The 72,089-nt window shown below is 37.6% G+C and overlaps 1 protein-coding gene across 3 annotated transcripts; it reads left to right on the top strand.

The window, feature by feature from the left end:
* Window positions 1-15,072: 15,072 nt before the first annotated feature.
* LOC122102352 (solute carrier family 22 member 22-like) lies at window positions 15,073-43,616 on the top strand. 3 transcript variants are annotated; one of them, XM_042672999.1, is made up of 12 exons: window positions 15,073-15,149; window positions 16,935-17,354; window positions 24,322-24,425; window positions 26,065-26,219; window positions 26,652-26,820; window positions 27,530-27,653; window positions 29,757-29,872; window positions 32,325-32,539; window positions 36,103-36,211; window positions 38,166-38,369; window positions 41,141-41,229; window positions 41,277-43,616. In XM_042672999.1, exons 2-11 carry the CDS (start codon window positions 16,956-16,958, stop codon window positions 41,208-41,210), a joined length of 1,665 nt encoding a protein of 554 aa, XP_042528933.1. In that variant the 5' UTR covers window positions 15,073-15,149; window positions 16,935-16,955; the 3' UTR covers window positions 41,211-41,229; window positions 41,277-43,616. The 3 variants fall into 3 exon arrangements, with proteins under 3 accessions (XP_042528933.1, XP_042528930.1, XP_042528934.1); XM_042672996.1 differs by having other exon boundaries at window positions 41,141-43,616; XM_042673000.1 differs by having other exon boundaries at window positions 15,085-15,149; window positions 16,938-17,354; window positions 41,141-43,616.
* The last annotated feature ends 28,473 nt before the right edge of the window (window positions 43,617-72,089 follow it).

Genomic DNA, 72,089 nt, shown 5'->3' with positions numbered 1-72,089 from the left:
CTTCCAGGTTCTCTATGTTTTTTAGATTTTTAGAGTTCATTTCTTTTTCTTTTTTCTTTAGCGTTCACTTCTTTAACGCTTTTCAGAGTTTGCCCTTGCTTTCCCTCCCATGCACAGAAAATAACTTGACAAGAGCAAAAACTCATACTAGCCCAGGCATTAGATTGGAGACACTTACTCCCTGGTGTGTGCACATTCGGTCCGCAGGTTCCCAGGTCTTCTCCTTGGATGGTCTGAACAATATCTGGGCCAAAGCAAGCCCTTCTCAACTGCCCCAACGTCAACCCGTTGGGGGCCATGCTTGGTTTCCGTCTGGTTTCCCAGGGCATAGAAGGCGTCTAAGACAAGGCATATGCCCACCCTACCTCAAAGTGATGTGCGACTCAGTTAAACCCTTGAGTTCTGTACTGGTGGTATCATGTAGTAACGGAACAACTTACCACCTTTGATTTCAGCCATGAGTCTCATTCCTCCTTGCCGAGAGTGAGATCACTGCTTACTGTGCCCTCCAGTCTCCAACACAGCCCAAACGCCTCCTCCCAGACTTTAGTGGGTTCATATCAGTCGGTGTCTACATCCATGACTGGGTTTTGTGGACAGGACCAACCCAGCCAGTACAGAAGGCTGTCTACAGGGACCCTGCATTCTTGAAACGAGATTGCCCCCTAGTTGCTGCTCTGGCGGAGTAGTTTAGTACCTAACAACCGATGTCTTCTCCAGATGGCTCCTGGTGAGAGCGCTCTGAGAGCTTGCTGAATGGTGTATTGGATTACTTCATTAAGGCTTGGCTGCTATGCAGGAGGAGCCGAAGTCTCAACACTGTGTATACAGTAGGTTTCTCCTGTAGTTAGGATTGCTGAGATGTATGTATCAAGACTGAGTGCACTTTCTGGCTTACCTTAGGCCTGAGATATCTAATTCCCTTCCCATCTGCTGCCTCCATCCCCCGCCCCATTTATAGCTTGTTTTTCCTGCAGTGGCTTCCAGATTCTCTATGCTTTTTAGATTTTTTTTTAATTTAATTTAATTTTATTTGTGAACATACTGTACAGAGGGGTTACAATTACATGGGCAGGATAATGCGTACATTTCTTACCAAGCATTGCAGCCTCCTCCTTTGGTTTACCCTTCACATCCCTTCCCAGCCTCCCCCCTCCCCCCCAATCCCAATACTTCTCCTTCCCCCCCTTCCCCCCCCCCCCACCTACGTTGTAAAGCTCGTTTTGGACACGACAACTTGTACTTCTCATTGTTGCAACAGGTCCACCTGTATCCTTAAACAACTGGTTTTTCCCCATCTCCTCCACAAGTTATACTGACATCAAATATAGTGAAAGCAGGGGTTATACTGTGGGGGAGGGACATACAAAGCAACAAAGAGATAATCTTGTAAATGCGTTAGAAACACATGCATGAAAGAAAAAAACATTAAAATACATATCTAAGGGTTCATTTTCCTGACATCACATTAACTGACCTTTTCCGCTTGACTCATACATATACTAGATATTGCAAATAAGGGAAACCATGGGACCTATGTTTCTTTGGGCCTGGCTTACTTCACAATATAATTTTTTCCAAGTTTTTCCATTTCCTAACAAATGGGGCAATGTCATTCTTTCTGATGGAGGCATAGAATTCCATTGTGTATATATACCACATTTTCTTGATCCATTCATCTACTGAGGGGCATCTGGGTTGGTTCCATATCTTAGCTATGGTAAATAATGCTGCAATAAACATTGTTGTGCTGGTAGCTTTAGTGTGGTCTTGTTTGTAAACATTTGGGTAAATGCCCAAAAGTGGGATTGCTGGGTCATAGGGGAGCTCTATGTGAAGTCTTTTGAGGAACCTCCATACTGCTTTCCAAAGTGGTTGAACAAGTTTACATTCCCACCAACAATGAAGTAAGGTTCCTTTTTGTCCACATCCCCTCCAGCATCTGTTGTTGTTAGAGTTCTTGATTTTTGCCGTTCTAACTGGGGTGAGGTGATATCTCAATGTTGTTTTGATTTGCATTTCTTTTATGGTTAGGGATGTTGAACATTTCTTCATGTGTCTATTGGCCATCCTTCTTTCTTCTTCAGAGAAGTTTCTCTTTAAGTCTTTCGCCCACTTATTTATTGGGCAGTTGTTTCTTTGAGGATTTGTTGTTGGGGGGTTTAATTTTTTGAGTTCCAAGTATGTTTTAGATATGAGACCCTTGTCCGTTGTATGGCTAGTAAAGATCTTCTCCCAATCCGTGGGCTTTCTATTGATCTTGCTAGCTATGTCATCTGCCCTGCAGAAGCTCTGCAACTTTATGCAATCCCATTTGTCCAACCTTTCTTTGATTTGTTGTGTTTCCGGGTCTCTATTCAGAAAATTTCAGCCTGAGCCAAGGAGGCCCAGGGTTTGTCCTATTCCATCCTGTAATGTTTTCAGAGTGTCTGCTTTGAGTTCAAGGTCTTTGATCCATTTGGAGTTGATTCTGGTGCAGGGTGATATATAAGGATCTAGCTTTAGTTTTCTACATGTAGTTAACCAATTTTGCCAGCACCATTTACTGAATAGGCTGTCTTTCTTCCATTCTATTGTTTTAGCTCCCTTATCGAAGATTAGATCCCTATAGGTCTGTAGGTTTGTTTCTGGGTTTTCAATTCTATTCCATTGGTCCTGAGGTCTGTTCTTATGCCAATACCAAGCTGTTTTGATTACTATGGCTTTATAGTAGAGTTTGAAATTTGGTATTGATATTCCTCCAGCAGTGTTCTTTCCGTTGAGGAGCGTTTTTGCTATTCGGGGTCTTTTATTGTTCCATATGAATTTTTGGATTGCCTCTTCTATTTCCTTGAAGAATGAGGTTGGAATTTTGATAGGTATTTCGTTGAATTTGTACATAGCCTTGGGAAGTATTGCCATTTTCACGATGTTAATCTTTCCAATCCAGGAGCATGGGAGGCTTTGCCATTTTTTTTGCTTTTTAGATTTTAGATTTCATTTCTCTATTGCTTCTCAGAGTTTGCCCTTGCTTTCCCTCCTCAGAATATAATTTTCCCTCTGTTGCCCTTTCTGTAGTCACTCAAAGACTCATGCAAAGGAAACTACTGTTTAACTTAATAGTACCGGTCAACTCAGGAAGGAGAAGTGAGCAGAGGATGGCAGAATTTTAGTGTAAGGAAAAATCATGCATGGCTGAATAAGTATTAGGAGATTTTTTTGGAAGACCTACACAGAGAAATCCTTGGGTTAAAGAAATGCACCAAACTGAAATAAGCACTGACTCATGGGCTCATCCTAAATCTGGGACTTAAGTCATCACTGAAGAGAATATAAATACTTTCTATCAGAAAAGGAAGGATGGGTATTGGGACTTTTTCCCAGGCGGGGGATTTTTCTACAGTTGATACTGGAATAGTGTGCAATGAGCCTGATGATTATGAAAATGAGAGCAGGAAATAACATATAAAATATCCCTCCCCATCATGCTAAATTATACAGGATTCTGAGCATTCACACAGAGTGAGACCAAAGAAGAATACTCTTAGGGAAGGAACACAAAAGCACAATGCCTTTGTGCCTCTGATCATATAAAATAATATTTATCAAAATGAATTCCAGGAAATGGAACAAGAGAATGTTTTTCATTTTTGTGTTATCTATTTAGCTGGGATTTTTTGGGGGGTAACAAAGGGAAGCACAGAAATGGAGGGACAAAGGGTGAACAAATGTAGCTGTAGTACTCCTTAGACACTGTGCTGAAAATGAGCTATACAACTTGTGGGCAGGGATGGGAGGGAAAACTGGGAGAGAGTTAAGGAAGGGATGACACTGTCCAAAAACAAATGTACTCATTGCTGAGCATATGAAACAGTACCCCTCTGTACATCACTTTTATAATAACAATCAAAAATAGGCCAATAGGGTACCAGAAGGTTACATTTGGTAGTGGGAAACTGTATTTGGGGTATTAATTTTTTTCTCTATAAATCTGCCTGTAGTGGTTGCTTTTGAGCTTGCTAGGAAACTAACAAGGGCACAGATGGATTCAACAGAAAGCCACTGCTAACCAGTAAGCTGTGAAGTCTGCAAATGCATAAAACTCTCTGGGAAGCTGGCCACAGGAGCTTGCAGTACTAGGACATTAGTTACGTAGACCCGGTTCAACATGCACAAGCCAGATGTTTGTACATGGAATTCAGCAGGAAACCTTCAGTTGCAGCTCAGCTTTCCAGGAAACTGAATGGGGGAAGCACGGAATTTACTGTGGCTTTTTATGGCTTTTAGAGGAAAGACAGACATACTTCAAAGAAGTCGAGTGGGACATCTGTGGAACTTACATTGTGGAAATGAGACAGCCTAAACGTGTACAAAAATGCCAGTGAGGGCTGCAAATCCTGCCGGGAAACTGAGGATGGGGCTGCTGAATCAACCAGAAAACCATCTTGACGGCAACTTCCCACTGAGGGAGTGCCATTCCCATTCCCTGACAGCCACAACTCCTTGGTGACATGCATGCTAGTCCAGCACCAGGAAGCAGAACAGAACAAAAGCCCCATACTCTGATTTCCTCCACAGATGAAACCTCACACAAAAATCTAGGGGCTGGGAATGTGGATTAGTGTTTGCCTAGCATTCATGAAGCCCTGGGTTCAATTCCTCAGTACTATGTAGACAGAAAAAGATGCAAGGGGCACTGTGGCTCAAGGGGTAGAATGATAGTCTTGAGCAAAAGAAGCTCAGGGACAGTGCCCAGACACTGAGATCAAGCCATAGGACTAGCAAAAACAAGCAAACAAACAAAAAACAACTAATGCCATAGTAACAGCAACTTGGTGAATTAGGCGTGGAGAAGTTAGAAATCAATAGATTATACATTTAATTCCTTGAGTTCCATCCCAAATAAGCAGCACCTCAATTGCAACTCATACTTTTGTAAATCCATCTATTGGGACCACTTTTGGTACCAAATTCTGTTTTAAGGTTAGTCAAGGTGTGGAAACCGCATAATATGAAAGAATTATAAACTCTAATATGAAAGAACTGTAAAGCTGAGGAATTTGCTACTGAGGGAATAAAAGGAAAACATCAAATAGCCTACTGCTGACAGAATATTTCAGGGAGATACGGAAGAAATAATCTTTCCCAAGAATGGATATGAGACTTAAAGACAGAGAAGGGAATTTCTGGAAGTGTGATGTTATAACTCTTTAGATTACCATTATAATAGATAACAATAAAATATTGAAGTGCATATATGACAATAAACTCTGAACACTACGAAAGAAACTGACACAGCAGAATCTTGAAACATTATAGGAAAACTTTAATCTCATTTTTAATCTATGCACAGTTATCTGTTTTTAAAACATTTTAACCCAAGAGATTGTTAGAACTCAATGCTGACAGTTTTTCAGGCTTGGACTGGGTATTGTCTGGCTCATGCAACATTAAATGAAAAATAGTTTAACTTTTCTTATGGAGTAATGAATTTTAAAAGGATAAGTCTACCTTGCATTAATTATTTTAGGGGAACTATTGTGACAAAACACTTGGAAACAACTTGAGGGGGAGGAAGGCTTTGCTTCGGCTCCTAGTCTCAGAAGAGTCAATCCATCACAGAAGGGAGAACACGGTGGAACAAAGAGCATCATAGTTGTCAGGAAGCAAAGAGAGAGCATAGGAAGTGATCAAGACAAAATACTGCCCCAAAGAACACATCCCCAGCAACCTACTTGCTCTAACTAAGTCTCAACTCCAACTTTTTACCATCTTCCAACAACGACATCAAATGAGATTATTCATTCTTTAGGTCAGAGCCCTCATAATCTTATAAACAAAGCCCACAAATGTCCTTATAAACATACCTAGAAATGTGGTTTTCCAATACCTTAGGTGTTTCCCAATCCTATTATATTGACATGTAAGATTAACCAAATCTAATAAGCATTATCATCAAAGAAAGAGTCAGAAGATGTAAGGTCATAAATAAGACATCTAGAGAAGACTGGGGAAAAAAAACTCTTACTAACGCAATTCATTATTTCCTAAATTGGGCAGAAACTAGTGTTTGTATTCTTTTTCCTTGGTTATTAAATTTCTGGCATCATGTTCATTATCTGTCTCAACTTTCAAAGTTTCTGACTGGAAATGTTCCTTGGCCTGGGAGCTAGCAGTAGCACTGTGGCCCCTAAGTAAACTTTAGTTCTCTTTTCCATCATGTCAAGTTGAGTAAATGTTTTATGTACTCTTCGCTTGGCTATATATTTCTCTTTCTGGTTGTAGGATAGGTTTCAATTAAATCCAAATCCACAATCACAGCAATTCTGTCAATGTTCATGAATACAGGCCAGATTGAAGCAGCTGGATTACTTTGTCTTCTGAGAACAGTTCATCCTCCAATTCAGTTTCACTTATGCCCTCTCGGTTGGCAGTATCAACCACAATGTGAGTCAGAAGCCTCTGATCTTTGTGAGGTTTTTTTTCTTTTTCTGACATGACTCATGCACCTGATGTGTCAATGGATCCATTCAACTATAGAGAAAATTGCAAGTTCCATTTGGGGGAAAAGGCATGACAGATCTAAGCTAGGTCTTTTGCTCAATGTGAAACAGGTTATCAAGCAGAATCTGAGGATACCACAGTAGCTCCACACAAAGAACAATGGACTACATGTCTACATTAGAGGACCCCAGACGAGTGGTATGAGAGAAGAACTAGTGCCCGACTCTGCAGTGCGTGAGTGCTACACAGAGCAGCAGGCGTGCATGACCATGCTTCCACTAGAGCAGGAAAAAGCAAGTGTTACCAATCATTTCTATAATGTGCATCAACCCAAGGACATCTGCCCAGGCTAACCCAGCAGATTCTAGATGAGGAGCACTGCCAGACTTTTCTATAATCCATCTCAACAGCAGAAATCCCATCCACACTGGTGCAGTAGCTCGGAGTGGATGAGATCAGAAGGGAATATCATCAGTAGTAGCCAAGAGGGTCACGTGCATGTCCTTGAGATAGAAGAGCCAATGGACAGGCCTTCCACATCCTGGGACATTCTGGAAATAGAACAGCAGAAGCAAGTCCTTCTCCCCTCACACAGAAGCAGTAGGGACTTTTCTGTACTATACACCTTATCCTAGCGTGTTACAGGATATACACAGTACAACCCGAACAAGACTCAACACTGCCAGATGTTTTACCCGCTTGGAGGAAAGTTATCTTGCCCATGTAATTGTAACCCCTCTGTACAGTATTTTCACAATAAAAATATAAAATTTTTTTTAAAAAAAGAGCACAGATGACCCCTCACTGAGAATGAAAATTTGACTGCTTTTTAATTATTTTATGTTTATTATTTTTTTCCTTTCCTCTTTTAGTTTTTCTCTTTTCTCTCAACTTATTATGACTATTTCACCTCCTCATTTTCTTAATCTGTGACACTTACCCTTTCAACTCATTTGCAAGTCCTGACCTTACCCTCTTTCTCCACACAATGATCCTTACACCTGCATGTGAGTGAGTATATTAGGGGCTGGAACACATCACCAGTGTGTCAGGGTGTCAGACATAGAATATGCAACTAAACTTGCTGTCATGGTGTGATATGACTCCCACAAGAATCTTCATTTTTCACATGAACTTTTATCAGCCTGGCCTTTGTTGTGTGCTCTTCTTCTAGCATTTTGGTCTTCTGAGCACCCTCCAGAAGCACCCATAAAGCTCCACTGCTGGATGTTAATACAAACTATTGCCTGACTTTATTGGATTGCTATGGACTCCGTGCTTGTTCAATTCCAGCTATACTTTGTCATGCTTATTTTGACCTGTGGGAAATTCCCTCATCTTTAGACAGCTAAAATCTCCTGTTAGACTCTTCATTTTTGAATCCTGCCTCCATCCTGACATCACCCTTCGATTCCATTTTCTCCGTGAATAAAGTCTCAGAGATAGCTATTAACAATGGAAAGAGATTATACTTCTTATAGCATCTTTCTGCCTATCACTTCAGGAAAAGAAATTGAGCATGATGATTTACTGAGGATGAAGAGAAAATTGTCTCTTAATAACAATAGTCTATACTCAGGATGTTCAATCTAAAGACTACAGACTGCAATTTTTTCTGAATATTTCTAAGTTTGCTTTTGAGGAACACCATTAGAGTGACAAAATCATATGCCCAGCTTATTTTTTCAGGCAGGGTTTAGTCATGGTGGATGAGTACTACAGTTAGGATGGCAGATGTGTCCCACAGTTCATGTCTTCGAGGGGCTTATTCCTCAATGTGGTGAAAAGAGACATAATGGGACATGTAGGAAAAGGGGCAGTAGAAAGGTCCTGAGGTCATTGGGGTCAAGCTTCAAGAGAATGGGAGCTTCTCAGGGAACTGACTATGTACTTATGAGAGCAAATTGTTCTAAGAGCAAGACCATCTCCTGAAAGACAACTAGTCTTCCTGTCTGTTGATACCATCTGTTGTTCCCACCATTGTGACACTACCTACCAATCCGGAGGCTCTTATCAGAGGTAAAACCAGTGAGCTCTACGATATTTTGGACGTACAACCTCTAGATCTGTCAGCTTCCTTATTTGCAATAATTAGTACTTATCTCGGACACTCCAAGGCATGGACACAGAGGTTTTGGTTGTTGCTTGTTAATACACTATGCGAGTTTTTGGGTTTTTTTGTATGTGCTTCCCCCTATGGTATATCTCCTGTTGTCACTGTGTTTGATTTTGGTACTCTGGTATTGTAGATATGTTTATTTGAATTAGGAAAGGGAAGGGGAGCAGCAGAATGGCGAGACAAATGCAAGGGGGTAATGAATGCTACAGGGATATACACAAGTCAATATGTTGGAAATGATCTGTACAACTTGTGGGGAGGGGTGGGGGTGGGGAGCAAGGAGGGATTATGGGAAAAAATGAGGGAAAGGAGTAACAAGTGTGACAAGAAATGTACTTATTACCTTACTTATGTGACTGTAACCTTCTTTTTTTCCTTTATTTTTTTATTGTGAAAGTACCGTATAGAGGAGTTACAATTACATGGGCAAGATAATGAGTACATTTCTTATCAAGCATTGTTGCCTCCTCCCTCTTTTCCCCCTCCCATCCCTGCCCATCTCCCCCCCATACCCACCCACCCCCCAGACAAGCAGAAAAGGTCAGATAAGTTGATGTTAGGTGAAATGAACCCCAAGATAAGTATTCAAATGTTATTTCTTTCTTGCGATTGTTTCTAACATATTTATAAGATTATTTCTTTGTTGCTTTGTATGTCCCTCCCCCATGGTATAACTCCTGCTTTCACTGTATTTGATGTTGGCATAATTTGTGGAGGGGAAGGGAAAAAACAAATCGTTTAAATAGGGATATAGGTGGACCCATTGCAACAATGAGATGTACAAGTCGTTATGTCGAAAGACTGTAGCCTTCTGTATGTCACCTTGACAATAATTTTTTTTAAGACCTTCTGAAATAAAATGAAGATGTTTTGCTTTCTATTCAAACTGATCCACCCTCAAGTACTTAATAGAAAACTAATAGAGAAAACGGATATCTTGGATTGTGGTCATTGCTACGGTTATCCTTGAAAGTATGAAAGCAGCTTTGGTATTAGATAATGAGCAATGGAAATTGGCAATTCCAATGATAATTGGAAGAGTCTGGATGAGAATCTTAGAAAAAAGACCAGAATGCTCATTTTAGTACCTTACATGGCTATGTGATAGGATTTATGACTACAGTGATCATTTTCTTCATGTTTTTCTTCTGTATTTCTGGATTAAAATTTAAAAAAAAATTACAGCTCCACAAATGGTAGCTGTATATACTTATCAGGTACAAATTCATGTTATAATTTATAAATATAGTGTATAATAATTAAATCAGTCTATTACATGGTCATCTCAAATCTTAGAGTTTCAGCTTACCTAGTAGATATAGTAGATAAAAATGATATGGAAGATAAAATGGATGTTTTAGTTTTTGAATTGTTCTACCCTTTGTCACCTTTAACAAACCCCTCTTCTATTTTGCAGTTCTTAAAAATCACTTTCCTTTAAAAGAAATTGGATTTATAGCTCATCAGAAGAATTTTTTGAATTGCATGACAGTTACATTTGTAATGTTTGAAGGATCTTTTTCATCTTTTTACAATGTATGTACATTCTCCTACCTCCAGACATTCACCAACACATCTTTAAAAGTTGTGACATGAATTATTCCTGTTTTTTTTAATTTTTAGTTCTTTGTTATTGGTGATGCTGGGTGTTTTAAATTTTTTCAGTAGTTAATTAAATGGATAAACATATAGCATATATATACACATTCCCTTATATAAATGTTCCATTACTATGTGTATTTACATATTTTTCTATTCCATATTCTTAGATAATGGCATGTTCACTATCTTATAAAGAAGAAGATCCAGCTTTTTAGGATATTTTAAATGAATCTAAAGGACATTATTCTACAGAAAATAAGCCAGGCAGATAAAAACAAGTACTGTATGATTTAACATATTTGTGAAAACCTAAAAATACTGAACTTATATAGTAGAATCAGGTGCCCAGGCAAGGGGAAAAGGAAGAGTGAACATTGTTAAAGTACAAATGGAAAGTGTCCAGATGTGTTCATTGATTTGATCATGATCTTGATTGCTCATTAATCTTGCAATTACTACAGTGTATACATTGAATATGTATATATACATATATGTACATAATCTTTATATATGCATATATACAATATAATATTAGTATAATATATTATATAATATATTATATATGTATATAATCCTTATATATATGTATATATATATATATATATACTCTTTGTCAATTTAATATTTAAAATCCCATGAACAGAGAGCTAAGCAGAATATGTAACATATTAACTTTCATTCCTAAGAGTTTACTCTTTGGAAGCAGCTCCTTGAAATGTCTGTACTTACACAACAAAAGTTGTTGCCCTTTTGGCACTGAAAATAATTCAAGTGACCTCCAGGATTTAACTGAGAAATTGAGGAAAGTAAAAACACTGTTGGAAAACAGCAAGTGAAAGCTTCCATTTTTCTAACCTGCTAATTCAGGAAAAAATTTTAAAGTGGAAATTTTGCAACTGATACTGTCAAACGTAACCACGGCCTTTGAGGAACTTCTACAGCAGGTTGGTGACCCTGAAAGGTTTCAGATTTTTATTACTATTCTTTTTAAATGGTTAACCATGCTGTCGGGCCCTCCTAGCTCTTCAGGAACTGAAATATGAGGATTGAGGTTTGAAGCCACCTGGAAAGAAAAGTCCATGAGACTTTACTGCAATGAACCAGAAAAAAAGCAGGATTGGATGAATGGCTCAAGTTGTAAAGCACTGAGCATGAAACAGAAAACACTATGTGAGAGCACAGGTTCTGAGTTTAAGCTCCAATATCACAAAAACAAAAAATGAAAAGGGAAACAGATACAGAGAGTGGTGTGTGAGACAAATAGAAGACACTAAAGTTTTAGTAGTGAGCAGACAGAACAGTAGAGAAATAACCCACACAATCTGGAGAGTAGAACAGAGAAATAGAAAGTGTCTCAATGTGGGAGACACCCAGAAGTATACCCATAGAGGACGGGGGAGGCACTAAGGTGATAGAATTAGACAACAAAATTAACACTAGCTCTAGTATCTAGCAGAATTGGCAGTCTAACAGGAAGGAAGGAAGTCTGGAGTCTGCAGTCGCATATTGGCACTAGGAATGTTCTTGCTTCATCCTGGTATTTGGTCCAGTGCCATGGCATGAAACAGTTTTAAAGGGTTGATACTTAAACCTTCTGCTTTAGGACTCAAAGTTCCCTGCATTGTTTTGTCTAGGAGAGCTCCCAAAAAGGGTCACAGTGACCCAGTGAGTGATGTCCTGAAGTGCTGTTCTCACCACAGGGGACAAATGAAGTCAGAGAATCAAAGAGCTCAACGTGGTGGAACATAGGGAAGACTACTTCCCCTTTGGAGCTGTCCACTATTGAAGTTAGCTGCAAGAGCTCCAAAAAGCATTGCAAGCACTATGGAGGCAATCCATATAGAAGCTGTTTCAGGCAAGGAAGCCCACCAGTGTTCCCCAGCTGCCACACTTTCACACTGCTTCCCTACTGCACAACCAGACCCTGGAAGGTGGGAGACCTGACCAGCTGGTGGAAAGTGTGTAATGCACTCTACCTGACACTTAGATACAGCCAAGCTAAGAGTCGCACAGGGGGCATGGCTGACAAAGGATATCCACTGGCTACTAAACAAGAAACACAAAGAAAAGAAGAGCAAATGCATACACATTATATTCTTACCAGGGGGTACATAGCTGCATAGCTTTGAAAGAAGACAAACAAGTCACACTTGTCCTAGGTTGGGATTCTGCATTTCTTCTACACTGATAGCATAAAAGAACAGGAAACTCAGCCTTGTCTTATTCAATGTTTTTCATTTTACTTTGAATCTTATCCCTCTTACTTTTTGATGTTGTATTCTCTCTCTCTCTCTCTCTCTCTCTCTCTCTCTCTCGCTCTCTCGCTCACTCGCTCACTCTCTCTCTCCCTCTCTTTCTATAGGGATATGTGTTTCATCAGACTTGATCTGTTTAGGGATTTACATATTCTATTTTTTATTCATTTACATGAATTAGTTATCAAGGAGGTTTTGTTTTCACAAGTCCATTTAAAAATACAAAGCTTCTTGATTATCATTCTCAAAAAGGTAGGACAAATGCTGGAAAAGAAAGGGAGATCATTGTATACATTTGGTGGAAGAATAAGTTTGATTTCTTTTCTCATATCCAAAGCGATCTTGGAAATTAGTGCACACACCAAGTGGCCATTGTCGATCACCGATAAGTTGTTTATTGACTATTTTGAGATGTATGTGTTCTTATTCTATCAATAGCTCCCCAAGCATTAATATTTGAACCTTAATCAAAAGTCCAAGTCCAGAGTCTTGTCTAGACTCAAGGTAAACTATTGTCAGTCTCTCTTAATGAGTAACACATTCCCAAGAAACAAGCGTAAGAGCGGTACAGAGTGTACCCTCCCATGCCAAAAGGGAAGGATAGGTGAATAGAAAGGAGGGACCACATAAATGAAAGGTCAACTTAAGACCTACAAGCTCTGTCTACTCTCTGACACACACTGGGAAAGACAGTGGTCTCCAAAGACGTGGAAGATCCCCACGCTCCAGCCCCCCTGGCTGCCATCCACACGGCCCTTCCCAGACACTGCCTTAGCTACTGCCCACAGCTTCCTTCGACAAAGCTTGTGGCTTCACTCTCAAAGTCCCACAAATCACACCATTGGGAGCAATTCATAGGGAACCCCTCATCCCCCATCCCCCTTTGTGGGACACATTGTCTAGTCTCCAGACATTATGGTGAAATCTTGTAAAACAAATCCTCGTGACCCCGTACATCGTGCAGTCTTCATGCTTGTAAAATGGTCATCCCAAGGATACACAGCAAGGTCTGTTCCAGGGCAAGCTGGAACTGGGCCCATTAGAGCCATGGCTACAGCTTTCTTTGAGTGTCCTACTCATAGGATAATGGGTTACAAATCCTGAAATGATTCCCAACATGAAATAAGTTTGTACTCCCCAATCTGTGAGCTTGCGGTAGCTTGGAGGTAATCTTAATGCTTTCTGGGAAGCATTTGAGCTTCTGGTGCAATGAACGTGGCTTCATTTTACTCATGCTACTGTTGTATCCTCCATGGCCTCACCTATACATGTGCTTTTGTATTTGGGGATGTTTGTTTGGGGAGGGAGAGTTGAATGTGTGTATATGTGTGTTTGTATGTCCTCAGGGCCTGGATGCTGTCCCTGAGCCTTTTTTTTTTGGGGGGGGGGGGTCCGGTCGTGGGGCCTGAACTCTGGGCCTGGGCGCTGTCCCTCAGCTCTTCAGCTCAAGGCTAGCACTCTACCACTTGAGCCACAGCGCCACTTCCGGCTTTTTTCTTTTTGCTTATGTGGTGCTGAGGAATCGAACTCAGGGCCTCATGCATGCAAGGCAAGCGCTCTACCACTGAGCCACCTTCCCAGCCCATCCCTGAGCCTTTTTACTCAAGGTTAGCATTCGACTACTTGAGCTATATGGCTCCACTTCTAACTTTCTAGTGGTTAATGGAGATTAAAGTCTCATGAAATTTTCCTGCCCAGGCTGATTGGAACCTCCAACCAAAGAATGCAGCCTCTGAGTAGATAGGACTACAGTGTGATCCACCAGGGCCTGGCTCTGCACATGCTTTACTACTGCCTGAACAATTTGGGCGATTTTTTTTTATTATTTTATTTTATTTGTGAACATACTGTACAGAGGGGTTACAATTACATGGGCAGGATAATGCATACATTTCTTACCAAGCATTGCAGCCTCCTCCTTTGTTTACCCTTCACCTCCCTTCCCAACCTCCCCGCTCCCCCCCAACCAATCCTTCCCCCCCTCCCTCCCCCCACCGACATTGTAAACCTCGTTTTTGACATGACAATTTGTGCCCTTCAGTAGATGAATGGATCAAGAAAATGTGGTATATATACACAATGGAATTCTATGCCTCCATCAGAAAGAATGACATTGGGCGATTTTTGAAAGAGGAATAGACAAGTATTGAAATTCATTTTATAATATGAGTTAAACATGAACCTTGGGAACCAAGGTTAGACTTCCATGGCTTGTGTGTAATTTGTCCTCTGGAGGATAAGCCTCCATTGTAGTGATGCAAGTGTGGTGGAACACATTTATAGTACGAGTTTTAGCTCTGTATAAAAGCAGAAAGCAGAGAAGGAAAAGGGTAGCATTGTTCTGACTCCAACTCTGGTTCTTTCCCAGAAACCCTGGTGGGATTCTACTTTGATTCATTTCAAGGTTGATTAATTTCAAAATTGACCAATTTCCACTTTGATTTCCACAGATTACCTGGACATCTGAGTGTTTTTCTTTTGTAGCAAATATGAGCTTTGAGGAGAAAATATGAATGCAGTTAAACCAATTTATGTTACTTGAGTTTTCAGGGAGTGGACTCGAGAAGAGGTAACACATTAACTTTATTGGGCTTATTCTTGGTGTTCTCTTTGGCACACACACACACACACACACACACACACAATTTCTCTCCATGTGCTTCTAGGAGCTCATCAGCAGTCTTAAGAAGGTAGGTTCTTACCTTGTTTTGTTTCATTTTGTTTTTATTGTACTAGCATAGGAAATTAAAGGTAACAATATGAATATTAAAATTAATTGTCAAAAAAGAAGAGCTTATTTGCAGAAGAAAATGAAAGGCCAATGGTTGTCCTAAACTGTGCTTGCTTGGAAATTAAAAAGAGCATTTAATAACCATAAGAGAACTTTGCTTTTAGAACCTTGAATTGCTACCTTATTGCTTATGTTACCATAGGTATCATTTTATTGTTGAACCTCATTAACCCTTTCTGTAATTTTGTAGCTGTTAATTTTTAAAATTGTAGCTGAACAAATTATAGTTGTGCCCATGTATGGGTATCAATTGCTGTTATAGTTTATGAACACAATATGGTGGGTAGAAAAACCATCAACTTAATTAACACCTTAATTAATACTTAAAAGTTTCAGCTAATTCAGTATACTCGATAAGTTCGAAGGATACAGTTGAGAAAAATAAATAATTCTAAACTTACCTCTTTGATCTCTACCCCTTTCCACCTTTCTGAGACTCTCATGATATATATGTATATGTGTGTGTGTGTGTGTGTGTGTGTGTGTGTGTGTGTGTGACTGTTCTGCCCTTGTTACCCAGCCATATTCCTGTAAGAGGCACTCTCAGCAGGTGATTGTCCTACTTTCAGCCTAGTAGCTTGTAACCCCATGGCTTAATTTGCAGTATTCTCCTACTCCTATCTAATCTCATGACAACTTCTTGTGGTTCTTCCATGTAAATTTGATTAGCCCTTCATCGTGTTCAGGGAACACATAACTTCTTTGCCAACATTCTGTGTGTATTTTTTGTTTCCATTTACATAATTTGTATAATATATGTACTATGTATTTGCTTATGGTGTCTAAGCATGTATTGCTTCAAGAAACAAGAGTAAACATATTTGATCAAAATGATTTCCTGGGGTTGGATGCTTAATATCTCCCATACCTTGACTAATGTACGTAATTTTGCAGTGGCCATGGGAGTGCATATATCCCTTCAATATGCACACTGTTTCCTTTGTCTTTACATTTGGATGTGGGATTGCTGCTTTGCATGGAAGTTCTACTTGTAGCTTTGGGGAGTGTCTCAGTACTATTCACAATAGCTTTAGTACTTTGCAATTTCGTCATCAGGATGCAAGAACTCTCCCTGTTTCACACACTTCTCAACACAGATGTCTTGTATTTGTATAGCCATGTGGAATCTTTATTTGCATATTTGCTGTAAATAATGTATATGGAATACCAATGGATAAGGACTGTGATTATATATGTACTATACATACGAATGTACATTATATGTACATGTATATTACATACCTATATGCATATATGTATATATATGGATGTGTGTACATGTGTGTATATATGTATATACATATACATATATACATATATATGTATATATATATATCCACAAACAAAATTATCCAGCCAAAATAATCAAAAAAGGATTTCAACCATTGCTACAATATAAATGACCATGGAACTCTCTTTTCATCATTCCATAAGTCAGACACAGAATGACCAACACTGTATGATGTAAGTTACGTGTTGCCTGTATCTCCTAACCTCTTTCTCCAAGAAATAAAACATGGGGTCCTCATTGTAGTTAAAATAATCCAAGTGGTTTCATAACCCTTTATGAAGAAGTTAGAGCAATTTTTCTATTTAACATTTTTCACCTTCACATCCGGGAAAACCTTTTAAAGTGGTAAGCTCACTGTTTGATCTCTTGCCGTCTCTACCTCTTGTTCTGCAGCAGATACTCCCAGACCTAGCTATGGCCTTTGAGGAACTTCTACAACAGGTTGGTGACTCTGGAAGGTTTCAGATTTTCACTGCTGTTCTTTTACTATTGTTAAACATGCTGTCAGCCCAGCATGACTTCATGGAAAACTTTACAGCAGCCATCCCTGCTCACCATTGCTCTGTCCGCCTCCTCGATCTCAAATCAAAGTCCAACATCACCACAAATCTGACTACGGAAGTTCTGCTGAGGCTCTCCATACCCCTGGACCCAAACCAGAAGCCTGAGCAGTGTCGTCGCTTCCACCAGACCCAGTGGCAACTCCTAAGTCCCAATGTGTCAGCCGTGAATAACACCGACCTGGAGACAGAGCCATGCCTGGATGGATGGACCTATGACCAAAGTGTCTTCACTTCAACCATAGTTACTGAGGTTAGTCTCAATAACTAAGGAAAAGGAATGAATGAATACATGCGTGCACACACGCACACACACATGCACACGCGCGCACACAGGTACATTTTAGATAGATATTATACTATCAATGGGAGGAGCTGTAGTTTTTGTCTTTCACTAATACCTTATGGGTTTCCTATTTTATCCTTAGAAAAGAATTACTTCCATGTATTTAGAAAAGTGACATACCCAACTGTCTGCAAAATATTTGAGTGTGATATAGTTATGTATTTTGATGATGGGTGATTCTCAGGATTCAGATGGTGGTGGTGAACATCTTAGATCTGTCACTCAGTTTCACAGTTGAGCAGCTATTTGCTATAGTTTGCTATTTGGAACCAGATAATTTTACATCTTGCTTCGTTTACGGCACTCTAAGGTTATTTATTTTTATCTTTGCTAAGTTATCAGATTAGTAATCATCTACATGATATGAAAATAACTTAGAATAGGGTGGTATGCATAATATAGGTAAGATATTTAACAACTGAATATCATATAGAATTGTCTGATAAAAATTAGTTATTAGTATTCAAAAATGTTCTTCTATTCATTCAAATAGTATGTTTGGGGCATGATAAATATTGTATGTTACTCAATGTATGTTTAAGTTTTCTTCCATAACGCAGAAATGAGAGAAAACTGGACAACAGAGTTTTCATTCCTCCTTAATAACTTCATGTCCAGTGGATTGCATTTATTTCTAATCCTTGTCCAGATTTGGTCCATTTAAAATAAATGTTAAGGTTCTTCCACTGTGTAATTTCATTTTTATAAAATATTATTTAAAACTAATTAAACAGAAAGTTTAAAGAAGAAAATAATAGCTCCTCGGGAGGCTGATTCCTCAGGATCCTGTTTCCAGCCAACTCAGGAATATAAATCCAGGAGATTTTTCTTCAATTAGCCATCAAAAAGCCAGAAGTAGAGATGTGATTCCAGTGATAGAGCACTAGCCTTGAACAAAGCCAAGCTGAGCTCACAAGTCCCTGAGTTCAAGATCCAGTATAGAAGAAGAGGAAGGGAAAGAGGGAGGACAAGGTGGGGGAGGAAGAGGAGGGGGAGGAGACAACATTATATAGAAATTTCCCAACTGAAATGTGCTTGGGACAAGTACCTTCAAACACTAACATCACTGAATCCTCATACAATCCTAAAATGTCATCACTCTGTAGCTACAATTCTTGCGATCACACAGAATTTAAGATTCATTAATTTTCTATCTAAAGGATAATATTATACATGGAATCCATATGCTACATATCACTACCAATTTTCATTTTAATAGTTAATTTTTAAAAACATTCCTCTCTATGATTAAGTATTAAGTCATATTTTAAGTAGGTTAGGTATTTAATATTTGTTCCAGTTAAGTTTTCAATGGGTCTGTTTTTTTTTTTTTTTTGATAAATAACTTAGGTAAAATTTTAGTAACATCAGAGCTTTTTATACCAAATTCAGACTCTTTTAGCATTCATGCTTTGTGGATACAGTTTTCATTGTTAACATTAAATTCTAGTTCTGGCTTTCTGTTTAGGTACTTGAGACTTCTTTGAGCAATTTTGTTATGGTGATAATGTGATTATATGATGAATCTAATTAAGGATAATTCCAAAATTATAGCATAAATAATTTAGTAACTTTTATATACCTTTCAGATTTATAATTAATAAGACAGTCACATAGTTCTCTGTTGTACTAAATTATTTCCTCCTATCATGGTTTTTTTCTAAAATAATTTTATTGTTACTATTAAAATGTTGGAAAGAGGGGTTACCATTTCATGTTAGGTGATGAGTACATTTCTTCTTCGACAATTTCACCCCTTCCTGTACTTTCCCCGAGTTTCCCCTCCCATCTTTGCCTGCAAATTTTGAAGTTTATTTTCTATATAGTATTTTCTGAATAACATGATTGCATTTGTTCAACCTTTTTTTGTTCCCTCCATTTGTTCCCTCCATTTCTGTGTCCCTTTTTGCCCCTCTTAAAAAAACAATTTTTTTATTTTATTTTATTTTTTGTATATTTTTATTGTAAAAATACTGTACAGAGGGGTTACAGTTACATGGAAATGAGTACATTTCCTATGGAGCATTGTTACCTCATCCTTTGTTTTCCCCCTACTATCCCTTTCCTCCCACCTCCACAACTACTCCCCACCCTCTCACCCCTTCCAAACCTACCCATCCACCAACGTTGTAAAGTTAGTTTTCAACATAGTGTCTTGTACATCTCATTGTTACAATGGGTCAACCTGTATCCTTATTTAAACATTTTGTTTTTTTCCTTCCCTTCCCCAAATTAGAGAAGTGTATATACAAAATGCAAGGCACTGACATCAAATACAGTGAAAACAAGAGTTATACTGTGGGGGAGGAACATGCAAAGAAACAAAAAAAATCACATGTTACATTATAAATACGTTAGAAACAATAGCAAGAAAAAAAGATGTTGTGTCCCTATCTTGGGGTCCATTTCGCTAAACATCGTCTTATATGGTCATATGTACATAGCTTTTGACTTTTTCTGCTTGAACTACACATGGACTAGTTATTGCAAATAAGGGAAACCATGGAACCTATGTTTCTTTGGGCCTGGCTTACTTCACTTAATATAATTTTTTCCAAGTCTTTCCATTTCCTAACAAATGGGGCAATGTCATTCTTTCTGATGGAGGCATAGAATTCCATTGTGTATATATACCACATTTTCTTGATCCATTCATCTACTGAGGGGCATCTGGGTTGGTTCCATATCTTAGCTATGGTAAATAATGCTATGATAAACATAGTTGTGCTGGTAGCCTTATATGGCCTTGCCAAACAACAATTTAAAAAATATGTTTCCATTTCCTAGAATTGGTTTTGATAGATAATGTTATAAATGTTCAGAAGAGTTACACCCTTGAGTTCCTCACCTAAGAGTATCCTCCTTTATTTTCACTGTTTTTATGTAAATTTCTAGAGTCCTATTGTAGTTTAGATCCACCTTCCACAAATGAGAGAAAACATGTACCATTTGTCTCTCTGAGCTTGGCTTAACTCACTTAACATGATTTGTTCTAAGTCCATCCATTTCCCTGCAAATGACATGAGTAAATTGCATTGTGCATAATGTACTACATTATGCACATCCATCATATTGTAGGGCATCTGGACTGTTTCCATAGCTTGGCTATTGTGAATGGTGCAGCCATGAACAATGTACAGGTGTCTTTACCATATCCTGACTTGCAATGTTCTGGGAAGATGCCCAAGAATTGAATGGCTGGGTAATAGGGAAGTTCTTTTTTGAGGAACCTCCAGACTGCCATCCAGAGTTGTACTAGTTTACATTCCCACTCACAGTGCACGAGGGTTCCTTTGTCCCCACATCCCTGCCAGCATTTGTTGTTTGAAATATTGATGTTTGCCAATCTACCTGGAGTGAAGAATTATTTTTATCTGCATTTCTTCATGTGTTTATTTGCTATTCTTGCTTCTTCTGTGAAGTCTCTCTTTAGCTCCTTTGTCCATTTATTGGTTGGTTTATTAGTTTGGTTTATTAAAGTTGAACTCCTTGGATATTTTGGATATTAGTCCTCTGATGGATATATGGCTGATAAAGATCTCCCAGTCTGTTGACTATCTTTCTAGCTTACTAACTATGTCCTTTGCTGTGCAGAAACTTTTTATTTTGATACAATTTCATTTGTCAAGTCTCTCTCCTGCCATGCCCCTGAGACTCATTTTCAAAAACTTCCTGCTGATGCCTATTGGTTTTTATGTTTCTCCTACTCCATCTTGCAGTAGTTTCAAAGTTTCAGCTCTCACATTGAGATCTTTGATACACCTGCAGATGATATTAGTGCATGGTCACAAAAAGAGATCCACTTTTAGTTTTCTACATATGGGCCCAGTTTTCCCAGTATCAATTATTTAAGAGGCTATTATTTTCCCACAGTATATTTTTGGCTCCCTTGTCAAATATCGTAGAACTGTAAGTATATGGCTTTATTTCTGGGTCTTCTAGTCTGTTTCTTCCAATTATGTTTTAAGTTGTAAAGTAACAATCATTTTCAACTTCACATTAATGTGTACTCTATAAAAGTTTTGTATTCATTTGTAGAAATTCTTTTAAAATATATCTGCTATAAAAGTTTTGTGTTTATTGTTTATATAGCAACTGAAGATCTGGTATTTACCTATCAACACATACTCAACGAATTTTGCATTTGTATATATTTATATTATTGTCAAAATTTAGTTTGGTAACATTTGCCACAGACTTCAATGTATATGAATCTATCTTTTCCAGGCACTGGTGGCTCATACTAACTACTCAAAGGGTTGAGGTCTGAGAATCGTAGTTCAAAGCCATCCCAGGCAGGAAAGTCCATGAGACTCTTATCTCCAATTAACCACCAGAAAACCAAAAGTGGAGCTGTGGATCAGAGTATAGAGCACTAGCCTTGAGCTTAAAAGAGCTCAGAGACAGTGCCCAGTCCCTGAGTTCAAGTCTCATGACCAACAACTAAAAATAAAAATAAATAATCCATATTTAATCTTTCAGGAGAAAATATGCAAGGAACTTGTTGAAATAACTCTTCAAACTCATTCATTTTATAGAGAATCAAGAGATGCTGAAGTGTTGATGGAGGTTATCCACTGTAGCTAGCCATGCATGCAATTCCACTTCTCCGCCTCTGATCTTTGCTTGGGAGCATTGCTTCATCATGCAAGCTTAGATTTAACAAAAGCTAGATCATAGTTCAATCTTGGGACATTGGTTATTAATTTAACAAGATCTAAGTACACCCTTATTAGATAAGAGGTCTTCTGCAGTGTTGTGAGGAGAAAATAATAAGATTCTTTGATTTAATAGAATACTTTGCATTAATTCAAGTGACAACTTGTTCAATTTTGCCCTTACCCTCATCTTTCACATCTCAGTAACTCTTTCTAAGTTTGAACGTGGCAGTCACTTTGACCAATTTTTTTCTTTCTCACAAAAGAAAGTAACTTAGGCACAGGATTGTACACAATTTTCATCTTCAGATTTTCTGGAACAAATTGTTTTTCTGTCTTATAAATGCCACCCAAGTGTACAGTAGCATTTCTACTATGGCTTCATCTAGAACTCCCTTCATTTCCTCAGTACTGCCACAAGAACTTCTCATCAACCCACATACAATGATAATCATTGCTCAATATACATCAGGGGATTTCTATAGCTATTAGGAAAACAAAAGCAAGAAATCACTTTATAAAAATCTTTGTCATATACTTCCTTTCTATAATCTAATCATACACCATTCCTATTCCTTGTTTCTCTGAGTATCAAAAACATTTGTCACCAAATTCTATACAACTCCTACCACCATCGTTATGGCTGTACAGTCTACATGTGCATGTTTGTTATATGTTTCTCCTTTTTAAAAAATGTCCTCTTTATCTAGCTTCATACTAGTTTTATTCATGTCTCTGTTTAATGTTTTTCTTCCTAATTGCCTTTGCTTCTTGGTCTCTTTGCACTGCACAGACTTTTCTAGCACTTCACTTGTGTAATAACAGACTGTGCACAGCATAATTAAGTTGTACAATCTGAAAGCCACATGTATATGACTGGATGAGCTTAGTTTTGTTTATTTTTTTAAAGCAGAGAGCATTTAGTATCCTAAAACACCATTGTCTCCTCTTTGCAATTGTTTTTCACATTATTTTCCTCTTCATAGGCATGCTTGTAACGAATTAATGTTTTTCCTCTATTACTTCACTAATATTGCCTTGATTCAAGGATCCCATGCAAGAGTAACAAAGTGGGTAGAAGACAGTATCATTATTTTAATAGTTTATTTCAATGCTGCATATTTCTGGCTCTTGATACACTTGGACCAAGACACTATGTTTATTTCTAAGTCTCCTTAGTTTCTATCCCTAAGAATCTAACACTCTGTTGCTTTGAGATTCTGGCTTTGAAGCCATGTTTTCTTTTTGTCATATTTTATTCTATTTTGTTTACCATCAGAACTTTAATTCTTATAACATTTGTATTTATTTACATTATAGGAAACATTCAGATATTATTCCACCCACTTGGGGATATGCAGACATCCACAGGATTGATACCCCATTTATCTATATCAGTATCTACCTGCCATGATTAAATCCTCTTTGCCTCCAGCCCTCAGTGCCATGTGTAAGAGAAACACTTCAAGAAGCTGCTGTGTTCATGGGATGTACTTCCCTTGAGATCTTTTTTAAGTTCTACAGCATCTTCTCTTGAATGCCAACTCCAACAGGGAACCAAGGTTTGCTGGAAATAGGTCATGTCTGTTTCTTTCATGCTTTCCTCTAATTTTCTTCTGCTTTATTTCACCCCAACTTATTAATTTGCCAGTGTGTTTACATTGTACATGATATGATTCCACACTTAAAATCATTCTCTCTTTATGGTGTTCTTCAGATTATGCATTATACTTCTGGTCACTGACTTCATTTGACCTCTTATATTTTCATTTAAAAGAATGCATTTTTGTCTTGATAATGGAAATTAAGAAATGACTCTTTTCAAAGTATGTTTCTTTCTGTTTATGAAATACAGACTTCAGTCCCATAGGTGAGTATTTGTTTCTCTCTGTATTATGATGAAGAGCAATTTGTGCTATGAACTGAAGGATCATGAACTGCCCTCTCGTTACAAATTATTACGTTATAAATGTAATTAGTTATTACAGTCTTCTTTTGCAATAGAAGTTTCAGTCTCTATTATGAGTATTACAAAGATTTTTTTATAAATTACTTGTCCATATATTCTAGTCCAGTACATAGAATAGCCCTTGTCTACATTAACAAACATGTTTTGATATTCTTTTTCTTCACACTTAACCATTTATTCATGAATTCTATTCATGACCTTTGTTCAAATCACATTTTGAATGATGTTCTTCTTCCCTATTTTCCAGTGGGACTTGGTATGCGATTTTCAATCATTCAAATACTTTGCACAGACCATCTCCCTAGCAGGGCATTTGGTGGGCAATCCTATATCTGGCATCTTTGGTGACAAGTAAGTTTCATCTTCTGAACAAGAACCATCTGCCAACTAAATACAATTTAAAGACTGTAGACATTTTCCTAGAAATTTTGCACTTAACAGAAGATGAGTATACAGAATACCAAAGCCAAATGATGTCGATATGATTCAACAAAATGAGAAATTTTGAAAGGCAAGAACTGAGGTTTGTGCTTTAGATGACAGAGCTTAGGATTCAAATAAGGTGGGAGCCTTAAGCTAACTTATAAAGGCTTGAAAATTCCAAAGGATAAGGAAGGTATAAAAAAAGTGGAAATGTGAAAAATTGAAACAGAGTAATTAATATAACAGATTGTCAAGATCCAAAAAGATATTTATTAACTGTCGCTCTCTAAAAAGTGTGAAAACAGTATTTTTATGTTATTCTTAAATTGAGAAGTGGGTATAACCAGGAAATTGTAGCAACTTGAAAGAATCTAGGTAGCTATTTATAATGTATAAAGTATGTTTAATATAATGATTTAAGAAGGTTAATTTGTAGTCAGACTTAAAGATACTTGATGAAACCAGGAAAAAATGGAGAACTACAATCATTGCTGAAACAATTATGGAGAATTTGTCTAAAAAAGCTGAAGACAAAAATCTAGGGAAGGGATAATCAAAGTTAATAACAAGGCATATTTAAAACAAGCAGATTGAGTTGATTACAATACTCTTAGGAGGAAGACAAATGCAATTAATATAGTGAAGAAGAGAGGTGAAAACAAAATAGTACTGACTCTTGAATGACACTGGCTTTGATGGCAATAGGATCACAAACACAGAAACGAATCTGAAATCTAATGTATCTAAAATGAACAAACATGCGCATTTATGACGATCTTGCTGCATCTTATCCATAAACAAATCTACTGCAGATCGTAATATTGTTAAACAAATGCAAAAATCTGGGAGTTAGTATCCACCATGAGAATCTTTATGTTTTCATTCAAAATCTGGCATTTTATCACTCTTTATCAGTAAGATAAAAAAATAATAAATTTCAAATATTTATAACTTATTTTCCACTTACATGTGATAGCACTTACAAAGAATTGCTATGAAGATGACAGGAGTCAATTGACAAAATGTATCACCATTGTCTTCATCAATAATGAGAACAAAAAGTTAAAAGACAAAAGATCATAGCTAATGAATTCTTTTTTTCTGAGAATTAGAAACACAGAGCAACTTAACTTTTTTGCCTTATTTAAAAAATATATCTAGTGGATTTGAAAGGTAAAATCTAAATAGCTTCACAAAGTGCTTCATGTTCTTTGGCTTTAGGTCATAATATATTTTCTTAAATTTAATGCTCATTTTATACCATTGGGCAAAAAGGAATGTGGCATGATACCACCAACATATTTATGATTTTCAGAATAATTATTTTTGAAAATACATGCTATAGATTCTACTTTATTGAAATCATAGAATTATTATTTCAATTACAATACTTGAATACAATATATGTTTTGTTTTCATTTCTATTGTCATCTAATTGGAGGTGACAATGTGCATTTGGAAAACTTCTAGTTTTCAAAATGTTATGGAAGTTCTCCTGGAATGCCCTAATGATATGAAAAGATACTTGTTATATGGTATTTTATTAAATGAACAACTATTTCCACAGGTTTGGACGGAAACCATTGTTGGTTGCTGCTGGCTTAAGTTTTGGAATTCTGGGCTTCGCCTGTGCATTTGCACCCTCCTTCTCTTTTTACTGCCTTTTGAGATTCCTGATGTCTGCCTGCTTGAGTGCCTTACAAAACAGTAGCTTGGCCCTTCGTGAGTTTGCCTTCATAAAAAATGTTTTTTTAATATCTATCTATCTATCTATATTATTGTAACGATACTATACAGAGGGGGTTACAGCTACATGAGCAAGATAATGAGTCCATTTCCTATCCAGCATTGTTACCCCTTCCTTTGTTTTTCTCCTACCATCCCTTTCCTCTCCACCTCCCCAACTCCTCCCTCCCCCCAAACCTCCTCTCCCTGCAATATTATAAAGTTCGTTTTGTCTTGTACATCTTGTTGTTACAATGGGTCATCCTGTATCCTTATTTCAGCATTTTGTTATTTCCCTTCCCTTCCCCAAATTAGAAAAATGTATATACAAGATGCAGGACACCAGAATCAAATACAGTGTCACACATAAGTTTTATTTCACCTGTCAGCATCTTTCTTTTGTGGTACTGAATGTCTTAATTTTTTTAGTTTTAGAAAATACTTCACAAAAATGGTTTCCTATAATTGTAACAATGAAAGGATTATCTTTGAGTGCTAACCAAGCATTACTTGCCGGACTGGCTTACTTTTTCCGAGACTGGCACAAGCTCCAACTGGCCAACACCTTGCCCTACTTCATTGTGTCTTTGTTTGTCTGGTATGTGTCTACCTTAGGTGCTTAACCTAAGTGATTGTGATTTCATGAAGGTTTGGTTATCTCTACAAACATTTTTGAGTGTAAGACTCAATAATGGAATAAAAATCTACATGAAAAAGTCAGTTCTACTAGAATGAGTTATCTCATAAATTCATAAACTTAGATAAATGGTTCCATCACATTTGCATTTAAATATTTTTGTTTTCACTTTAGTTCTTGAGATTCTTCTCACATTATCCCACTAAACAAATATTCCTAAATGAGAGCCATTGATAGAGTTTTTGATGATGATTCTTCTAAGAGACAAAATAATCTTTTCATTTCCAAAGCACTTTTTCTGATGCTCACCAAATTTTGGTTAATCTTCTCAGTGATACAATATTGAGTAACACTAAAATTTATATTATAAATGTTTATAATGTTGCAAAATTTATTACAAATTACACTCACGTATGGAACTTGCAATCGTGTCTTGTACAAAAAGAAACCCCAGAACAGCACATGAAAAGGGAAATATATTTAGTATTTGAATCAGAAAATATTTAATTAGGAATCAAATTTTTCAATATTCCTGTTTTAAAGGATTATGAGTAAGAATTGATCAAGACGTGTTATTTTTCAGTCGGAGGGATCATGTACATTGGAGAGTTGTTTCTTTCCAGTAAGGGCATCTCTGATCCTCTTAACACTTCCTTCTGTCTATATGTAGTTGTGTCTCAGAATCAGTTCCCTGGCTCATGACAACTGGGAAAACAGAACATGCCTTAAGAGAACTACAAAGAATTGCCAGAATCAATGGGAAGAAAGATGTTGCACAAAGTCTGACTACAATGGTAAGGGAAACATGATTGCCATATCTTCAGCTATATTCCTCTCCAATGTCAGTGAGATGAAAAGGATTGATCAAATAATCAACATAGCCAACAAATGTAAGAAGTCAGAACAGACGTAAACACCGAGGGTCAGTAGTGTGGTGCCCTTTGTGTGTACATGGTATTTGTGACTTCCCAAAGTGACTGAGAGTATGACGGGAATTTTAGAAGCATTGGATAAGGGCAGGTGTACAGGTGTTTCAAGAGTCCAGATAGTGTGGATTTTGCTGAGTATCAAAGGAACTGAGAAAGCTCGGATGTACTGTCACCCTCCCTTTGTAATTCTTGGCAGTCAGGATCTTATCATTATCCTCTGTCATGCTATCCCTGCTGATGAGTTATGTAAAAGCATACTGAAACTCGACTTTCGCTGTCATCTTTCCACTGAAGGAATACTTGGGAAATGTGATGTGTTACATGTTCTCCATTCATCTCATGGCAGAAATAACATGTCAGTCATCCACCTGTCACATACATCTGAAATGATTTGGAGAATTTGAGCTTAAGGTTGCAACAAATTAATTCCAAGAAAAGTATTTTAAATTCTATTCAATATGCATCTTCAATACCTTCTAAATGAGAAAGCATGATCAAACAAAGCACATCAGGGCATTTTATTGTTGTTGTTATTTGGAGATTTTTATATATTTATTTATTTATTTATTGCCAGTCCTAGGTCTTCATCTCAGGGCCTGGGCTCTGTCCCTGAGCCTCTCTGTGCTCAAGGCTAGCACTCTACCACTTGAGACAGAGCGCCACTTCCAGATTTTTTCTGCTTATGTGGTACTGAGGAATTGAACCCAGGGCTTCATGCATGTTAGGCAAGCACTTTACCACTAAACCACATTCCCAGCCCCATGAGGATTTTCTTTTCTTTCTTTTTCTGTTTAAAGAGGACTCTGTTTTTTCTTATGTCTACAGAAGTTAGGTTACATCGCAAGTCAAAATGCATTTTGGATTTCTTGACAGATTTGTGTGACTGGTCAATCACAATCATTATTCACATTTAGAGGAAAAGTGAAGCTCAAGGAGCATGAATTGGTCCAAGAGAATACATGACAGACCTAAGAAGAAATGATCAAATGAAATGTATTAGATATTTGAGTGCATGATGTCTGCAACTGGAAGTGTGGTAGAAATAAAACCACATATGAGCATGCAGTTACACTACCGTATTTTATAAACTGATAAAGGGTCTATAAAACTGGTTAGCTGAAAGTATTTGTAAATACCTAATATATAAAGATAGTATGGTATATAATATATTTGTGCTTAGTTTGTGAATATAGAAGACAGATTGTGTACACAAAATGAAGAGAGATCCTAAACATATAGAAATCTTCAACAGTATAATAGAAATATTTCTCGTAGTTCATCAAGAATAAGGCAAAGATTTACCACCGTGGAAATACAGATTATTAATGCAAAGAGAAATTCTTAGGAGAGCAAGTTGTTGTGTTCATGTTATTCACATTTAGGGGACAGATCCAAGAAAAGTACACCACTAATTTCCAATAAGCAACAAATAATTTTACAACTATAAGAATCATCGTAATTCCTAAAATGCTTTTGATCACTTGGAATTACTTTGCTCTGAGCATTGGTAGCCTCTGCCTATAATCCTAGCATCTCATGAAGATGAGTTCATAGTTTAGGTTTCAAAGCCAGTCTTGATAGAAAGGTTTGTGAAACTCCATGAACAAGCAAAAATCCAGACTGGAGAGATGGCTCAAGTGGTAGCCTAGCAAATGAGCCAGCACGTAGAGAGGTAGCAAAGCCCTGAACTCAAACTCCAGTACTGATTTTTAAAATGGCAATTTATAACACAAGCATATTTTAAACAGTTTAAAAAGTATATTTTACAGTGTTGTAAATTACTTCATCTTTTCTTGGATCCTTTGAATAAGCATCGAAACCAATGAGATTTACCCAATAATCAATTTGGCTTTGTTCGAAGGTGAAAAGACAAAAGCTATAGGAAGCTGTAAGAACGATTTGAAAATAAAGATCCCCCTTTTACTGAAACTAAATAGTTTTGTGTTTTGCTTTCGTTTCTTCTTGAAGGTGGTAAGATCCAAAAGGAAGAAAGAATTGAATGAAACAAGAAGTCACTCCAGAATAACAGAGGTTATTGTTAATCCCACAGTGGTTAGGACAGCAATATTTGTATCCAGTTTGATGTGAGTAATTTGTCATTTTATGTAGTAACACATGTTCAATCATTTTAATATCATGTGAAGCCTTTTAAGAATATCTTGTTTAAAAGGATATTTTCCTCCTTCATTCATAAAGTGGAAAAAGGTAATACAAAGAGAATCATATATCTGTGCAATTCCACAAGGAATCAACGGTACCAAACAGGGTCATCGGCTGGTAACATATCATAGCAACTGGAGGAATCAAAATAGCAACATGCAAGATTAAACATCAATAAGAAGAAGAAAATTTTTTCAGACATATTGCTCAGTCTTATTCATAATAGGAAACAGTATAAAATAGAAAAAATCATAATAGTTTGTATCATCATTACCATTTTCAGTTCAAGTCTAAGTAATATTGGCTAATACAGGATTGTATGCTTGCTGGCTCTCCAATTGATTCAAGTCTATAAGTCATCATACTATGTTGATGCATAAAGACAATTGAAAAGTGGTCCATTCACTTGAAATGATGAAGGCATTTTCAAAAACCAATAAAAATTAAAATGTATAACTTTCCACATGAGATCTATTTCCAGCCCAATTTTGAAGACAAGAAGAACAATTGCAAAGAAGTTATTAGGCTTCCCCAAAGACCTAATTTATGGAAAGCACTTGCAACCAATTTACCAGCCTGAAGCTTAAGACTATACTTTTATGTATGGAAAGCAATTGCTAATGGCTATGTATGCCAGAATACTAATTATTTGATAAACATGCACATGGACATGAAAAGCATCCTTGCATGACTATATTTTAGATCTTTTAGTATCTGAATAAGGTAAAAATGTCCTATATGAAATGATAGATCCAATAGTTGAAAGTTGAATTGTGAAAGGAAGATTATTTCAGAATAGTCATTACAATTTTTATGTTACTATATAAAGTATAATACATATACTGTAAGATTATATGTTTTTAACAAAAAATCACTTCTACTTTTATTTATTTAAGAAAAAATACGACTTTCTACAAATTGCAAACAACTAGATTGATGAATTATATTTTATCTCAGGAGTAACCACTTTAAGCATTTTTGAGAAACTGTGCCTAGGAGATTTAAAAATTCATATACAAATTATTTTAAATTACCTTTGCCTCCTCAGATTCTGAGTAATATTCCTGTCTATATTCTTTTGGAAAATTTATATATAGATGTATTCATACATACCATATACAAGTGAACATGAAAAGGAGTCAACATTATAAAAATAAGATCTCTACGATGTAAGAAATAGAAAACAGTAGGAAACTAAACTGTGAAGTAGGTTATAATCATAAATATTGTACTCTTATAGAATATAAATGTAATATGAAATACAAAGAATTTTACATATATACATATGCACATCACTCGTGTATATTATGACATTCATCTAATTTTAAAGAACTATAGGTGTTTCAAATTGAAAACTTACCAAAGTTTTTAAACTATTGTCAGCCAATACAAGAATTGTCAAGATTCAAAAATTTTGGTAATTTTATAAAATACGTACAAAATTATGAATTAAAGTTTTTGTCCTCCATCTTTTGGAAATCACTATTTTCAAGTTTTGTTTAAAATCTTTTTCTTGTAGTTTTTTAATTTATTCACTTTTATTGTAAAGATGCTGTATAGAGGGGTTACAGTTATGTAGGTAAGGTAATGAGTACATTTCCTATCCAGCATTGGTACCCTCTCTTTTTCCCCTAGTTATTTGCAATAACTAGTATACATCTAGGACAATCTTACCAGACAAGCAGAAAAGGTCAAAAGCTATGTACATATGACCATATAAGATGATGCTAAGAGAAATAAACCCCAAGATAGGGACACAAGTGGTTTTATCTTTCTTACTGTTGTTTTTAATTATAATGCACTATGTGATTTTTTTTTGTTTCTTTTGTATGTTCTTTCCCCATGATATAACCCCTGTTGTCACTGTATTTGATTCTGGTGCCCTGTATATTGTATATACATTTTTTCTAATTTGAGGAGAAGAAGGGAAATAACAAAATGTTGAAACAAGGATACAGTTTGACCCATTGTAACAATGAGACATACAAGACACTATATTGAAAACGAACTTTACAACTGGGGGGGGGGGGATTTAGGAGAAATCTTTTTTAAAAAATCATATCTAGAGCTTAGATAAGTTGTAGAAGTAGACCAAATGCATATTGTTATTATTGTATTTATTTATATAATCCCTAAGTCAACAATTGGATTTTGTGCTAGTACTCATATTCTCAAGTTCGTAATGAATATTCATTGAATTATATATATATATATATATATATATTGCTGTCTTTACTTGAAGTATTTTACTCTTAGTAGTATATTTGAATGTAGTAAAAGTATCAAATACACACTCATGCATATACGCACACACAATAATAATAATAAAGTGCCTTCATTAGTGAGTTTATCAAATGCTTCTACTTCCTCTCCTAGGTTTTCAGGAACTTTCTGCTCTTATGGCCTCTTGCTGGACATTCAGGCTTTTGGAAAGGACATCTTCCTGACCCAGTTTCTACTCGCAGCAGCGGACACACCCAGCAAATTGTTCACATGTTTTATAATAAGACATGTCAAACGGCGCCCTTCTGTAGCTTTTTTACTTTTTATGATGGGAGGTTCTATTATGGTCACCATATTTGTGCCTAAAGGTAAGTTTTTCAGTGTTTAGAATCTCATCAGGAATGTGTCTTTTTAATCAGAATTTTCTTTGGAGTGGGGGGGGGGGGTGGGGGGGCGAGGGGAGGAGTCCGGTCGTGGAGCCTGAACTCTGGGCCTGGGCGCTGTCCTTCAGCTCTTCACCTCAAGGCTAGCGCTCTACCACTTGAGCCACAGCACCACTTCCAGCCCTTTTATTTTTCTGCTTATGTGGTGCTTAGGAATCGAACCCAGGGCCTCATGCATGCAAGGCAAGCACTCTATGCACTAAGCCACCTTCCCAGCCCCAGAATTTTCTTAATAGAAAATAAAATTCACACTCAACAAATGCCAAGAAGATTAAAATCTAGATGTTAGCAATGATGGAAAATGATTAACAAGTTTCATCTTTATGAAACAATAAACCAGAATTTAGAAAGGCACTGTATATTACTAGTAAAAGAATTTATTTTTAGAAACTCCTACATTAACAAGCATGCATTTTTATTTCTTCCTTGGAAGGTGGTAGGGTTATTTTTTAACTAACAATTCAGTATCATAATTTGTTAGATATCTCAGATTTTCTGTTTATTTTTTGTTCAGTACTGGTAGTATTTATGTTTCTAGGAAATTATCAATTTCTTCTCACTTGTCAATATTTATATATAATTGTCAATAACAATTCCTTGTGGTTTAATTTCTGTTATATCTCTTATATTACCTATTTTTTTATTTCTAATTATAATTGTTTAAATCCCTCTCATTGTCTTATTCTGGCTATTTTTTAAAAAATTATTGTAAAGGTGATGTACAGCGGGGTTGCAGTTACATAAGTCAGATCATGAGAACATTTCTTTTTGAACAGTGTCACCTCCTCCCTCATTTTCTTCCAGTTTTTCCCCAATCAGCCTCCCTCCCACCTTAAGTTGTCTGGTTCATTTTCAACATAGTGTCTACTGAACATTACTGCTGAATTGGTTCACCCTTTGTCCCAATGTTTTTTTTTTTTTTTTGGTCAGTCGTGGAGCTTGAACTCTGGTCTTGGGCACTGTCCCTGTGCTCTTCAGCTCAAGGCGAGTGCTCTACTGCTTGAGCCACAGCGCCACTTCCAGTTTTCTAGTGGTTTATTGTATCTTTAGTTTGATTCATTAAGCAGTGGGGTCCCTTGCTGCCCATGACCTTTCCAAATAGGTACCCTGTCCCCTGGGAACTATGTATTAAATTTCTGTCTGGTTGGATTTGTCCTCTTATCCCATCCTGGAGCACAACAGCAGAACTGTCATCCAATTCGTGTGTGGGCATTTGCTGATTGGATTGCTTTAGCAAGAAAGTTCCCTTCTGATTAGGTTTCTTACAGGCAACACAAGGTTGAATTTAAAAAAATCTATTCAAGAACTTAATGTTCCCTGGGTGGTAAAATGAATCTATTCACTTAATTATTAAAAGGGAATGACTTGATGTTTAGTTATTTATTTTCTCTTTTATGATTCCTTAATTCCTGTCCTATCTATTTGTTTTTATGTTTTGCCTTTCTTAAGGATATAGTTTGTTTCTTTTCTCTATATCCTGTGTATCAATGTTGTTTTTCTTTATTGAAGTTACTAGGAAACTTGCATTAAAACCCTTACAGTCATAATAGTCTTTGTAAAGCTGAATACAGATTGACTACAATTCCATAAGATCTAACCTTTAACTCTTGTCACTTCTATCAGTATATTTCATTTTGCCACATTGTATATGCATTCACATATTTTATGGTTACTTCTAATATTAATATTTTATCAAAACTCATGATAATTTTAGAGGAATTCAATATATGAAACAGAGACACCAACCAGCTGCTGTGATGGCCAGATCTGAATATTTGTGGAAGCATGTGACACATGGGAAATGAGTAAATGATAGGCTTGCTCTAATTAATTTAGTTGGGCTAAAACTGTTATTTGAGTTTTATGGATTTTTGTTAGTGGTTTTTGAACTAATTGCTTTCAGTGCATAAAGCAGTTGGACATAGATTAAGATTCATGAATCATACCATATGTCCTCTCAATACCATTTTCTAGATTACCCTGGTTAACTCAACCTGAGTTTTTTACAGGTACATCTCATTCTTTTCTCCTTTTTGTCTCTATGTACATTTCATGTTCTTCCTTTAGTCTGCTTTCCAGCAACAAGTAGTTTGATCTCAGTGTTATTTAATTCAGTGTGTTTACTTGTAGACTTATAGGCACATGCAGCCTATATTTCTTTGGTGGCTTACTTTGCTTAACCTAATTTTCCAAGTCTTTCCTTTTCCTTACAAATGGTACAATATTCTTTCTGATGGATGAGTAGAATTCCATTATATATGTACATACATATATATGTATATGTGATATATATATATACATACATATACATATGTATATACATACATATATATACATATACATATATATGTATGTATATATATATATATATATCACATTTTCTTGATTCATTCACCCACTGAGGGACATCTAGGTTGACTCCATATTATATTGGACCCTAGCCATTAAGATACAGAAGCCAAAGGAGGCTATGTATAGGAGTGGAGGACAAAGACTCAGTATTTATGGACAGATGACCATATAAAACAATATTCTGTGAAATGAACTCTAAGAAAAGGAAACAAAAAATTATTTAGTTGCCATTTTTGCTGTTTTTGTTTTCTTTTCCTTTTGTCTTGTTTGTTCATATTTGGGAAGGTAAGGGAGGGAACACAGAAGGTGAAATAAGAATGAACAAATACACATGATACTAACTAGACACTATGTGGACAATGAACTGGATATCTTGTGGGCGAGGATGGGAAGGAAAGATTGGGAGGGACCAAATGGAAGGGGAGGCATGATTCCAAAAGAACTGTGCTCATTACTCATTACCAGATTCATGTAACTGCAGCCCCTCTGTATATCAACTCAACAATAACAACTTTTTTAAAAAGATGTTTGATCTCTTCCATCCCACTTTCTCAAATATTTTATTACCTTCCAACTGATTTTTCCAATGTAAGCCAGTATTACAGAGCAGAGTGTTGATGGAAACCAAACGTTCCTCTGCAGGGAGTTGCTTGGGACAGTCTATAGGGAGAAACAGACACACCACCACCACCATCACCACCCTCACCCCACCATGTAGCAGCTATAGTTACTCTGTCACCTGGGTTCTAGTAGAATAGACTTTTTATATTTTAAAGTTTTACTGGATTGCCTTGATTCCTGCTAAATATCAATTCCATTTTTTTTGCTTTTTCTCACTTATTTTTGTCCATTACCAATCTCTTTGCAGTTTCAATTCCAGTTTAATAGTGTTCTGAATAATACTTGCATTGTAACTACCTAACATGTTGCTCCTTCTCTAACTTAAACCCTACTTAGCAAAGACTAGTTTCAGATAATTGACAAGTGGAAAGTATTAAAGAGTATTGGATAATAAATGAAGAAATAAATGCTGAAACAGGGCCTAGTGGTAAATATTTAAGAAGTATTTTATAACACATGAATGAATAAAAATACTGAAACATTCCCAATTATTCTTTCCCAAATCTTGTTCACAGAGATGCACATTCTGCGCCTTATTATTTTTCTCTTTGAGAAAGCTTCCTATTCAACCTTCATTTCATTATGTACAGCTTTTATTTCTGAGCTGTCACCAACAGTACTCAGGTAAGAAAAGAAACTGTAACTTGTCTTTCTTGAGATATTTGTTGTATAGTGCTGGAAGCTTTTACAAAATTCAAATGGATCTAAGTGAGATGTCAGAAAATATTAATGTGACAGAAAATGTTGAGGGATATGAAAAGGCACTAAGGGTACTGACATCAGGAAATTTTTAAATTATTTCCAGTAATAGGTCATCTTTCAAAATTCTCAATTTGTAGAAAGAATTTTCATCAGTCAAATATTAAACTCCCCACAATGAGTCTGTTAATATTCATAAAGAAATTTGCAATGACCATTCATTAAAGTCTAATAGACATTTGAGATTTACTTGAAAAAAGGAAGTGGAAAGAAAGAAAATACAGGGCAACTAGATTTGATTTTTCAGATACATGCCAAAATTTTCAATTGCAAATTAATAAATAAGTAAATCAATAGTACATGATGACACAATATTCTTGTCTATCTGAAACTCAAGTTTAGCTTGTTATCTTGCACCTTATTGAGTTATTTTAATATTGTACCATGCACCTTTGAATTAATGTGTTTATATAACATCACAGATGAGAAAGATGAAAATCATATGAGGTCATATAGTATTTAAACAACAAAGATCGGTAATTTCAAACTCTGTACAGTGTAGTTGAGAGAATAAGACAGTTCTGTCTAAATGGGAAAAATGTGCTTATAATACAAGTTTATAGTACAGCATTAATTGCAGTTTTTTCAAGAAAAATATACCTTGATCTTGCATGAAATGTTGGTGAAACTGTATAAAGTATGGTTCATGGAGAGGTGGATTTGTCAATTCCATGAATTGACAAAAGTGAACATGAGGAAGCTGAAATATGTCTTGTCTCAGGAGTGGAGGTTAAGAGCAAAGAGCAAACGTGTGCAAACACAGTCAGCATAATCGATGCAGGCAAGTAAAAATGGAACTAGGAAACTTGAGAGGTTGAGTTAGGTTGGGACAGATAAGCAGGATTGAGAATGGTAGAAGAGATGTCCCAGATCAAGATGCACTGCACACATTCATTGACATGTTGAGCTGAAACTCCTTGCTACAAGATAACTTTTTATTTTTTTAATTGTGAAAATGCCATACAGAGGGGTTACAATTACATGAGCAAGGTAATGAGTACATTTCTTATCAATCATTGTTACCTCTTCCTTTGTTTCCCCTTCCAATCTCCCCTCCCCCCCCCCCCCCCCCCCGCCATGCCAAAGTTGTAAAGTTCATTTTTTGACATAACATCTTGTACATCTCATTGTTGAGATGGGTCCACCTGTATCCCTATTTAAACAATTTGTTTTTTCCCTTCCCCTCCACAAATTATACTAACATCAAATACAGTGAAAACAGGGGTTATGCCCTGGGGGAGGGACATACAAAGCAACAAAGAAACAGTCTTATAAATATGTTAGAAACAATAGCGGGAAAGAAAAACCATTTGAGTCCTTATTTTCATTTCACCTAACATCAACATATCTGACCATTTCTGCTTGTCTCAGACATATTCTAGTTATTGCAAATAAGGGAAACCATGGGACCTATGTTTCTTTGGGCCTGGCTTACTTCACTTAATATAATTTTCTTCCAAGCCTTTCCATTTCCTAACAAATGGGGCAATGTCATTCTTTCTGATGGAGGCATAGAATTCCATTGTGTATATATACCACATTTTCTTGATCCATTCATCTACTGAGGGCATCTGGGTTGGTTCCATATCTTAGCTATGGTGAATAATGCTGCAATAAACATAGTTGTGCTGGTAGCTTTAGTATGGTCTTGTTTGTGATCTTCGGGTAAATTCCCAAAAGTGGGATTGCTGGGTCATAGGGGAGCTCTATGTGGAGTTGGTTCCTCAAAAGTTAATTCTTTAAATATTAAAAAAAAATGTTGTGAACAGGAGATAGAATTTGATTCTGGTTTTTCAAGAAATGTTTTCTCTTTTTGAAGGTCAACTCTACAAGGCTTTTATATGTTTTCTTTCAAATTAGCAGCAACTTGTGCTGCTTTAGCGCTTGTAACTAGAAAATATTTTGTCCATCTTCCCATGATTCTCTATGTGGTCACTCCCATGGTAGCCTCAATAAGCCTCTACTTTCTCCCAGAGACCTATAATCTTCCACTTCCCAACACCATCAAGGACCTGGAGAAAAGGTGAGCCCTGTGTAGATTTCTGTGTTATGGTCCACTGTGCCCTTACAAAATACTTTACAGAAATGTCACAGGACTGACATTCTAATTTTATAAGACTAAAGAATAGAATATTTACATCAGCTTCACTAATTTTCTGGGTGACAGTCCATGGAGACATTTTTGTAAGATACATACCTTTGATTTGTATTTCAGCAGTTTTATAATTCACAAATCTATACTTGTATAGACATATATATGTATATAAAAAAACTTATTGATAACTTCACATCGCTTTAAAAAAATTTTAAGTCCTTTCACGTGCATCATGTCATTAACCTTTTTTAAATATTTTTTATTGTGAAAATACCATATAGAGGGGTTACAATTACATGGCAAGGTAATGAGTACATTTCTTATCAAGCATTGTTTTCACTATATTTGATGTTGGTATAATTTGTGGAGGGGAAGGGAAAAACAAATTGTTTAAATGAGGATTCAGGTGGACCCATTGCAACAATGAGATGTACAAGACATTATGTCGAAAATGAACTTTACAACTTAGGCGCGGGGATGGGAGGGGCGGGTTGGGAAGGGATGGCAAAGGGAAACAAAGGAGGAGGCAACAATGCTTGATGTCATGTAATCTTAAACTAGAATAAATTGAGAAAATTAAAGACTTATGAGAGTAAGGATATGTTTTATTTTTGTTTTTTTCTTTTTTTGTGTGGATCATGGGGCTTGAACTCTGGGCCTTGGCACTGTCCCTCAGCTCTGCAGCTCAAGGCTAGTGCCCTACCACTTGAGCCACAGTGCCACTTCCAGTTTTCTGGTGGTTTATTGGAGATAAGAGTCTCATGGACTTTCCTGCCCAGGCTGGCTTTGAACCGCAATACTCAGATCTCAGCCTCCTGAGTAGCTAGGGTTACAGGCGTGAGCCATGGGTGCCCAGCTGTTTTATTTTTCTTAATCAGAGATCCTCTCAGTGAAAAAGCTAGAACTGGAACTCAAACATTTTAAAATGAAAATTTATATTCATTCTACTTTTACTAATGAATAAATGCCTTAAGCATTAACATTGTAATTGATTAATCTTACTTAATCATTCCCAAAGTCAGATCGATTTTTATATGACAGTAACTGAAAATGGATACTTTTTAAACTTTTATACTTGTATCTAAATTGGAATCACTGATTTTATGATGATTTCTAGATGATTGAAGTTTCTTATATAAATTTTGATGACCCTGGGAAGCTATGTAAAGTAATAGCTCAAAGAAAGTTTGGGTCCAAAGCATCTGTTAGATCCTAAAATATTCTAAAATATCTTTATCTGAAGAACTATAAATTAAGGCTCATAAGCATTTCCTTTGTGGATTAAAAATAATTCATGTTGTGACATAACCAGTGTAAAGTTACAGGGTGTCATTTCTATATTCCCATTTCTATATTCCCAGATAGAGATATGCAGTAAAACGATGATTTTTGTGTAGAGGTAGAACCTTTAATATGAGAGATATGATGTTAGTTGCAAAATACTTACACATAGAAAGTGTTCAAGTTTGTATTTTATGGCGGTATGTTTGATCTTGAAGGGTACATTGAAGGCAGTTTAAGGCTACATAGATTCTAAACAAGAGAATGAGGATGCGAAACTATAGCCATTCAACAAAGCATAAACATAACTGGATGTAAACAAGTTTTAGGAGCCCAAGGACCATTAAAAACAAACAGCTTTAATAGGAATGAATGAATTCTAAGTTTGTTGGGATAAATCTATACTTGGGTCAGTGAGAATATTTAATTTAATCCTACAAAGAAGTACAATTTTGTTTATGGAGGATGAAACTGGCATTACAAAAAAGCAATTTCCATTAACACTTAAAGGATTCATCATATCAAACTTTTAAAAGCAGTTTGTGGGGATTTTTCTCTTTTAACCAATGAAAGGAGTCAAGATTTTATTTTCAGTTTTTATAACACACATAGATAATGAGGAAATTATTGCCAAACAGTATTAGAAAGACATAGTTTCAGCCAAATACCTTGCAACAATACTCATAATTGTCTATGTGCTAATGCAAATATCTCAACTTTTCCATATAGATAAAACATAAAGTATATACCAACTGCCTATGCATGAGAAGTAGATTATCACCTCCAAATTATCAATGTTTCCAAACAAGTTTATTTCATTCTTCTGTGTGGGACATGGATATAAGTACATTTCATTTTCAGACTATGGTCTCACATTTTAAGTCATGTGGTTGAACTTGGAGAACTGCTGTAACTTCATTATTAGAAAGTAGCTAGGTTGTGTCTATTTAAAACTACATAGAGACCTATTCCACAAGCATTTTCTAGGAAAGAGCAAGTGGTCCAAAGAGCATTTCAGTGAAAGCTCTGATGATGGCTAACTTACTAAATGGAGAACACTTGTTTGTCAGATGATCAATGAAGTCGCTTGATCTTTAATCTCTTTTCACATGAACATGAAGTCAGTGCCACATGTCCCATAGCATGTGATACCATGTGGGTAATGACATGAGCACAGAATTAGAAACTTGTTTTAGTATCTGCACAAACTTATAAGAGACCTGAGAGTCACATTTTAGTCATCTCTAAATTGGCCAGACACATTCAAGTCTGATTTGCATCCTCAGGAACATGTTATAGAGTATCAGAGACTAAGTTAGAAATGTATGAATTAAAATGTAGTACAAATGAAATGACATTTCCTGCTTCTCCTGGACTCATTTCAGTCACTAATCTGCGTTTTGTTTCTTTGATTCTAGGGACAGATTCTGGATCAAGAGCAATAGAAAAAAACAAAGTAAAGAGCTTTTGGAAACTACTGAGGTCTAAGGAGTGTAAGAGTACTTACCGAGTTGACAATCTGGCCATATTTTTACATAATTTTGCCAATTCTAATCTCTTTTATAGCCTACATCTTTGGTTTGATGAATATTCACAAACTTACTTATTAAAGAAATGAGTTGCAAAGGAACTCTTTCAATGAAAAAAACTATAATATGGACTTGAAAATGAACTTGATAAATAGGAATATAAACTTAGTACCATTTCCTAAATCACACAATATAAAAGGTTCTGAAGTTATACAAGCCTTGCCTAAATTATTTAAAGCCTGATATATCCTGAATTATTGTTAAAGAACCTTGGCCAAATGTATCTAAACTATTTTAAATGTTATTTCTTTATAATCTTAATAGAAATACTAGGAATACATTTTTCTAATTATAGAATAACACGAGATTACAATGAGATTCTACATACATATGTACATATACCTACATGTATATATGGCACACAATTCATAATATGGATTATATGATCTTCCTAATATGGAAAACAATGGATTCTAAAATCTACATGGTCTAGAAATTTAGCTACAGAATGGCTACATTATTGCCAAGCTTGCTGAGTTGTCTGAGAATGTGGTAAGGTTAGAGTTTTGAAGGTATTTTCCCCAGGTACATTTTATAGGGAAAATTTCTCTTCTTCGTGCAAACTTCATTTCAATTCATCTTTGAATCAACATTTTATAATGATAGGAAAGGAACTTGGTGGTATGTAGAATGAGCCACAGCTTGAAATGACCCAGAACTGAAAGGACTTTTATATCCTTAATTAGGATGTGATGAAGCCTAAAGGATCCTGTCTGCTTTCTCCCATTCGCCCCTCCATTGAAGAGAACGCAGATATGCTTTACATGATATGTAATATTTATTACGATTTACACACAAGTTTAGAGTACATGAAATGATTTTGAAAACAAAATAACTAACTTTGAGAGACTTCTATGTGAAAATAAGTTTTCATATATATATATACATATAATATATATCCAAATAAATATTGTTCATGTCATCTTCACAATAACTGAAATAGTTATTATCTCATTATGTAGAAACTCAGTATGTCAATAGTTGTGCTAGGATAACAATAAAAATCAGGCATTGCCTTTCAAAGACCATGATATGAAATGATCCTACTTTAGCCAATAAAAAATGAAAATGGTAATGTGCTAAACTATGAGGAGCAGGAAAAAAAAAAAAAACAGAAGAAACAGTCTTGAGAATTCACTCTTAATCAAATCTTTGAATCTCTTCAATAGATTCTACTCAATGTTTTGCACAGTCATCGTCTTTATGTTCTTAAAGATACAAAACAGTCATGTACCTCCTCTTTGGAATATGAATTTGGGTCACATTTATGTGAGAGCAAAAAATAGGTGGATACACCTATACCTAAGAAACACACAAAATACTGCAAGTTTATCATTCTCTTTTCTTAGTCTTTGATATCATGTACAGGCTGGAAATTGTGTCTGCTGAATCATGACATCATGATTCATGCACATTCAATTACTCCACTGACACTACCTTTAGCCACTGTGGTTGAAGTGAAAACACCGTGGTCACAGGGCTACGTCTTGTTCAGTGTCATTCATGGCGGACAAATGCGGATTTTAAGAATTGTCACTGGGTCTGGCGGAACTGATGACACTGTTCAGGCTCGGGCCCGAGTCCCTTGGGATGGAGACCCTCAGCAGAGATGCAGAGATGGTGATCCTGGAACTCAATTTGGGATGGGCAAGGAGGCAGAAGAGCAGCGGTGAGCAGGAATGGCTGCTGTAAAGTTCTCCATGAAGTCACACAGGGTGGACAGCATATTCAAAAATACTGAAAGGAGAATGGATAGTCAAAACCTGAAGTCGTCCATGGTCACCCACGTGTTGAAGTTCCTCATGGGTCATGGGCAGGCCTAGGAGAATCAGCTGTACAATGATAGACATTCCAGGCTTGAAATGTCAAAGTAGCCAACAGCAAGATTACTGATTTCAAATGTATTTCTGAATTAGAAAGTATAGAATGTGAAGCACGCCTATAACATTTCTTCAACTTACAAGTTTGCTTTCTGTCTCTTCTTACCGAAGTGCTATAAACCACTTGGATTATTTTCACAACATGAAGGGGGAAAAGTGACTTCGTGACAGTGACAAAATTAAAGACACCTGTAAAGGAAAAAAAAAATGCCCTGGTCAGGCAGCTGTACGAATTCATCCCATCTTTAGAAATCAGAGTTATCATGCAGCACAATGTATTCAACTCTGCTTCCTGGGATTTGTTTATGCAAGACACTAATTGCAAGTTTCAAGTTATACAATATGATTGTGTAATGCTTTTACCATGTAATGATTACCATTGTGTAATGATTACCATGATTAAATTAATTAACATCTATCACCAATTATGCTGGTTTATTGATTCCCCAGAATCTGTTCAACTTACAGTGTACCCTAAAACATAACCCTTCTATTTTCCAAGTCCCTCAGCACCTGACAAATACTAGTCCAGTCTAGGAGTTCACTTATTTAAGATTGCAAATCTATATTACATCACACAGTATTTCCCTCTCTGTCCCAAATCTTTCATATAAAATAAGGTTTCCATCATTTTTTATGTGGTCACAGTGGCTGCTTTCCTTCACCTTCTCCATGAATAATATTCCATGATAGCTATTATAGCCTTTACCCATTTATGTGGCCAGGTATATTTAAAAAGGTTCAATATAGTGACATTCATCACTGACATAATCATTAGAGAAATTCAAATGAAAATCACAATAATAAATGACCTCATCCTCTTAGGGTAGATATTAGCCAAAAAATACAAGCGTTAGTGGGTGTGTGACAAAAGGGAGAAATCCTTGAATACTATTTACGGGAATGAAAAGGAATAGAGACACTATGAAGGATAAGAAATGGATTCTCTGCTTTAAGTAAAAAATCCAAATTAAGTGAAATCCACGTGTGTGGAGCGCTACTTGCACTCCTTCAAGCATTGCCATATTGTTTACAATAGGAAAGTAACAGAAGCAACTGAGCGGGATCCTCACAAAATAGCTTTGTTATTTCCTCTTAAAATTGTGTGTGAGATGGCAAACATACATAGGTTCATGCATGACCAAAATTATATAAAAGCAGATACAAATAATATTCACTCTGATAGGATATCTAAAAATGAAACAAATGTCTCCCCTAATATCTGATTATAATGATAGCTGCATTATGATATGATGCATTATGATAGCTGCCTAATGCACTAGTTCAAAGGAATAATCTTTGAAAATCTACTTTAGAACTGGAAGGGATTGTCAGTTTCATCACTGCTGAGCTAAGAAAATTCTTAACAGCCTGGCTGAGCAATGTCTGTAACCTAAGTCTCCAAAGAGAAATTTTTCTGAAGACCATATTCTCAGGTTCTGGAGTAACTAAGAATGCAGACACCAACCATTGATGCCAAGCTGTGTTTAATAACATTTTCCTCATTATTGCTTAATATTGTTCTCTTTGGAATATGATTCCATGTCTTTAGTTCTTATCTTTCTATATGCTCCTAAATCTACTCTAATCACCCAGCTAACCCCCCGTCCCATGTCAAATCGTGGCAAAAATAGTTGCCCATGTTGCTTCCTCCCATTTTTTCGACCTACCATCAGGAGCACTTGCACCAGCCATTGTGACCTCTTTGGCAGTTGTTCCCAGAGCATGACATTCTCCTGATTTTCTTCTGCCATGGTAGTGGTCCCTTTACCCTTTACAGGCTCGTCATGGTGCACGCTGATTGGTCCTTCACCTCCAGAGTACAACTCTCTGTGGACTCACCCCACCATGAATCTTCAAATATTCTTATCACAATCCACCTATTTTATAATATTCTTCTACTACATAAAACGGTTTCTGTGGCTTGTAAATAGTGCGTCATAATACCATCAAAATGAATGAATGAATGAATGAATGGGGGGGGGCAGGCTCAGCAGTTTATGCTCTCCAATCATCCCACTTAGTTTCAACTTTTTCCAGCTATCCTGCCAAAAGCTTTAAGATAGAATATATGAGATGTTAACTAGTCCAATTTCTATTCATCTTTTCCTAAATTAAAAATGTTCCTAAAGCAATGTTCTGTATTAATCAGTAATGCAAAGCACACAAGCTATGTATTACACCACATTACCCTGGTTAATTAGCATGGGAAGGAAACCTGTCTTTGCCCAAGCAAACAATGAAGCCCATGTCAAGTTAAGGTGGAAGAACATAACAAGAAAGTAGTCCCAGGCACAGGATCAGTGTGAACATCAAGAGTGTTCTGTTGTATGGCAAGATTCCTCTCAGCTCCTCCTCTGATTTGAGCAACCCACAGGAAGATTCCAGGCAATACAGAGATCATGTTTATTCATAGGCTTTCTGTCCATAGATTCATCATATCTCTGACAACAAGGAGCATCCCAGAGCATAACAGCTAGCACAATGCCCAACAGTGGTTCCATTCCATCACCAAATGGAGCCAGCTCATAATGGCATCCTCCAATGGTACCACCTTGTCCGACAGTGGTAGCATCCCATTGTTCTACTCCATCCCTTACTGGTGCCTGTTTATAGCATCTCTAAACAAGAGAGGCATTTGACTAAGGCCTCTCACACAAAGCCACATGTGCACGTTGGTCTCAAGAGTACCTTCAGGGGTTACCTAAGGTCATGAATGCATGCATGATTCAAGGTTACATGGATATGCTGGACCAACTTGAACAACCATCTTTGGGAAGTGCAGGCCCAAAGCCCTCCAGAAGCCCAACTCACTGTTTACACATTTTGATATGATGACAGAAATAAGATGCAAAATCCAATGCAAAACTTGGAATTAGAATCTAGAACCCAGTCTAGCACAAGTAAAAAACCCAGTCAAAAAATCAGGAATATAATAGTGCTCTAGCTATAAATCTGGAACCAAGGTGAGCTTTCCTCTGTTCTGATTTTTTTTATTGTGAAAATACTGTACAGAGGGGTTTCAATTACATGGGCAAGATAATGAGTGCATTTCTTATCAAGCATTGTTGCCTCCTCCTTTGTTTCCCCTTCCCATTCCTTCCTATCTCCCCCCCCCCCCACACTCAATCCTCTCCCTCTCCAAATACACAGACTAAAAGGTGGTTCTTAGTCTTCCTGGAAGTATATGGTTAGAAAGAGACAGGGTTTACCCCTGGACTTTCAGGTGTTCTGAACATCTCTTTAAAGTGAGATTGTACATGTGCAGGACGTGATGATTATTGTGATAGTAGAAAACATCCTAGCTCCACCAGAGCAAAGTGGCTTCATTAAATTGAAACACAAAACTTTTACCTTCCATGTGTTGGTTCCAATTAATAGTCCTTTAACTTAAGAGGAATCAAGTCAACTTTCTCTGTCATATACATTTTGTATATATACTTCTGGAATTCAGGGAGGGGGCGGGAAAAACAAAATACTTAAATAAGGATACAGGTTGACCCATTGTAAAAATGAGATGTACAAAACATTATGTTGAAAATGAACTTTACAACTTCGGTGGGGGTTGGGGGGAGGGTAGTTGTGGAGGTGGGAGGGAAGGGAAGGTAGGGGAAACAAAGGGTGAGGGAACAACACTCAATAGGAAATGTACTCATTACCTTGCTCATGTAACTGTAACCCCTCTGCATTTTTACAGTAAAAAACGTACCAAAAAAAGCTAAGAGCTGGTAATGATACCTACATTGATCACTGTCCAGAGCTACTACAAATATGCAACCTATACCAGTCTTAAACAAGGGATTGCGAGTAACAGAGAATATAAGCACCCCCATGGACAAGAAACATCATTTACTCATAGTTAAATATTATTCCAGAACAATTTGGCGAGATTATTTTCTTAAGGTAAACTGTTTTCTCCAAATTAGTTTGGCTTTTATTGTGCTCAAAATTCAAACAAATAATATCAAACAGATGGTTTGAAGCAGTGAATAAATAGGACATGAAAGAGTTCGTATACTTTGTTGTTCTATTTTACAGCTAAACATAGCAATCAGGTTTTGTTGAAACCCAGATAAAATTGCAAAATTAACTTGTTTGGGTTCCAGGTAATCTGGAAGAAATAAAACTTCTCCAGGAGCATGTGCACTTGGAATCTCTTCTTCATGTAATGATCAAGAAATTGATTTAATCCTTCTTTGAAGGTTCCCAAGCTGAAGTGAGCAAGAATGAGAGAGAGAATCATTTTATAGCTAAGTGAATTATGTTAACTAATTGGTTACACAAATTTCATAAATGTAAAACAGAGAGTACCAATGACAGAGGGGGGTGGCAGGGATATACAACACATGAAAAGGTGTCATGGACACTAAAAATACTAAGCTTAAATGAAGAACTAAACATTTGAACATCTCCCAGTGGAAGATCAGTCCTTGCAGCAGGGAAGAGACCACAGTATATTAGCACTCTCTTAGTGATTATACATTTGCTCTGAGAACAGATCCTCTATTAAAATTGTCAGTCGTGTTTTTTTCTGCATATAGCTAACTGAAAAAAATTGTTATGATGTCATGATGAACCAAAGAGGATTGGGACAAAGAGTTCTACTAAGCATGAAGCTTCATCAAGCATATCAGTTAGATAAGGTAAAAGAGCCTTGAGAAAACAAGTCTGAACACAGACCCACTTACAATGCAGAATTATTTAGAGATTTACCACAGTTTGAAATAACTCATGGATGAGCTAAATAGTCTAGAAATCAAAATATTAAGAAAAGTATGTCATAAATGCACAAAACCAATGCAGATAATAACATCCATTAATAATAATGCACATTACTTACTGGCACAACATATGAATCTCACCGGGCATCAGTTGCTCATGCCTGTCATCTTAGCTACCCAAGAGGCTGAGATCTGAGAACCTTTATATGAAACCAGCCAAAGCAGGAAAGCCAATGAGACTCTCATCTCTAATTAACCAACCCCCAAAAAAGCTAAAAGTGGAGCTACGAATCAAGTGGTAGAGCACTAGCCTTGAGCAAAAATGCTCAGGGACAGTGCCAGGACCTAAATACAAGTCCTAGGATGGGACAACATATAAATACGAATCTAATAATACAAAAACTTAAAACATCAAAACTTATGCACACACTGACTACACATGGTATCATTCTGCCAAGAGACATAATGTAAATAAATATAACAATATGCAGTATTAAAACATATAAACATTAAAATGACTGTAGTATGTGCTATACTAGGGTAATAATTTCCTGGCCATACCCTATAGGCTACTGTAGTGAGCTCCAGTATTGCCAGTATCGACTTTTTTCCCATCTTTTCATGTCCATCTTTTCATGAATAATTCATCTCACTGCAAAATATGTAATTTCCTAGAGAATGTGAAGTACTCTCTCCTGATTCTTGTGTATTTTTCACTATATATAATATGTACTATCTACATATTCATCCACTGTTTGTGTCATTGGTGAGTCATCATGTGAACAGCATATCATTACTAGTTAAGTGTGAGGGGATCCAAAAGTTACACAAAGGCATTTGACTACACAGGGATTGACACCCTAACCTCTGCTTTTTAAGGATTAAGTATATAATGAATTGTAAGATATCAGAGGCATGAGATGAGTCCAGGAGTGTAAGTGTCCATATAAAGCAGAAGACTTTTCTCACTTCCAACTGATAACTGCCATGCATGCTTTCCCAGAACCTTATTATTTTCCAAAGAAAATTGAAAATCTTGTTTCCTGGTGAAGTTACATTAAGGTAGACACACCTACATCACTGTTGCCTATGTTCGTGTTAGGCTGCTTGACTTCTGGGTTACATGAAATCTATGGTGTGGGGACCTTATTGCTTGAGAGAGTGAAAAGAAGCAATGAAAGAGCAAGCCGTTCCCAACTCTACAGGGACATGAGTGTTTACCTGGCCAGACAGTTGAGTTTTTAATCTCAAATTCACTTGAAGGAAAGCCAAGAGTAAGACATCAGCCTTACTTTGCCTTCTGAGAGTCAATCAGCCATAGTCAGCCCATCCTTGATCCCATCTTTCACCTTTCAGCCCCATCTTAATCTTGCACTTATCTATTTCAAGACAGGATATTCATAGGCATCAACTTGTGGATCTGGAATGTATGATACCATCACCATCTTTGACAGGAAGCGTCTCATTGATGTAGCATCCAATGCTGGTTAATGCACAAATGCAAAGGACGAGGCTTTCTGTGTCAGTCCAGGCCAAGCTGAGGGCCACCAAAAGTTCGGAACCTGTGGCGGGATTGGCTGAAACCACAGTGGTGACTGCATCACAGTTCAACTACTTTTTACCTAATCCTACTTTCTTTACTTTTGAACTCAAGCGCTTCCTGTGATAAAAATTTCTGTATGTAATATTTACCTCAGGGTCTTTCCATGAATTTCAATGGCAGACAGTGTTCTATTAAGTCTTTTGACACAAGGTATAAATGGCATATTGAGGTCCAAATACTTAGGAACGTTATAACGATGATTTCCATCTGCTTCACTCTATTAAATTCCTGAGTACCATGAGATGTAGAGCAAGTCCATAATATATTCCAAACCTACCACAAAGCAGATTTTCAAATTTCTGAATTAACAATAAGTCAAAAACCTGACGAACTTTGACTAGCAGATACAATGTCTACCACCAGAATTATAAATGATGATGTTTAAGAAGCGTGATTATTTTCATGCTTTGCCTATATTGTCTTAATTTACAATTATTGTCTGTTAATAATTCCCAATTCTTAAATGAACCCTAATTGAGCAACAAAGTCCATGGTCAACTAATAGGAGCTCTTTTCATTTCACAGAACAATAAATACAAGTACTACATGGTACTGGGGAGGGATGGGTAAATATAGAAAAACTGTGTGCTGACAGTCAAGTTGTAATATGTGCATAAAGAACACAGCCTTCCTCCCTATGAATATGAACAGTGCAGAGCAGAATGAACTCAACAACTATTTAAATACTGAAGATTTCCAGATGCATGCTGGGCCATGGGTTTGGTTTGTTGGCATGCCACTGATATTGCTTTACGATTAACTCATGTTTTACCATTTCTTCTCATAGTACTGGCAAGCCTTTGTTTCCAGAGCAACGACACCATTTGAAAGTTATTAATGAATCATCCACATAGTACAACTTGTGAAGCTGTTCTCACAAGTTATCAAAGATGCTAAATTCTTCCCTTGGATTCATTATTGCTTCTCTTGGCTTGACAAGGACTGTCCCTAATAAAGCCAGATACTGAAATCAAAGAGAGGAAATTGGGATTTCACTGAGGGAGGAGAAAAAAATCACATAAAGAACATTACTCCACAGGATTACTATGTAATATATGAAATGATAAAAGATAAAAGAATAACAGTTATAAAATAAAATTTCAATTCAGCCTATTTTATATCCTCTAAAATCTATTTGGCAAGTTACAATACAAACTTATCCACCCAGCTTTTATAGATAATTTTTTTTTCATTTTAAATACTATTCACACATTGACCCAATCCCATTCATTTGACTATCTGATTACTTCAGAGAAGTTATAGAGATACATTGAGTATAGGCTGTGAGTTTTCCTGACAGAGCTATCTATTCAACAAAGATGTTATTACCTCCATCTTCCTCCTTGGCACTCATAACAGTATAGTGACTATTTTAGAGGTTTTTTTTTCCTTAACTAACAAGTGAGGTGATAGATCTCATGAACAGGAGCAATAGAGAAAAAAAGAATTTATCCTCTGAACTTCAAAATGATTTCAATAAAGCAAAGAGAGAAATGAATGGGAGATGTAGAATGAACTTGAAAATGCAATTCGCCTACACAAACCACATTCAAAATTATTTGGATACCTTGAGGAAAAGGATCTGGAGGGTTCCATCGGTGCTTGGAATCCAGTATGATTACTGCAAAAAGGCCACTACTTCCTTCTCTTAGAAAACTAAACACATACATGGTATTAGGCATAACATTATCCAATTTTTTAAAAAGCATCCCAAAGGCTGAAACTGCCTGGCTTTGTAAGAATTACCATTAGTGATAACCCCCAGCCATGAGGTTTTAGAGTTCCCTAAAAGAAGGACCTTTGAGGTTTCATACAGCGACAAAGCAAAGGAGAAAGCCTTCTCAAAACATGATCTGGAATTCCTGTGCCTATTCTTGCACTCTCTACCAGTATAAGAATCAGAGGCACAGCTGGGCACTGGTGGTTCAAAACTATAATCCTAGCTACTCAGGAGGCTGAGATCTGAGGATCACAGTTCAAAACCAGCCCAGGCAGGAAAGTCCGTGAAACTTATCTCCAATATACCACCAGAAAACTAGAAGTGGTGCTATGGCTCAAGTGGTAGAGCGCTAGCCTTGAGTGATGAATTCAGAGACAGCACCCAGGCCCAGACTTCAAGCCCCATGACCAACATAACTCATTTACTCTCTACAGCTGAAACAAAAGAATCTGAAAGTGTGTCTCATGACTTTGTCAATTGTCAAGATAAGCTCTGTATAGGATTCAGTCATCTTTTCAGAAAGCTCACAAAATTGTCAAATAACTTTTGTTCTCACATAAATGTTAATGTTATTTTAGACAAAGGACACAATTCAACAGAAATAGCATTTGACTTCCTATCAGAAAAGTGAGATATAGGCCTGTTATCTCACCTCTCCCTTCGGATAAGTACCCTATGCATATATCTTACTAAATTCTGTGTAGTAAGTAGTATTATCACCCTCAGATTCAGAGAGTTGTAATCTGTATAAAACTACACAAATAATAAGGGGCCTTACCAGAATTGAACACCAGATACATCTGATCTCCACATCATTTCCTCTGTCTACTCTTATCTAACAGGTTTGGAGGGCAAATAGATGAGAAAGAGTAATAACTTATTCAACTGCTATATACTGTCATTAATATCAATACTTTCAGCAAGTAAAAATATTCTATTTATAAAGATGTACTTACTGTTATAAGTAGTTCAGAACTAGACTTCTGTGTTATGTGAATAGAACTTAAATAGTGTTATGTGCAATCTCATGGTTTCTTCTGATCCTTCCTCAGAGTTTATTTATAAAGAATACTTGTGATCATCTAGAGAATAAATGAAGAAAAATACCACAGGATCTACAAGTTTTGCTGGTGGTAAAGTTTCAGCAAACCCTGTTTCTCATCTGCCTTTTTCAAGGTCAGGTTAAAGTGCGTACCTTCATGTTCTAAGTAGCAACAAAGGAATCTAGATTTCATACGAAGAGATGAAGCTAGATGACAAATGTGTTGTCATATTGTAGGGAAATGTCTTTATTCAGTTGAAGCCTTGTCTTCTCTAGATTAACCAACTTCTATATCTGAAAACTTCACAGTTTTCTTCTTTTGGGTATTTTCATTTTCAGTCACAGAGATAAAAGTCATGATCCAAGCAATACAAATTATATTTACTCCATAAAATGGACAAAGCTCTATACCAATATTTTCAGATGTTTACCTTAACAGCTGCAATTATTTCACCAATAAAAAAAATTGATAGCCTCTCTGTGCAACCTGAGAAACTTTCAAGGACAATAAGCACAAAGAGTGTCTTGATAGTGTGTTGGTTTTATGTAGGTATTCATCAGCTCTGATTGGTCAGCACTCTCTTTTTTTGGTGGTTGTGGGGCATGAACTTAGGGTCTGAGAATTGTCCTTGAGTGCTTTTGCTCAAGGCTAGCACTCTGCCACTTTGAGCCACAACTCCACTTCCAGTTTTTGAGTGGTTAATTGGAGATAAGAGTCTCACAGGGACTTTTCTGCAATGAGCCACTGGCACCCAGCTGGGCAGTACTCCACATCTGTGTATCTCACTGTGTATATATATATATATATATATATATATATATATATATATATATATATACACACACACACACACACATATATATATATAAAATAATTATAAGGGATATTGAAGTAATAACATAATTAAATGGAATTTGATTAAATAAGATATTCTGATCATTTCTAACGATCATGCGCCTAAAAATAGTAATTGTTATATCCTGATTTTACAGAGAAAATTCATACCAAACCAAATAGTCAATGAGACTGGTCAATGTGTCTTGCCTTTTATGCAATTGTAGATTTTCCAGCTGTATGTAAGTGAGTGGCAAGGTTGAGGGGAAATGAAGTTTTAGCTTCTTTTTTCTTAGTAATCTCCAGACTCACACACAAATGGGAAGAAAGCTCTGAGGGTGTCAAGAGGAGAAATAGTCAGGTCTTCTTGACCCTACACCCAAGATTCCCATGATAATCCACAATCTTGTCAGCCAAGTTTCTCCTTTAGGGCTTCTCTGCACTCTCTCTGTAAGGATAATTCATGATGTCCTCAGTCCAATCATAGAGTCTTCCTAAAGACTGCATTCACACCATGACTGTGAGTTTGTGCAGAGGGGGCCAGATGCTCATGCTCTATAGGGACTCTGGGGGAATCCAGGATGGAATGGAGCCCATGCTAATGGTGCTGATAGCTGCAAATCTTCATTCAAATACCAATGTCAGTTGTAGAGCTCCCACATTCTCTGTGTGGCCAGAAATACATTCCTTTGTAACTGCTTAGCCAATTCTCTGTATGATTTGCCATTAAAAGTCATTCCCAGATTGGACTTCCAGGAAGATGGCGGAGGAGAAGCTGGCGGCTAAACAAGCTCTTGCATAGAAAGCAGTTTTAGTGTTCCAGTGAACAGTCCTAAGCCAGAGAATCACACCAAGTGTGCCATCACAGTACAGAGAGTTAGGCCAGAGAGGGAAAATCCAGGCAAGGAGACAGATCTGAGCACTTGCCAAGCAGCTGCCACTGCAGCAGCAGTAATGGCGGCGGCGGCCATAGCAGCCATACCTACAACACAGAGAGTCCAGGACAAAGGAGCCAGATGCTGTGGGCAAGAGGATTCTACTCAACACCAGCAAGAACCAACAAGGAGCAGACATCTTCATCCTGCAGTTCGCAGAACAGAGATGAGCCAGGAACCAAGACTCTGGCTTGAGTAGAAGCCTGACATCCTCACTACCTCTCAGGGAGCAGAGGAGGGAACTACCAGAGATCTCCATCTTTGATACTGACAAAGGCCCCACTGAGCTGCTAGCTCCAACTCAGGCCTTGGAAGAAAACTAGAGTCATTTAGCAGGTCACAAGAACCTAAACTGACCTGCCAGACTCAGCTCCACCCAGGGAAAAGTCACCCAGCTCGAGCCACCAGCCCCAGGAGTGGCTTTCTTCACTGGGTAAACAGAGCCAGAGGCTGCCCCTCCCTTTAGCAGCCTTGACAATCAGTTGAAATTCAGTAAACATAAACCCTGAGAATGGCTCCAGGCTGGGCTCTGTGAGTCTCACAATCTAGCCCCTCAGAGAAAAGCTACTGTTTGCTGAAAGGCCTCAACTCTACCCAGAACCTAGCCTCATCACAGCATCTCCAAACTTGAGGAAACAGCCATCTCCCTCTTTTGTGATACTCAAAGCAGATCTCCCTCCCATTGAACTAGCCTGGGAGGAGGATCACAAAATCCTGGGTAAAGCAGAGCATTTTTCTGCCTACTCAAACAAACTGACTTAAGAAACCAACCAAGCCACAGGAAAATCAAACACCACAAGCAGACCAGAGACTCCAACAAGAGGCTGGTTATGGACACAAGGGAGATACAGCATCTCCCCAGCCCTTCCAAAAAAATCAAAGAACGTTTTATTTCTTTTTTTTTTTTGTACCTTTTATAAAAAAATTTTTTTTCTAAAACTTTTTTAAATTTTTTATTTTTACCTTTTAAAAAAATTGTTTTCTAGTAACTTTTTTTCTTCCTCTTATAATTTTTATTTTAGAGATATATGTGTATGTGCGTTTATCTTTCTCTTTTTTTTTCTTTTTAAAATTTTTTTTTTGTTTTTTGTTTAGCTCTACTGAACTTCTGATCTTTTCTTCTTTCTTTCTCATTCTTTTCACCTTTTCTTCTCTTTCGTTCTTCTTTGTGTGACTTAATTGCTGTTCTGCACATCCTCAGATATACCCATTGTCGATTATTAGACCTTATCCCCCATTGTGTACACACTTAATCCAGAAATTTATTACTCAATTCAAAACCTCTTAGACTTAAATTCCTTAATAGCAGTACTACCTCTTTATACCTATATAATATTTTAAGTATTTTTATTTTTAAGTTTTTCACGTCTCCTTTATATCCCTCCCCTTCTCTCATTATATCCACATTCTTCTCTGACTATTTCGTTTTCACTTCTGCATAATTTTTAACCATTGCAATTTTTATTTTTAATTTTTGCTTTTTTTCTTGTCTCTTTTTTTCTCTCTTTCTTCTTTTTTTTCTCTCTCTACTTTCATCCTATCCAACCTATTTCCCACTTTGAGATTAAGACTTAGTTAAGTTAACTCTCCCTGTGCCTTCCCACATCTCACTATTCCTAATTTTACCCATATCTCTCCCTAAACATAATAATTTCTGGTTTGCCAAATTCTTCTTTGTGGTTCATAGCCCATTAATATATAGTTGTTTGATGTTGAATAGATATATCTGTTGAACTAGATTGTATCTGCAGACTTTTGACTGTGCAACTATAGACTTTGGTTGATGCTTGCCTTAAGATAGTGTTCTAGCATAAAACTGGTGTGACTTTCATCCCAAATGGGCAGCATAAGCCGGAAAAACACAAGAAAAATGGCAAGTCTATGTATCTCAACTCCCACTCATGATAATGAGGAGACAGAACAGATAATGAATAATCCAGAGGAGAGTTCCCAAATAGCTCTACAAACACTGCTGGTAAACGTGGTAAATGAAAAGATTGAAAACATACAAAGGACTCTGTATGAGCTTGATAGGGAGAGAGAGGAGGCAAACCAAAGTTTAATACAGGAAAAGATTGACAACCTACAAAGGACTCTGCATGAGAGTGATAGGGAGAAAGAGGAGGCAAAACAAAGTTTAATACAGGAATATCATGAGCGTAAGGAAGCTACTCAAAAACTGATACAGGAATTGCATGAGCAGCTTGAGAACACTCAAAGAGAAAGGCAGGAATGGCGTGAGCAGGCTGAGAACACTCAAAGAGAACTACAGGAATGGTGTGAACATGAGGGAGCTAAGGAAAGAGTAATACAGGACTTGAGAGAACAGGATGAGAATACACAAAGATCACTAAAGGCATTAATGGAATCCATTAACAAAGAGCTAAAGGAAGTCAAAGCAGACACTCTGAAAACACCACAGGATGGAATAGGAGAAACCCTAGGTCTTGTTGGGACAGGCCTAAATTTTCTTAATAGAGACCCAGAAACACAACAAATCAAAGAAAGGTTGGACAAATGGGATTGCATGAAATTGCAGAGCTTCTGCATGGCAAAGGACATAGCTAGCAAGATCAATAGAAAGCCCACAGATTGGGAGAAGATCTTCACTAGCCATACAACGGACAAGGGTCTCATATCTAAAATATACCTGGAACTTAAAAAATTAAATCCCCCAACACCAAATCTTCAAAGAAACAACTGCCCAATAAATAAGTGGGCTAATTACTTAGAGAAACTTCTCTGAAGAAGAAAGAAGGATGGTCAATAGACACATGAAGAAATGCTCAACCTCCCTAGCCATAAAAGAAATGCAGATCAAAACAACATTGAGATACCACCTCACCCCAATTAGAATGGCTAAAATCAAGAAGTCTAATAACAACAGATGCTGGAAGGGATGTGGACAGAAGGGAACCTTACTGCATTGTTGGTGGGTGTGTAAACTTGTTCAACCACTTTGGAAAGCAGTATGGAGGTTCCTCAAAAGACTCCACCTAGAGCTCCCCTATGACCCAGCAATCCCACTTTTGGGCATTTACCCAAATGTTTACAAATAAGACCACACTAAAGCTACCAGCACCACTATGTTTATTGCAGCATTATTTACCATAGCTAAGATATGGAACCAACCCAGATGCCCCTCAGTAGATGAATGGATCAAGAAAATGTGGTATATATACACAATGGAATTCTATGCCTCCATCAGAAAGAATGACATTGCCCCATTTGTTAGGAAATGGAAAGGCTTGGAAAAAATTATATTAAGTGAAGTAAGCCAGGCCCAAAGAAACATAGGTCCCATGGTTTTCCTTATTTGCAATATCTAGTATATGTCTGAGTCAAGCAGAAAAGGTCAGTTAAGTGATGTTAGGGAAATGAACCCTAAGATATGTATTCAAATGTTTTTTTTTCTTTCATGCGATTGTTTCTAACACATTTATAAGATTATTTCTTTGTTGCTATGTATGTTCCTCCCCCACAGTATAACCTGTGCTTTCACTGTATTTGATGTCGGTATAATTTGTGGAGGCGAAGGGGAAAAACAAATCATTTAAATAGGGATACAGGGAGAGAGTTCCGGGAAGATGGCGGAGGAGAAGCTGGAATCTGAACAAGCTCTTGCATAGAAAACAGTTTCAGAGTTCCAGTGAACAGTCCCAAGCCAGAGAATCACACCAAGTGTGCCATCACAGGACAGAGAGTTAGTCAAGAGAGGGGAAGCCAAGCAGACACATCTGAGCAGCTGCCGCTGCGGCGGCAGGGTCGCAGCAGCGACCACCGCCGCGGAGGCATACCTGAGACGCAGTCCGGGACGAAGGAGCCAGACGCAGCGGTGGAGCGGATTCTACTCAACACCAGCAAGAACCGACAAGGAGCGGACAACTTCATCCTGCACTTTGCAGACCAGAGACGACCCGAGATCCATGACTCCGCGTGAGTAGAAGCCCCACTTCCTCACTCCTCTGGGAGCAGAGGGAAGGCCACCCCTCCCCCCACCAGCACCGGTGATCTCCATCTTGGATACCGACAAAGCTCGGAGGAGCGGCTAGCTCCAGCTCAGGCCTTGGAATAGAGCTAGTCATTTGGCAGTTCACGGGAACTTGGCGGCGAGGTGACCTCACAGACTCAGTTCCATCCAGGGAGGGGTCGCCCAGCTCAGGCACCAGCCATTGGAGTGGCTCTCCTCGCTGGGTGGCCAGAGCCAGAGGCTGCCCCTCCCTCTAGCAGCCACCACAATCAATTGAAAAACAGAAACCCTAAGAATGGCTCCAGGCTGGGTGCTGTGAGTTTTTTTTTTTCACAAAATAGCCCCAGGGAAAAGCTACTGCTCCTTGAAAGACCTCAACTCTACCCAGAACCTAGCCTCATCACTGCATCCCCCTCTTTTGTGATTCTCAAAGCAGATCACCCTCCCAGTAAACTAACCTGGGAGGGGCTTCTCAAAATCTTGGGTAAAGCAGAGCATTTTTCTGCCTGTTCCAACAAACTGACTTAAGAAACCAATCAAGCCACAGGACCTCAAGCTGACCAGAGACTCCAACCAGACTCTGGTTACAGACAAAAGGGAGATAAAGGACTCTTCCCACCCCTCTCAAAAAAAAAAAAAAAAAATCAAAGAACTTTTTTTTTCTTCTTCTTCTTCTTTTCTTTTTTTCTTTTTCTTGTTTTGTTTTTTTTTTCGTTTTTTGTTACCTTATATATATATAAAAAAAATTTTTTTTTTGCTTTTCTAAAACTTTTATTAATCTTTAATTTTTGCCTCTTCTGAAAAAATAATTGTTTTCCATTAATTTTTTTTTCTCCTCTTATAATTTTTATTTTAGGATTACGTGAATGTGTGTTTTCTTTTCTTTTCTTGTCTTCTTTCTCTTTTTCATTCATTCTTAATTATCTTTTTGTTTTTGTTTTTTTTCTAGCTCTACTGAACTTCTGATCTTTTCTTCTCACTTTCCTATCCTTTCCAACTTTTCCTCTTTGTTCATCTTTATGTGACTTAACTCTTGTCCTGCACATCCTCAGATAAACCCGTAGTTAACCAGTAGACCCTATCCCCCATTGTGTACACACTTAATCCACAAACTTATTACTCAATTCAAAACCTCTGAGACTTAAATTCATTAATAACAGTACTACCTCTTTATACCTATATAATATTTTAAGCATTTTTTAAAAGTTTTTCTCATCTCCTCTATGTCCCTCCCTTTCTCTCAACATATTCATATCCCTCTATAAATAGATGGTCTTTTAATCTCTAAAATAACATTAATTTTTACGTCTCTATTTTTTTCTGGTCTCTTTTCATTCCCCTTTCCCTTTCTTCCCTCTTCTCTCTCTCTCTACTTACATCCTACCCAACCTATTTCCTGCATTGTGATTAGGACATAGTTAACTCTCCCTGTGCCTTCCCACACCAATCTATTCCTATTTTTTACCCACATCTCTCCCTAACCCTAATAATTTCTGGTTTTCCAAATTCTTCTCTGCGGTTCAAAGTCCTTTAACATATAGTTGTTTGATGTCGAATAGATGTATCTGTTGAACTAGATTGTATCTGTAGACTATTGACTGTACAAATGCAAACTTTGGTTGATGGTTGCCTTAAGATAGTGTTCTAGCACAAAACTGGTGCTATCTTCATCTCAAATGGGCAGAGTAAGCCGGAAAAACACAAGAAAAATGGCAAATTCGGGTATCTCAATTCCCAATCCTGATAATCAGGGGTTAGAACAGATAATGAATAATCCAGAGGAGAGTTCCCAAACAGCTCTACAAACACTGCTGGCAAACATGATAAATGAAAAGTTTGACAACGTACAAAGGACTCTGTATGAGCGTAATAGGGAGAGAGAGGAGGCATCCCAGAAGTTTATACAGGAATATCATAAGCGTGAGGAAGCTACTCAAAAACTGATACAGGATTTGCGTGAACAACTTGAGAATACTCAAAGAGAAAGGGAGGAATGGCGTGAGCAGGCTGAGAACACTCAAAGAGATCTGCAGGAATCCCGCGAACGGGAGGAAGCTAATCAAAGAGTAATACAGGAATTGAGAGACCAGGTAGAGAACACACAAAGATCACTAAAGGCATTCATGGAATCCATTAACAAAGAGATGAAGGAAATCAGGGAGACCACAAAGGGAATGCTGAATGGAACCCAACAGAAGGAATGGGAGCCCAAAGAAACCATAACCAATCAACTAAGTGATTTGAGGACAAACACTGAACACCAAATTAAGGAAGTAAAGAAATTCATACAAGACCTAAAACAGAGCTTCAACAAAGAACTTGAAGCCATCAAAGCTGACCAACTAGAAGGAAAAGAGATAAAAAACAAAGTAGAGAGTCTTGACAGCAGGTTAGAACATGCAGAAGATCGAATCTCAGGGATTGAAGACAGCCTAGATATTATAGAGAAAGAACATACAACCATCCAAGACAAGTCCAAGAAATATGATAGATCTATCCAACACCTGGAAGACACCATCAGAAGGCCTAATCTAAGGATAATGGGTGTAGAGGAGCACCTAGAAACAGAAGTTAATGGTCTAGGAAATCTGTTTAACAGGATCCTAGCAGAGAACTTCCCAAACATGCAAAAAGATAGGCCTGTCCAGATACAAGAAGCCTTTAGAACCCCAAATAGACCAGACCAGAATAGGACATCCCACCGTCACATTATAATCCACACAGGATCAACTCAGAACAAGGAAAAGATCCTTAAAGCTGTCAGAGAGAAAAGGGTAATCACTTATAAAGGGAAACCAATTAGAATCACCTCAGATTTCTCAGCAGAGACAATCAAAGCAAGAAGAGCCTGGAATGATGTATGCCATGCCCTAAAAACAAACAACTATCAACCAAGAATACTGTACCCAGCTAAACTCTCCTTCATAACTGAAGGCCAAATAAAAACCTTCCATAGCAAAGAAAAATTGAAACAATACATCTCCACCAAACCAGCCCTACAAAAGATTCTTAAAGATGTCCTACACATAGAAAACCAACAAGACCGCAATAAAGGCCAAGAAACTGCACCCAAACTGAGAATCCAAGAACCATAGGAAGAACCCAGTTTTTGGAGCCCCCAAGAAGGTAGATAACATGGCAGGAACTCCCAAATACCTCTCAGTCCTATCTCTTAATGTTAATGGACTGAACTCTCCAATTAAGCGACATAGACTGTCTAGTTGGATTAAAAAACAAGACCCTTCTATCTGCTGCCTGCAGGAGTCACATCTTGCCCGTAAAAACAAACACATTTTCAATGTTAAAGGCTGGAACAAAATCTACCAAGCAAACGGACCGCATAAACAGGCGGGAGTTGCAATCCTAATATCAGATAAAATAGACTTCAAATTAAAATTCGTGAAAAGAGATAAAGAAGGTCGCTACATACTAATTAAAGGATCTCTCCTTCAGGAGGATATTACAATTCTAAATATCTATTCGCCAAACAATGGAGCACCCAAATTTATCAAAGAAACACTACTTTCCCTCAAATCCCATATAGATCCAAAGACATTAATCGTTGGGGATTTTAACACACCACTCTCCCCACTAGATAGATCAACTCGGCAAAAACTCAACAGAGAAACCGCAGATCTAAACAGCTGCATAGATCAACTAGACTTAACAGACATTTACCGAACATTTCACCCAGCAGCATCAGAATACACGTTTTTCTCAGCAGCACATGGAACGTTTTCTAAAATAGACCACATTTTAGGCCACAAAGCAAACTTGTCTAAATTCAGAAACATTGAAGTTATACCTTGCATTCTCTCTGACCACAAGGGAATAAAGTTAGAACTCAACACCAAAAGCCACCAAAGAAAGTCCGGTATCACATGGAGGCTGAACAACACACTGCTGAATCATGAGTGGGTCATGGAAGAGATTAGAAAGGAAATTCAAATGTTCATGCTATTCAACAAAAATGAACACACAAAATACCAGCTCCTCTGGGACACAGCAAAGGCAGTACTCAGAGGCAAGTTTATAGCTCTGAGCTCCTACATCAACAAATTGGAAAGATCTGAAACTAACAATTTAATGACACATCTAAACCTCCTTGAAAAAGAGCAGCAAGATAAACCCCAATCCAGTAGACGGAAAGAAATAATCAAAATTAAATCAGAATTAAATGAATTAGAATCCAAAAAAACTATAGAAAGAATCAACAAAACAAAGAGTTGGTTCTTCGAAAAACTCAACAAAATTGACAGACCCTTAGCAAATCTTATCAGAAAAAGAAGAGAACACACCCAAATTAATAAACTCAGAGATGAGAATGGAAACATCACCACGGAAACAAGCAAGATTCAGAACATTATAAGGGAATACTTCTCAAAACTTTATGCTAATAAGTTTGAGAACTTGACAGAAATGGACCTCTTCCTAGCAAATATTGACATGCCAAAACTAAACCAAGATGAGGTAAACTATCTTAACAGGCCCATATCAAGCATTGAAATAGAAACAGCAATAAGAGACCTCCCAGCTAAGAAAAGTCCAGGACCAGATGGTTTTACAGCGGAATTTTACAAGGCCTTCAAAGCAGAGCTCACACCAATTCTCCTCCAACTCTTCAATGAAATTGAAAGAGAAAGCTCACTACCGAACACATTCTATGAAGCCATCATAACCCTCATCCCAAAACCTGGCAGGGACTCATCAAAGAAAGAGAACTATAGACCCATTTCTTTGATGAACATTGATGCAAAACTTCTCAACAAAATTTTGGCCAACCGACTTCAACAATTCATCCAAAAAATCATACACCACGATCAAACAGGATTCATTTCAGGGATGCAAAGCTGGTTCAATATACGCAAATCAATTAATATTATTCATCACATCAACAGGAGCAAGAATAAGAACCACATGGTTATCTCAATAGACGCAGAAAAAGCATTCGACAAGATCCAACACCCCTTTATGATGAAGGTTTTGAAAAAATTAGGAATCCATGGAACATTCCTCAATACAATAAAGGCTGTATATGACTAACCTACAGCCAGCATTATACTCAATGGTGAAAAACTAAAGCCATTTCCTCTTAACTCAGGAACAAGACAAGGATGCCCACTCTCTCCACTTCTCTTCAATCTAGTATTAGAATGCCTAGCTACAGCAATAAGACAAGATGCAGACATAAAGGGGATCCAAATAGGGAAAGAAGAAATAAAACTCTCCCTCTTTGCAGATGACATGATCTTGTATTTAAAGAATCCCATAGACTCCACTCCCAAATTACTCAAGCTGATTCAAAACTTTGGCAAAGTAGCAGGTTATAAAATTAACCCCCAAAAATCAATGGCTTTTCTGTATGCCAACAATGAGAAAAGTGTGGCTGAAATTAGGAAAGCAACTCCATTTGTAATAGCCCCACAAAAAATAAAATACCTAGGAATTAACTTAACTAAAGAAATGAAGGACCTCTATGATGAAAACTTTAAAATCTTGAAAAAGGAAATCAACACAGAACTTAAAAAATGGCAAAACCTCCCATGCTCCTGGATTGGAAAGATTAACATCGTGAAAATGGCAATACTCCCCAAGGCTATCTACAAATTCAACGCAATACCTATCAAAATTCCACCCTCATTCTTCAAGGAAATAGAAGAGGCAATCCAAAAATTCATATGGAACAATAAAAGACCCCGAATAGCAAAAACGCTCCTCAACGGAAAGAACACTGCTGGAGGAATATCAGTACCAAATTTCAAACTCTACTATAAAGCCATAGTAATCAAAACAGCTTGGTATTGGCATAAGAACAGACCTCAGGACCAATGGAATAGAATTGAAAACCCAGAAATGAACCTACAGACCTATAGCCATCTAATCTTCGATAAGGGAGCTAAAACAATAGAATGGAAGACAGACAGCCTCTTCAGTAAATGGTGCTGGCAAAACTGGTTAACTACATGTAGAAAACTAAAGCTAGATCCTTATATATCACCCTGCACCAGAATCAACTCCAAATGGATCAAAGACCTTGAACTCAAAGCAGACACTCTGAAAACATTACAGGATGGAATAGGAGAAACCCTGGGTCTCCTTGGCACAGGCCGAAATTTTCTGAATAAAGACCCGGAAACACAACAAATCAAAGAAAGGCTGGACAAATGGGATTGTATAAGGTTGCAGAGCTTCTGCAGGGCAAATGACATAGCTAGCAAGATCAATAGAAAGCCCACGGACTGGGAGAAGATCTTTACTAGCCATACAACAGACAAGGGTCTCATATCTAAAATATACTTGGAACTCAAAAAATTAAACCACCCAACAACAAATCCTCAAAGAAACAACTGCCCAATAAGTAAGTGGGCGAAAGACTTAAAGAGAAGCTTCTCTGAAGAAGAAAGAAGGATGGCCAATAGACACATGAAGAAATGTTCAACATCCCTAGCCATAAAAGAAATGCAAATCAAAACAACATTGAGATATCACCTCACTCCAGTTAGAACAGCAAAAATCAAGAACTCTAACAACAACAGATGCTGGAGGGGATGTGGACAGAAAGGAACCTTACTTCATTGTTGGTGGGAATGTAAACTTGTTCAACCACTTTGGAAAGCAGTATGGAGGTTCCTCAAAAGACTCCACATAGAGCTCCCCAATGACCCAGCAATCCCACTTTTGGGCATTTACCCAAATGATCACAAACAAGGCCACACTAAAGCTACCAGCACAACTATGTTTATTGCAGCATTATTTACCATAGCTAAGACATGGAACCAACCCAGATGCCCCTCAGTAGATGAATGGATCAAGAAGATGTGGTATATATACACAATGGAATTCTATGCCTCCATCAGAAAGAATGACATTTCCCCATTTGTTAGGAAATGGAAAGGCTTGGAAAAAATTATATTAAGTGAAGTAAGCCAGGCCCAAAGAAACACAGGTCCCATGGTTTCCCTTATTTGCAATATCTAGTATAGGTATGAGTCAAGCGGAAAAAGTCAGAGAATGTGATGTTAGGAAAACGAACCCTCAAATATGTATTTTAATGTTTTTGTTTCTTTCATGCATGTGTTTCTAACGCATTTATAATATTATCTCTTTGTTGCTTTGTATGTCCCTCCCCCACAGTGTAACCCCCGCTTTCACTATATTTGATGTCAGTATAACATGTGGAGGAGATGGGGACAAACAAGTCGTTTAAGGATTCAGGTGGACCTGTTGCAACAATGAGAAGTACAAAATGTCATGTCAAAACCAGCTTTACAATGTCGGGGGGGTGGGAGGGGTGGTATGATTGGGTGGGAGGGACGGGGGAGGCTGGGAAGGGAGGTGAAGGGTAAACAAAGGAGGAGGCTGCAATGCTTGGTAAGAAATGTATGCATTATCCTGCCCATGTAATTGTAACCCCTCTGTACAGTATGTTCTCAAATAAAATAAAATTAAATTATTAAAAAAAAAATAAATAAATAAATAAATAGGGATACAGGTGGACCCATTGCAGCAATGAGATGTACAAGTCGTTATGTCGAAAACGAACTTTACAACTTTGGTGCGGGGGGAGGGGGGATGGGGAGAGGGAATGGGGAGGATTAAGTGGGGGGACAGGGAGAGGATGGGAAGGGATGGGAAGGGGAAACAAAGGAGGAGGCTAAAATGCTTGATAAGAAATGTGCTCATTATCTTGCCCATGTAATTGTAACCCTTCTGTACATTATTTTCACAATAAACTAAAAGTCTTTCCCATATCAGCCATGAATACATGTAGAATACGCCAACATAAATGAAAGTAGCTGGTTTTGCCTACTGATAACATATGGTTAGTCATTTCCATAGAAAATGTGTAGTATAGGATGGGCTACTTTCCTGCTCTAATGAATTATAAACCTGGGTTGCATTACTTACAATACTTACAAGCTATGTCCATATTGACAGAATATCCATTATGAGACAAATTCACATGATTTCCATGTGATAAAATGGTGAAGAGACTAATAGCCCACCATGCTAGTTTCACATCAGTGACTGATGAGAGAGATGGGACCTGACTAACAATGATTCTGATCTGTAGTTCTCCACCTAACAGTATGACTGAAACGCTATAAGTCTTACCTTATTTTCAGGGGAAAAAATCATTAGGAGTTAATTGCTAAACACCAACATAAACTATCTACATTATCCCATGAATCATCAGACCTGCCCTACTTTAATCCTAAATAGGTTCGTGCCTTCTTGCTTTTTCTCTCATCCTATAAGAGAAACAAAGAGGAAGACAAAGACAAAGAAAAGGAAAAGGAGGAGGAGGAAGAGGAAGGGAGGAGGAGGAGGAGGAGGAAGAAGAAGAGGAGGAGGAAGAGGAGGAGGAAAAGGAAGAGAGAAAGACATTATACTTCCTTACCTACTGACACTTAATTGAATTCTTTCAATTCAAATCAATATATTTAATATTGTTTATTTGGACATCACATGGCTTCCTTTTAAATCAGTTTTACTGAGCCTCCAGGGAGATTGGAGGCTGCAAAGCAATGTTATCATTAATAGAATTCCCCTATGACCCAGCAATCCCACTGCTGAGCATTTACCCAAATGACCACAAACAATGTCACACTAAAGCTACCAGCACAACTATACTCATTGCAGCACTATTTACCATAGCTAATATATGTAATCAACCCAGATTCCCCCCAGTAGATGAATGGATCAAGAAAATGTGATATATATATATATATATATATATATATATATATATATATATGAATTCTATGCTTCCATCAGAAAGAATGGCATCACCTCCTTCATAAGGAAATGGAAAGATTTGGGGGAGGAAATGATATTAAGTGAAGAAAGCCAGACACCAAAAAACGTAGGTTCCATGGTTTCTCTCATTTATAATTAGTATATGTATAAGATAGTCCTAGCTGAGGATCACAATAGCTTCAATTGCTATGTACATATGGCCATAAAATGATGCCAATAGAAATGAACTACAAGATATGGAAGCAAGAGGTATTCTTTTTTAAAATGTAACATTTGCAATTATTTCTTCTTTCTTCCATTTTTTTCCTTTGCTTTATCCATATTGTCACTGTTGTTTTTATTTCAGTACCCTTTGTCTTGTATATAAGTTTATCTGATTTGGGGGAGGAAGAGGAATCACAGAAATGGTGAGACAAAAGACAAAGAGTGAACAAATGCAACAGTGATACTCACAAGACACTATGTTGGAAAGGAACTTTACAAATTGGTGGAGGAGGCAGTTGGAGGGAGGAAAAGAGGAAGAAAACCAGGGAAGGGGTAACACTGTTGGACAAGAAATGTACTCATTAGCTTATTTATGTAACTGTAATCCCTCTGTACATCACATTTAAAATAAAAGAAAAAAGAAAAAAAGGCCAGGCCTGTAATCCTAGCTACTCAGGAGGCTGAGATCTGAGGATCATGGTTCAAAGCCAGCCCGGACAGGAAAGTCCTTGAGACTCTTATCTACCACCAGAAAAATCACCAGAAAACTGGAAGTGGCACTGTGGCTCGAGTGGTAGAGAGCTAGCCTGTTACCTGATTAAGCACACCATGAATCTTTCCTTAATAGTAATATTGGTAGGTGCTCTCTAGTTTTATTTTGTTTTCTAACTTATTTGCATAAGGCTTTGAAGTGGTGAAGGTTATTACCTCATTCTATATGTAAATACACTAAAGTTTGGAAAACTGAGTTACTTTCTCTGAAACAGTTGATGAAAGTCCAGAAACTAGACTTGCCACTCACCATTGGCCATTATAAGGTTTTCTCTCATAGGACAAGAGGATTCTAATCCTATTACCAAAGCCAATGGACTCTTATCTCATCTACTGAACTAATAGAGTAAAACCAAAAGCTGTTGTCCTGATACCTAGAGTACTCCAAGGCTAAGGAACTAACGGGCTGGGATAAGTAGATGGCACCCAAGTAGTGCAAGAGGATCAGAATAGAATACTTTCTAAGGCTGATTCATTATGAAATGTTATGATCAGCTAAATGATAAGATGAATACTTTTATTTAAGATAAAAGTCAACCAACTAGATCAGTGGCCACTTTTCTAATATTTTCTCTAGTAACAAATATGACCACAGAGGTTAAGTCTACAATGAAAATTTGTAATCCTAAAAAAATACTTTTAAGGACATAAGCCAAACTTTATGGAAAGAAAATGAAGAAATCTCCTTTGGAAAAATATGAAAAAGATAATTAGGAAGATAATGTAACAAAAAAAGATATAAAGTGGAGGTGTCCAGATGTGTTGTTACTATTAAGCTATAAGGGGAAGGAAGTGAGTGCATATGCAGGCAAAGCTCTTCATCTCTCACCCATTCCAAGGATAAATGACATCAATATCTAGGTAACCTCTGACTTTAAGCTAGTCAATAACTTTAAGCTGACTTCTATTTTATTATGATTCAAGTCATTATCCTTTTCTGTCACTGTCAAGTCAAGCTAATAGCATGGTGAAGGAACTATTAAAAATTTTCAATATTTGAGCAAAACTAATGGAACTCCTTATGACATCACAGCATTGAGACATCACATTCCTTTTGTGACATCAGAGATCCTCTGTGACTTCTTATCTTGTTTGTGACTTCATAAAGTTTCAGATGTGACCTGCATTGTGATATCAGAAAGCCATTGGGACATTATAACCATGTTACATCACAAACCTATTATGACCTCATAATTTCTGTGACATCCCATGGACACAGTGACCTCACCATCCTGTTGTGAATGCACACACTTATTGTGACCTCATAACCGTTGTGATCTAAAATGTATTATGACTTCAAAAACCCACTGTGAACTCATCACCATTGTGACATCATATTGCTACTGTGATGTCGCAACCACCTCGACCAGCAAGGAAGACGCGACCCGGGATTTTTCTCAATGCGGTTTATTCAGGAACCTTGTCTACAAGCTTCTCTCCCACTTGCTTCTGCCCGCTTCTCTCTGCTTCCTCCGCTTCTCTCCTCCCCGCCCCCCGCACTCCGGTTATAAGCCTCCTGGATGGCCAATCCCGAAGCGCCACGTGACATATACCGATAGGGCTGCAAACACGGAAGCAAACTAGGAGCCAAGTCATAGCCATATAAGGAGTTGTTTTTCTTACAGAGAGCACTCGTCTTCGCCTGAGGGGCGCCTTCCCCAGTGATGACCAGGCCCGTCCAATGCCTTTTTTGCAGAGGTGGGATCTTGGGCATCAACCCACTTGCAACCCAACATGCTCTTCTTGGGCTCACGCCAGGGAGTGATTCCCAAGTGCAGTGCATTTGCCTCGCACCCTGAGCTATTCCTTTAACGTGGCAAGCCACGTGTAGGGGGACTGTCCGGCCTCAATGGCAATGAAGGCCTGGACCACCATAGCCATACTCCTGCACTGCGAGCTCCTAATCCGGCATATGCACCACAGGCACAGCGAGATCACCAATGCCAGGATACCAATAAGGGAGCCCATTCCCGCCCACTCCTTCAAATGATCCACAGGTGTCAAAATCCAGGAGGAAACATCTTGTAACAGGACATCATCCATCCGGGTAGAGTTTATCGCGACAATGGCGATCGTAGCTGCAACATCAATTGGTCGAATTCCCCCGTCCAGTTGCCTAAAAGATAACTCGACAGTTGTTTAGACAAATTTGCTGCTTGGGTATAGTTATAATATTGAATAGCAGTAATACAAAGCCCTTCATATTTTTGAACACATCCCTGCTGAGCCATTTGCCACAGGATATCAACCTGCTCCTGCACAAGGTCAACCCTTTGATTTAATAGCATCAGTCCTCCTTTTAATTGTGCATTGGCCGCTTGTTGTAAATCCAGAGCTCTGGCTGTAGTAGCCGACAGGTTATTTAGAGTCTGAGCCATCTGCACAGTATGTGACATGGTGACAGCGGCAGCCGTTGCACCCGCAGCAGCCACGGCTATAGCAGTTACAATGGCCACAGTGATGCCAAAATCTCTCTTATGCCTAAACAAGGTTACAGCTTGAGAAGCATCTACTGGCACAGGCACCCAACGCGGAATGCATGCAACTATAGCTAACGGATACTGAGAACTCCAGCAGGTAGCATAATAGCAGGTTTCATTAGTGCAAGCACACACATCATCTGAGCATACAGAGATGTTGTTAATTACCAAAAACACAAAAGGGGAAACCACACACACGGGGGTAGGCTGATAGCTAATTACCGTATAATTTTTACTAAAATGACAATTGGCATCCACAGTACGGGCAGTAGTAGTCAAATTGCAAGTCATGTTTGCTATAAAAAAGTGACCCCCTTGCAGCATAACTATAGGTTCGGCCTGCAAGCAACTTCCATTAAGACCACATAACAGCCAATTATTAAAGGGATTAATTCCGGCCCTAAATAGTACACTAGCATTGGACAAGACACTAGGGGAGAATGAAAACTGCTTAGACTCATCAGCCCAAACAACTTGTCGTGATTGGCAACCTGTCCAAGGCCAAGCCTTCCCCATACGGTCAGGCAAGCAAGAGGGGGCCCATTTAGGTTGTTTTACAGGCCACAGGTCCTTGCTTAACTTTAAATTTTCATAATACCTGCCTAAGACAGTACCAACAAATCCAGTAGCATTTACCCAAACCTCAGTGGATCCCGGATTCCTATACCAATGTCTAAAATAAGCGGCCGGGGAAGGAGTCAAGGCCATGTAACTACCCTTAAGGGTCACATCACTTAAGCAAAAGCATAGCGTGCCCATCAAGCTAATATTTCTAGCTTCACCTATCCCTGCTATTTGTTTATCCTCTGGGTAAAAGGGAAGGTTAAGAGTCTTATTTGTGGTGAAAAATCTAGGGAAAAAGAGAGGCATCATGTGTCACGGGCATGGGCCTCGGGAACGCAGACAGTATTCCCCATCTCGGTACCACCTGTCCCTGTTGGATCATCAGGAGCTGTATGATCAGCAGCGCAATCTTTTGTTTCTTCCGGGTTCCGTTCATCTTGGACTCGCCGCACAAGTCGTTCGGGCACCCACACTGGATCCGAGCGATTCTGAGGAAAAACACAAACAGATCCTCGTGCCCATACCAGCACGGGGTCAGGCCCGTTCCAGAGGCCTGTGAGCACTCCACAAAGCCGATCCTAAGGCCGAAGGAGTGGAACAGTTATGCCCATCCGCCGCTGAGCGACCAGCGTTATCCAAATTCAAAAAATTTAGGGTGAAAAGTGTCATGGCTATTCTTTGTCTTGCCGTAGCCATTAGGGGTCCAGCTCCCCCTTTTTGTTTTATTAGCATTTCCTTGATAGTGCCATGAGCTCTTTCCACAATACCTTGTCCTTGAGGGTTATAGGGCAGTCCATGCACCAGGATAACACCCATTTGAGTGCAAAAGGAAACAAAGCGCTGCCCAGTATAGGCCGGACCATTATCAGTTTTTAGCTGTTTTGGCATTCCCCAGGCCGCCCATGCTTCTAAGCAGTGAGATATTACATTAATAGCTTTTTCCCCTGATAGGGGGGTGGCAAGTATAACACCCGAAAAGGTGTCAACAGAAACATGTAGATATTTTAAGCGGCCAAATTCAGGTACATGAGTTACATCCATTTGCCATACTTGTAAGGGTCTTAAACCACGTGGATTAACTCCAAATGTAGGGGGCTTATGGTAAATAATACATCGGGTACACTCCTTAATCACTTGACGTGCATCCGCTCTAGAAAGGGAAAAGCGGCTTTGTAAAATCCTGGCGTTTACATGAAATTTGGCATGAAAATCTTTTGCTAAGTCAACAGAAGAAGCATGGAGCGCCCACTCAGCACGAGTGTGTGCATCAGCTAGGGCATTACCCTTTGTCAGTGGTCCTGGAAGGCCCGTATGTGCTCGAATATGCATTGGAAAAAAGGATTCCTTGGTTGCCATATAAGGGATTGTAGCAAGGTAAAGGGAGCTAGAACAGAACTGGCAGCCTTTATTGTACCAACTGCTTCCAATATTTTTAAAGCATTTATTACATAGGCTGAATCTGATATTAAATTAAAGGGACAGGGGAAAGGTTTAAATACTTCAATTACAATC

This window comes from Dipodomys spectabilis, unplaced genomic scaffold (assembly GCF_019054845.1).
Source record: "Dipodomys spectabilis isolate Male_0828 unplaced genomic scaffold, ASM1905484v1 ptg000783l, whole genome shotgun sequence".
Lineage (NCBI taxonomy): Eukaryota > Metazoa > Chordata > Mammalia > Rodentia > Heteromyidae > Dipodomys > Dipodomys spectabilis.
The sequence above is the reverse complement of the archived record's forward strand: the minus strand, read 5'-3'. Positions and strand labels throughout refer to the sequence as shown.

Excerpts from the sequence above, each read along its gene's own strand:
- LOC122102352 (XM_042672999.1), top strand. The coding sequence starts at position 16,956 with ATGGCCTTTGAGGAACTTCTACAACAGGTTGGTGACTCTGGAAGGTTT. Across the intron at positions 26,821-27,529 it reads ATTGTGTCTTTGTTTGTCTG|TTGTGTCTCAGAATCAGTTC; the intron begins GTATGTGTCTAC and ends GTCTATATGTAG. Across the intron at positions 32,540-36,102 it reads CACCATATTTGTGCCTAAAG|AGATGCACATTCTGCGCCTT; the intron begins GTAAGTTTTTCA and ends TCTTGTTCACAG.